The 55,562-nt window shown below is 44.4% G+C and overlaps 2 protein-coding genes and 1 long non-coding RNA gene across 5 annotated transcripts; 1 reads left to right on the plus strand and 2 right to left on the minus strand.

Annotated features, from left to right (window-relative positions):
* The first annotated feature begins 4,448 nt into the window (after nucleotides 1–4,448).
* On the plus strand, nucleotides 4,449–10,181 carry STAR (steroidogenic acute regulatory protein). The gene is made up of 7 exons (XM_036109949.2): nucleotides 4,449–4,545; nucleotides 5,608–5,721; nucleotides 6,051–6,178; nucleotides 7,227–7,385; nucleotides 7,527–7,711; nucleotides 8,525–8,618; nucleotides 9,094–10,181. The coding sequence occupies exons 1-7, from the start codon at nucleotides 4,482–4,484 to the stop codon at nucleotides 9,205–9,207; spliced, it is 858 nt and encodes a 285-aa protein (XP_035965842.1). The 5' UTR covers nucleotides 4,449–4,481; the 3' UTR covers nucleotides 9,208–10,181.
* A 1,948-nt stretch (nucleotides 10,182–12,129) lies between these two features.
* On the minus strand, nucleotides 12,130–40,580 carry ASH2L (ASH2 like, histone lysine methyltransferase complex subunit). Of its 3 annotated transcripts, XM_036109909.2 has the most exons (17): nucleotides 40,344–40,579; nucleotides 39,615–39,681; nucleotides 39,356–39,501; nucleotides 35,621–35,709; nucleotides 35,257–35,351; nucleotides 31,385–31,480; nucleotides 30,655–30,750; nucleotides 29,227–29,302; nucleotides 28,470–28,487; nucleotides 26,918–27,011; nucleotides 25,970–26,187; nucleotides 19,308–19,475; nucleotides 18,882–19,075; nucleotides 15,106–15,198; nucleotides 13,762–13,860; nucleotides 12,951–13,010; nucleotides 12,130–12,855 (listed from the first exon to the last, which is right to left on the minus strand). In XM_036109909.2, the coding sequence occupies exons 1-17, from the start codon at nucleotides 40,529–40,531 to the stop codon at nucleotides 12,748–12,750; spliced, it is 1,905 nt and encodes a 634-aa protein (XP_035965802.1). In that variant the 5' UTR covers nucleotides 40,532–40,579; the 3' UTR covers nucleotides 12,130–12,747. The 3 variants fall into 3 exon arrangements, with proteins under 3 accessions (XP_035965802.1, XP_035965804.1, XP_077925731.1); XM_036109911.2 differs by lacking the exon at nucleotides 28,470–28,487; XM_078069605.1 differs by lacking the exons at nucleotides 13,762–13,860; nucleotides 15,106–15,198 and having other exon boundaries at nucleotides 40,344–40,580.
* Nucleotides 40,581–46,105: 5,525 nt separating this feature from the next.
* Nucleotides 46,106–47,134, minus strand: LOC118546917 (uncharacterized). Its single transcript, XR_004922835.2, has 2 exons — nucleotides 46,958–47,134; nucleotides 46,106–46,160 (listed from the first exon to the last, which is right to left on the minus strand). It is a non-coding gene; the product is annotated as an uncharacterized LOC118546917 (long non-coding RNA).
* Nucleotides 47,135–55,562: the final 8,428 nt, after the last annotated feature.

Below are 55,562 nucleotides of genomic sequence, written 5' to 3' on the forward strand. Positions count from 1 at the left end.
CAGCAGGGAGTCTGCTTCTCCCTCTGACCCTCCCCCCCTCATGCTCTCTGTATCTCATTCTCTCTCTCAAATAAATAAATAAAATCTTTAAAAAAAAAAAAAAAAAAAAGAACTAAGACACTGATGACGTAAAATGTACTCTAAAGGGAGGTAATCCATAATTACCTCAAGCCCAACGAGTCAAACTTGCCCGACCTCTCTGCTGCCTCCTCACAATGATGCCTTGGGAGAAAAACACTGCATTCTTTCAATCCTAAATAAGCATATACCCTATAAGCAGCCCAGGATTTGCCCTCACTCCAGGCTGACCACCCTTAAGAGATGGAAGAAAATCAGTATTTATTGAAAATCTACAAAGTACCAGGCTCTATGCCTTCCACTCATTTATTAAACACTGATACAGTATGCAGTATCCATGAATTATCTAGCACTGTGCTGAGCGCTAGGGATTCAAGAACTTGCAAAGGATCCAAGGGCACGTGGAGTTTACAGGTCCTTATGGAGCTTATGGATATGCAAAAAAGGGGGACCTGCATGTGTGGGGACCTCTGTACTGGGGCACCTGGGTGGCTCAGTAGGTTAGACATCTGCCTTCAGCTCAGGGGGTGATCCCGAGGTCCTGGGATCGAGCCCCACGTCAGGCTCCCCGCTCAGTGGGGAGTCTGCTTCTCCCTCTCCCTCTGCTGCTCCCCCTGCTTGTACCTTCTCTCTCTCTCAAATAATTAAATTAAAAAAAAAAACTTAAAAACAAAACCTCTGTACCTTCCAATTTTGCTGAGAATCTAAAACTACTCTAAAATAGTAGTCTTTTTAAAAAGGGGTGTGTGGGAGGGGCGCCTGGGTGGCTCAGTCGTTAAGCGTCTGCCTTCGGCTCAGGTCATGATCCCAGGGTCCTGGGATCGAGCCCCGCATCGGGCTCCCCGCTCTGCGGGAAGCCTGCTTCTCCCTCTCCCACTCCCCCTGCTTGTGTTCCTGCTCTCGCTGTGTCTCTCTCTGTCAAGTAAATAAATAAAATCTTTAAAATAAAATAAAATAAAATAAATAAAAATAAAAAGGGGTGTGTGGGAGGGAGGGGCGGGAGGCCAGTAGTCTTACTGATGCTGTGCTACACATTTATTGAGGGGGCCCAAAGGAAAAAGTACCGAATTCTAGTTAAAGAGCAGAGCGAGGTGGGGCCCAAGCGGAAGCCTTGAGGGCACGGCTGCTGTGAGCTACCTGGATGCAGAGAAGGTGTGCACGGGGCAGACAGCCCACAGGCCCCAGAGAAGACAGCCGGGGTGGGAGACACTGGAGGGCCCGGAGACTGGGCTGAGAAGGCCGGACTTTCTCTTGCGGGTTCCCGATATGTTGTCACCTGATGGCAGCCTTCTCACCACCCTGAGAGGGTCACACAAAGGAAAAGGAAAACACACCCCCATTTCACAGATCAGGACGTTGAGACGGAAGGAGTGAGAGGCTGGCAATCGCGAAGCAAGAGGCAGATGGGGGGGTGGTGCTGGGAGCCTGCTGAGGTGCGACACCCACACGTCCTCCACTCCCCAGCCTCCCCACACGGCCAGCCCAGCCCCGGGGACCCCGGGGACGCCCCGTGCACACCTCCTCTGAGCGGGGGCCCAGACAGCTCCATCGCCTGCAGGGGAATCTTCCCGTGCACCCCCTCTTGGTACTCCACCTCCCACCACTCCCTACAACCTGCTATGGAACAACCCTCGGATCCTTTCTCTGGGCTGCTGGCCAGATGCTCTCCCCGGAACCCCTGCACCCCATTCTCGATCTCAAACCCAGCACCTCCTAACCGCACTTTCCATGCTCAGCTCGGATGTCCCTTCCTCCCAGAAGCCTTCCTGCCCACTCTGCCTTCCCACTGTGTGGTGAGGCCCTCCAACTCTGTACTTCCAAACTCCTCCTCGGCTCCCCGACTCTCCTCTTGGGCCACATGGTTCATTTTCCCTCGCAAGGGCAGAGCCACACAGTGGACACTCAACAAGGGGGTGTTGAAGGAATGAGTGCTCCCAAGCGCTGCCTCCCTCCCGCGCTCCGCACCGTCTGAGCTGGACCTCTGGCCGCCTTTCTCCCTGGCCTGCCTTGTCCACCCTGTCTCCTCCCTTGGGGCTTCTGCCCTCCTCAAAAAGCAAAGCCAGACACAGATAACGTCCAGAACCAGAGGAACCACCTTACTGCTCAGGGGGACAGTGAGAGTTAACTACTCATTGGTCCTGGAAACGATGAGGAAGGGAAGACGAGGGCCTTGGCCTTGGGGGAGGTCACCAGCACCCCTCCCTGAGTCAGTGGCAGCTCTGACATCAGCAGCAGCTGTGTGCTTGGATCCTGCAGTCTCCCCAGCCCAGCTCCTCCCCGCTCACGGTGGCCATAACTCTCCCCAGGATGGCAACAGCGGGGCCTTGAACATTATCTGCATGGACTGTCCCATAATAACCCCCTCCCGCCCCCTGCCACCTCCACTGAGGGGCACATGTGCTTGAGGGCGCACGTGTCCACGCGGCAAGGAGAAGCCGGGGGGAGCTGCTATTCAGCCCTCTCAGCATGACCTCTGCACCCTCTCTTCCAGCTGTGAAAGGTTCAGTCCCCCCACCCCTCACACAGGCCTCCCCCTTTGGTGCTGTCTTCCCTGGGACTCTGCAAGGGCTGGACACAAAGCCTACAGGCTGGTTTTCTCAGCCAAAGACATACTACACCCCCACCTTCCCCAGCTGGTCACCCCATAGAGGAGGAGGAAGAGCCTGCTCTGCGCCCTGCCTGGAGCTGAGTGCGGGGGATGAGGGGGAGCGGACAGAGTGCCTGCCTCAGGGAGAAACAGTCCCATGGAGGAGACAAGCAAACACACCCAAGCCATTCTACAAATCGGGACCGAGATGACGCACACCTCCCGTGGCAGTGATCGTGAGGGTGTGAGATGGAGGAACAGGCCATTCCACAAGGCTGCAGTGATCGAGGAAGGCTCCCCGGAGGAAGAGGGCCCCAGCGGGCCTCGAGAAATGGGCCGGGGGACCTCCAGGCAGCCACTGCTCAGAGAGGAGCCCAGGACAAGGGCCCCTGGATCGCTGGACCCTTCCCACTCCTCATGAGGGGTTGATGGAGGGTGGGGGGTGAGACTCACTCTGTTCTGCCTGGGCTCTGGGCGACGGCCAGCTCTGAGCAGGTCCTGTCCCTTTCATCCTTTCTGTGGTGAGGGAGCCAGCGGGAGCCCTAGGCTTCTGCTACTGCTCCCCACTTCATAGGCCTTCCCGCCCTGCCTCGGGGCAGTGGTGACAGGACACAGAACTCTCTCACAAGGCGGGCAGGCCCTGGGCCAGGGGCCACACTAGTGTGATTCTCTTGACTCCTGATATTCCTGCTGGGTGAATCTAGCTTAGAAGGAACCTCAAGTTCAATCTTAAAGGGAAAAGATTCCGTGAGAGACCAGGGCAATGCTTCTCGAAGAGTAGCATGCAGTTCACAAGATACCTGCATGGCAGCCGCCTGGGATTTTTTTTTTTTTCTTAATACAAGTTTTAGAGCCTCAATTCTAGACCTGTTGAATCTAGAGTTTCTGAGGCTGAGGGCCAGAAATCTGCATTTTAGGGCACCTGGGTGGCTCAGTTGGTTAAGCGTCAGCCTTCAGCTCAGGTCATGATCCCAGCGTCCTGGGACGGAGCCCTGCATCAGGCTCCCTGCTCAGCGGGGAGCCTGCTTCTCCCTCTCCTGCCGCTCCCTCTTCCTTGTGCTCTCTCTCTGTCAAATAAATAAACAAAAGAAAAAGAAATTTGCATTTTATTTATTTTTTTATTTTTTAAGATTTTATTTATTTGACAGAGATAGAGAGAGAGCACGAGCAGGGGGAGCGGCAGAGGCAGAGGGAGAAGCAGACTCCCCACTGAGCAGGGAGCCTGATGCGGGGCTCGATCCCAGGACAATCCCCGGACGATCCCAGGACTGGGGTTTGATCCCGGGACCCCGGGATCATGACCTGAGGAGAAGGTGAACGTTTAACCAACTGAGCCACCCAGGCGCCCCCAGAAACCTGCATTTTAAACAGCACCTCACGTGCTGTTTGAAAACCAGTCGGATGGTGTATGCTTTCTTCCAAACTGCCTTGACCTCGGCTGCTTCTTTTTCACCCCCTCCATCCCCTGCTCCTTTGGCACCCGCCTCCCTGCTCCTTTCTGTGGGCCCGCCTCCTTCAGGCTCCCGGCAAATGACTAAAGCCATGGTGTGAGGCAATCCCTCTACCCTTGACCCCTTCCTTCGCACAGCGAGGGATGGCTTTTTTTTATCTCCGGATGATGAAGTACAGCCTTCAGCCGGGGGGCATTTAAGACGCAGAACACTCGGCTCGTCCCCAGCCACGGCTGCAGGACCCAGGGGCAGGCCTTGACAGGCTCGGGGGAAGGAGGGAAGGAAGAAGCCGCCCTTGAGAGCAGAGGCAACGGCAGCAGTGGCCACAGCACCGCTCCCCTGCCTGTCCCCACCGCCTGGACACCATGCTTCTAGCCACATTCAAGCTGTGTGCTGGGAGCTCCTACAGACACGTGCGCAACATGAAGGGTGAGTTCCCCAGGCCAGGGGGTGGCCCGCGCGGTGACCCGGAGCACTCAGGCAGCTCCCCTGCTGATCCCACTTCGCGCCTCTTGTTGGGGGAACCTGCACACGTCTCTTCCCTTCTGGACCTCCCTTTGCCCATGTGAACAGTTGGGCTGGATACTAAGACGCCTGTGTCCTCCCCCCAGCCCCCTGGGTTCGGTCACTTCTGTGCTGCTCTCCGGGGCTCTGGTCTTCCTTGAGCTCTTCCTCACTTTGCCTGGATCGGCACCAGGGGTACCGGCAAAGACCAAGCCGCAGCGCAGGGGTGGCAGTGAGCCTTGAGTCCGGCGGGCAGTGCTGGCAAGCCTGAGACATGGGGGGGGGGGGCGCTGAGAAGAGCAAAGTGAAGAGAGAGAGCGGGTGCAGCTGGAAGTCTGGTTATCATTGTACAACGAGGAAGCAGAACCAGGTACCCAAGTCCGATTTTGTAGAGCTACTCAGGACCCAAGGTCATCTGAGTCAATCCCCTGCGGTCACTGAAGGGTACACAAACCAATCGAAAGTGCTCCCCAGTTACACTGGGAGGAACCGGCTTGGAAGACCCGGACCAGCAGCGGGGCTGTTCTCGCTACATCAACCAGACTCACCTCGCTCTGCGCCCAGAGGGCACGCTGAGTAGTTACTCAGCAAAGGACCGCAGCTGCTGACAGCGACGCAGACTACAGGGGATGGGCGTCTTTAATCCTCCCCCTGCAGATTTTTTTCTAGTTGAACGAAGCTTCTCTCTCGTTCGAGAAGGAAACTTCAGCGGGCTCCCGTCCAGCCCCTGCCTCCAGGCAGGACCGGGCCTGGCCAGCCCAGATGGCAGGTCGACTCTGGGCCCAGGAGGTGGCCTGGCAGAGAGTAACGGCCCTGGACTGGGAGATGACCTGGCTCTAGTTGAGGTCCCCACTAGGGATCCGTGTTCCTGAGCAAGTCACCTCCCTCTCCCAGTGTTTCCTCATCTGTGCAAGATGAAGGGGTGCAATGGTCCCGCTCTAAGGGGATTTCTCGATTCTAAGCAACAATTTCCTCCCCTCTCCGCAGGGCTGAGGCACCAGGCTGTGCTGGCCATCGGCCAGGAGCTGAACCGGAGGGCACTGGGGGGCCCGACCCCGGGCGCGTGGATTCACCAGGTTCGGCGTCGGAGTTCTCTGCTCGGTAAGTACTGAGGCTTCTGGGCTCGTGCCAGCAGGAGGCGGCTCCGGGGTGTGAGCTTGGGCACGCTGCCCTGCTTCCCTCCCGCACCCCCGCCTCCCCCTAACCCTAAGCTGGCCTCTCCCACTCACTTTGAGAGGGTGGGGCTGGAGTTCCTCAAGGCCACCGCCGTCAGCTGCAGCTGTGTGTCTAACTTCACCTGCAAGCTGGACCCTATGGCTTTGGTCTTGGCTCTGCACAGGAGTGAGCAGATCCAGACTGAAGGGATGGCAGCTGTGGGGGAGGCCAGGGAGACAGAAGCGAGCCCGCTCTCTCCTTGGCTGTGTGTCCAGGTTCTCGGCTGGAAGACACCCTCTACAGCGACCAGGAGCTAGCCTATATCCGGCAGGGAGAGGAGGCCATGCAGAAGGCCCTGGGCATCCTCAGCAGCCAGGAGGGCTGGAAGAAGGAGAACCAGCAGGTAAGAGTGGGCCTGGAGGAGCCCACGTTCCTCACTGTTCCACTGCCATTCTCAAAGGCCTCGGGATTCCTGCCTCATGCAGCAGGTAGTTGTAATTTGAAAATTCTCCTTTCCCAAGAATACATCCTCAGATACTCCCTTTGCCCATCAAAGACATCCCGGAGACTCGTGTCTGAGAAACACTGTCCCTGGATCCTTCGTTACCCTGCAAACACATGCTACACCCAGTTTGGCAGAGACGGCGCACTGGGGGTTCTGCGTGCGTCAGAGGCCTGCACCATCCTGGGTCAGAAGCGCCGGGGCCAAGGCGCAATGTTGGTGCTGTGTAGTCCTCTTACGGCTGAGCTTGCGGGGCTGATCTGGGCTCAGCCGCAACGGGGCTGGACGGGAACACAAATGGCCCGAGGCCTTCTGGGTTTCCTGGCTCCTGGGCACCGCATCCTGACTGGGAACCAGTAACAGGCACGTGTTCGAGGCCTCGGGCTCTACTGAGACTCTGGGGCTCTGCCTTCATCCAGACGCTCCCATGCTGCCTATTGCCTTAAGTTCAGGTAAACCCGCTCCTTCAAGTTCTGAGTTAGCACACTCCTGGTTTGGGAGCCAGGAAATCTGGGATGTAGGCCCAGCAATGCCCTCAGGCTAAGGGTCTCTGGGCCTCCAGCCTTCTGGTGTAAAAGGAGGTATTGGACTGAAAACCTCTTGAAGCTCCCACCCAACATTGTTTGTGTGTGTGTAATTAGCTGGTTGTAGACCAGCTCTCCCACTCCCAGGTTTGTCTTGCCCAGCAACTTCATGCTTCTGAGGTCGAGCAGGGGCCTTTTCAGTTGGACCCACCCACACCTATCAACACCTACCACCAAGAAGAAAGGGTCCAGGCGCAGGCAGCCTGGGGCAGGAAAGATTACCAACGGTCTTAATCAGAAATAATGTTAGGCTTCTTTGTGCTGTTCCCCTTCCTGCCTTGCCTGCCTTGCCCGTCTATGTGCCCTAAGCGAGGGGTATTTCTCTCTAACCTTTATCCTGCAGCTCCTTTTTTCCTCCCTGACAGGCGAATGGGGACCAAGTACTGAGTAAAGTGGTCCCAGATGTGGGCAAGGTATTCCGGCTGGAGGTGGTGGTGGACCAGCCCATGGAGAGGCTTTATGAAGAGCTCGTGGAACGCATGGAAGCAATGGGAGAGTGGAACCCAAATGTCAAGGAGATCAAGGTGAGGAGAGTCCAGGTGTAGGGAGGCTGGAACCCACAGGAGCCCAGTCGGAAGGGTGCGCCAAAGAGGCTGCGAGCGGCGGGTGGTGCCTTAGCATCAGCCCCGGCCGCGTGGTGACTCTGGCTCCCTGGGGCCTGGCAGGTCCTGCAGAAGATTGGAAAAGATACAGTCATCACCCATGAGCTGGCTGCAGAAGCGGCGGGAAACCTGGTGGGGCCCCGTGACTTTGTGAGCGTGCGCTGTGCCAAGCGCCGAGGCTCCACCTGTGTGTTGGCTGGCATGGCCACACATTTCGGGGAGATGCCTGAGCAGAAAGGTGTCATCAGGTAATACCGGCAATCGCGCAAAACCTCCCTTTCCTGGGGCACCCGGGTGGCTCAGTCGTTAAGCGTCTGCCTTCAGCTCAGGTCGTGGTCCCAGGGTGCTGGGATCGGGCTCCCTGCTCCCCAGGCCTGCTTCTCCCTCTCCCGCGCCCCCTGCTTGTGTTCCCTCTCTTGCTGTGTCTCTCTCTGTCAAATAAATAAATAAAATCTTTAAAAATACGAAACCAAACCAAAAAACCTCCCTTTCCTAACACAGGCTTGTGGGCATGCACCACCAAGTGTGTGATGAATCCTCAGCTCCAAGAAACCAGTCCTTTGGTCCCTACCCTCAGCTTCCTTTCACACAGAAATATTCTTTTTCCATAGCAGGGGAGGAAGACAAGTTTGGTCCTACTTAGATAGCCAGTTTGTCCCGACCTTCCCAGAAAGTTTAAGCACCTTAGTAATTTTCTAAAACATGAGGTAGGGCTGAGGTTTAGCTGGTGTGCTCAGGTTCGACCGTACTGTCGATTAAAAGGTAATCGGCACCACTCAGAACACAGCTGCTACCTCAGTTTCCCAGGGGCCCCAGCCACTACCCCGGACCCTTTCTCTATCGGCAACTTGAAGGCACTACAGGAGGCCCCCAGGCTCCAGCTCCAACCAGCATTGGTTCTGAGCAGCTGGTGAGCATGCCAACCGTTAAATATCACCCTTGGCAAAAAATATTTCTTAGATTTGGAGAAGGCAAGGTAATAAGGAAGTGTGGCTAGTGTAACTGGTCAGCATAAAGGAGAATTCTGCAAGCTCTTCCTGACTTGACTTTTCATTTGCCAGAGGTGAGCATGGTCCCACGTGCATGGTGCTCCATCCCCTGGCTGAAAGTCCCTCAAAGACCAAACTCACCTGGCTGCTCAGCATTGACCTCAAGGTGAGGGGCACAAGATGGCACAGTGGGGAGGTGGTGGGGAGGAAAACTGGCTCTTACCCTCCCACATTATCCCACAAGGAACAGGAAAAATCCTCTTCCATTTTGAGAGACAGATTGTTGGGAGGGAAGAGGTTTGAGTAATGACCTATTCCGTCACCTCAAAAGCCTACAATAGCTCCTGCCTTTTACCTCTGTGTCAAATTTCAACTCTGCAGTTATCAATCTGGAAAGAAGGAAACTTAGGGCCCACAAGATACAGTTACTAGCTCAGGGTCACACAGCTGGGAAGAGAGCAGTTGGGGACACTGGTTGGGACAGCAGGGTAGTAATGCAGTCCGTCCTCCTGGTCAACACCAAGGTTGCACCCATGAACAGAGCTGGAAGACCAAGCCCTAAGCAACCCATGTTTGTGATAGGGTACGTTTTTACAATGGAACACTACCCACAAGATGGCCGCATTCTTTTTCTACTCTAGGGATGGCTGCCAAAGACCATCATCAACCAGGTCTTATCACAGACCCAGGTGGATTTTGCCAACCACCTGCGCAAGCACCTGGAGTCCAGCCCTGCTCCTGAAGCCAGGTGTTAAGGACCAGCCTGCTCCTTCCAACTGTTCCTAGCTGCACTGGCTTGCATGCTCATCAGGAAGATCCCTGCTAGAAGCCTACAAGTCTGTTTAAGATCTTCATCTGGGGACTGTGGGATGGGGTGGGAGTGTATTTAGAGGAGGACACTGGGATTCAGATTGGTAACATTTTAAGACCAAGAAAATGGGGACAAGGCTTTTAAGAGAAAGAGCTTTCTAACTTCAATGATTAGCTGTGAAATGAAGATTAAGGGCCCCCAAATATTTGTAGAACTTCTGGGCCCTTACACGTCTATTTTAAAACATCTTTAAAATGGTACTGGCTGATATAGGGTTCAGAGGGTGCTAAATACAAGGGTTGGGACCTTATCCTTTATGGGCTCACGAGCTCCATTCCCTGCAGGCAGTGTGTGGACGGCAGGGTCTTACAAAAGGGACCCCAGCAACCCTCTGCCCCTCTACCAAATAGGTAGCAAGCTGCACCAAGACCAAGCAACTCCCCACAGCAGGTGCCTTCTAGAAATGTAGTCTACGTTTTCTTGATTGAAAAAAAATAGAAAACGAATTAATCCAGTTCTACTTCTTCCATGAGCATCAGTCAGAATAAAGAATCAAAACTGACACAAAAACTTCAGTCTGTACCTGGTTAAAAATTCTACTCTTAAAAAAAAATCATTCTAGTAAATTGCAACTTCATGCTAAAGGAGTTCTGGACAAATATTTTAATGAAACTTGATCCCCTAGCTCATTAGAAGGAAAAACTACTGAGCACTTAGGTCACTCAATTATTTAGAATCTGTGACCAGGATCTTTCATAAGGGTTTAATTTCCATGATAAGCACAAGCCTAAATCAATTCTTAAAAGAACTCTAGAACTGGGAGCTGATTGACGAGCACTGGAAGGATTATGACTGAGGATTTTTATTTACCTAATTAAAAGATCGGATAGGACCAAATATGAGAGAATGAATGACAAAGTTGAACAGAAACAAATTTTATTTTCCCCAAAGTGAATGTTGAGACCTAAAAAAGGAACCGAATCTTTACTTCAGAGCCGATTACATCAGCTTCCAGCTTGGCTCAGGGCTGCCACTTTCTCTGCCTTTAACAGGCCAGTGTTTTACAACATCTAGAGGGGATGGCTGAAAGAGGTGCTATGGTGATGGCAAATTCCCTTCCAAGATTTAGAGAACTTAGGCTTTAAAAATATAAACTGGGATGGGATTCCTGTGCTAACATGTATGGGCAGGATGAAAAACCATTACCACTTGAAGCTTTTCCATTTGGGTTCTAATAGCATTGATGATTTAAAGCATTTGGAAATAGAGCCCTAGCTTATTTATTAAAGAGCTCAGCAGGAGCGGGAATGCTGATATTTATTGAGCTATTGAAATTTTACAGCTCAGAGAAGTATTTATTATTATTTATTCTGATCGTTTTCTTAGAGTGGTCTATTTTTAGCATAGCTCAAATTATTGTTGGGGTGCCTGGATGGCTCAGTTGGTTAAACATCTGCCTTCAGCTCAGGTCATGATCCCAGGGTTCTGGGATCAAGTCCCACATCGGGCTCCCTGCTCATCGGGAAGCCTGCTTCTCTCTTTCCCGCTCCCCCTGCTTGTGCTCTGTGTGTCAAATAAATAAATAAAAATAAAAATAAAACAAAAAAACAAATTATTGTTTATCTACCTGGAGCTTCAGAGTGAGAGGGGATAGTTGTGTAAGTATTTCTAGAACAGAATTATCATCCACTCCCAGCTAAGAGAAAATTATTACTTGTTTAAAAATGTGTGAAGCAATATACACTCTGGTTTCAAAAAAGAACAGACTGAAAGCAAAAAAGTGGGATTTTACCACATACCATAGTTTTGAGCTTGATTTTAATTTGCCTTCTCCAAACCAAGCAACTATGTCTTTGAGGAGACTGGGAGATATTTTCCCACTTGTTTAATTTTACATCGGAATAAAGTAAGTTGTCAGTGATGATCTGCTCACGGAGACCATTTTATAGAGGTCTACATGAAGAGTGGGTATTCTGTGAGCCCTTCCAATGAACCTTAACACACACACACGCGTGCGTGCACACACGCACGCTTTGAATATGAAGTATAAACAGGCAAAATTATTACTTCTGTAACTTGATTTATGAAAATCTAATGTACAAAAATTTTATCATTTCTATGGAGGGTGGGTGTACAAGTAACGTGGTAATTTGTATTACAAAGAATTTACCTCCAGCTTCCTCTGAAGAGCACTACCCTCATTCTCTTAGAGTTCTTCAAACTCTGATCATCCGGCTTTATAACCACGTCTGCCCTTTAAGACCAGCCATGAATGAATAGGTAGGTGTCCAGTGGTGACAGTCTGACTGAGTCTTTAGCCTACAACCATACTGACTGTTAGTATGTGAAGAGATGCAGAAAGGCCAAGACAAAGAGCCTGGATGATTCGTTAGGAGACAAATATATTAGTCAAAGCTACTGTGTGAAGACACCAATAGTCACTTGAGATTTGGGAAATTTTTTTCTTTTTTTTTTTTTAAGATTTATTTATTTGACAGAGATAGAGAGAGAGAGTATCCCAAGCAGATTCCCCACTGAGTGCGGAGCCTGATGTAGGGCTCGATCCCAGGACCCTGAGATCATGAGCTGAAATCAAGAGTAGGCCACTTAACTGACTGAACCACCCAGGCGCTCCCCCATTAGCCCTTTTAAACTCTTGTTCACCTCCTTGAGAGTCCGATTTCACAGGATAAGGACTGTGGTTGAGTTGGCTGGAAAGAATGGAAAGAAGAGAAGAGGGCGTGGGGTAGAGTCAGAAACGTGCCTGTCTCCCCCAATTCTGGCTACCTTTCCTCAGACTGCCCACCTTGCTATCCCTGTCCCAAGAGGAACCCAACGTGAAAGGGAAGCAAAGTGCCACACACACTTGAAGACAAGTTTTATTTGGGAAGGGTTTCTAATTGTTAAAGCTGCAAGCAAGTTCTTTTTACAATTACAGTTCTAGAGACCTAGTAGTTTCAGAGACCCCAGTGTTCAAAAATGTTTCAAAATGAATAAAAACCCACACCAAAAGGAAAGACCTTTTAGATCTGGAATGTACAGCCACTGGTTTCAGCTGTTCTCAGAAACAGGCCTATTACTTCTTTGGAAATCAGATGGATGAAGTCAATGCCACAAAAGGAAATGTCTTTAAATAAGTTAGCTACTTGGACAAGATGATTCACTCTGTAGAAAATACAGTAAGGTATCAAGTCCCAGTTGGTGGGATACATGGTACAGCACCAGTTTCACAGGGAGCGCATGGGATCCTAGGGTCAGCAGTTGTTGGCGTATGGCACACAAAATAGAAGCAGTCACCAGAAGTGGGGAAAGTGTTGAAGGGGAGGGAGTCTCTCCCAGTCTCACCCACACTTTTAACTTGCTAACAGCAGAGGCTGTGTTCTGCAGTATCTTTGGGAGAACGTTTGCAACAGTTAAAAAACAAAAACAGGCCCCCTCCCCAATTTATTCCCCAGAAAGTCCATGTCTGCAAAGAGGGACCTGGTCAGGGTTCCCATGGCGGACTCCGCCTCCCATCCACCTCTGTTTCCACATGATATAAGACATCAGCCAGAGTATGTTCTACCACAGCGCCCCAGCCCATGTCACTCATCTGTGGGAGGAACAAGAAACAGAAATGAGGTGATGAGAATAGCTACAAAAAAGAAGTAACAGAGATACTGAGGATGCGTCGTGACTGTTACTCACAGGGCGGTAAGTGAGATCCTTTGGAGGATACTTGAAGCATGGTCCAAAGTTAATGGAAACCTGGGATAATTCAATTCAAGCAGACAGACATGAAAACACAGAAGAAAAGAGTGAAAAAGTTTAACATGACACGGGAACTTTTTAAATGTAGCTATGACATTCAGGGTGTAAGTGGAACAAATGAAATAGATTTAACATTACTTAAAAGTGGTCAACATCCTAATGTCCATCAAGAATTAGGTAAATAAAACAGACTTTGGTTGACTTCTGTTTATAACCTAAAGATTTCCTTATTCTACTTCAATGGTGGTTACCGACAGACTAAAAAAATGGCAACTTCCAGATATTACCTTTTCAAACCACGTAAAACAACAACAAAGTTGTCCCTTTCGTACTGGATCATATTTAAAAAAACAAAACAAAACAAAACAAACAACAACACAGTATATGAAATAACCAACAGTTACTAACCAATGATGGTGGGTCATCATGACCTGTAACACCAAGTTGACTTTTGCATGTACATACTTCATATGCCTTACACTGAACAGTAGCATTTACCACACAGTACATTCAAAGGAAAAGTACGGGGCATGCTAACTGCACAGTCTTTTATCTATCCAAGCAAATACTTCCTAACACACCCAACTGTTTTTGGAATAGCCACAGTCACAGTAGGAACACATTCCCTTCTCACTCTTCAGCTAGCTATTTAGACTTCTTTCTGGAACTCACATCAATGGCTCTTCCAACACAACCATTCACCTATTTCCCTCAAGTCCTGTTCACAGGATGAACAGAGGATACATACCGTGCAACTCTTATACAGTGAGATGGCCGGAAAATAAACCCCCTCAAAAATATCTTTGTAGGCCACACCTTGATTGACACCGTTTTTATAAAATATTATCTGAAACAAAAACCGTGGTTTTACTTCGGAATTTAACAACAAAACAAACAAACTGCCAAAGAACCCACTTGGAGAACCCTTCGGCAGTGCTGTCACCATGCCGCTAATAAGGTCTTCCAAGAACAGCATACAGCTCGGGGAGCAACAATAGTGTCTTCCATTTAGAGAGGACTTCAGATTTACATGCACTATTCTAGTCAGTCTTCAGGTTTATTTGCTTTCTGAATTCCTATGTTACTCATACCAAACTGTTCTACTCTCTATTATTCGTTATACTGTGTTTATAAAAACGAATTTGGTCTTCCACCGATTCCTCAGAACCATACCCTTGTAAGCTTATTTATTAGTCCCCTTCCCTCGCATCAGATTCTCACTTCTGTAGCTCTTTTTTGAAAATCTCTTCAGATCTCCTAAATTTCTGAATCCTCATTTTCTTTGTCCTTTCTCTTTTGAAAATTATTCTGAATATTCTCTCTCAACCGCTATCCATGGACTTCAGAAAAGGCTCTTTTTTTCTGAAGTAACTTTCTCTGCCTGTTTTTCCCAGCAAAAGCGATGTTCTCCTGGGCTGGATTATCTGGTTGTATCATCCTTAGAGCTATTAACTGTTTCCCTTTACTTTTTCTCCCTCAAAAAAACTGGAACCCTACTTTATTTTCTCCTACATTCACTTCTATTACTGTCTCAGGTAGCTTCACAGCATTTTTATGGAAAAAAGTCTCCAGCTCAAAATTTTCTTCCACCCCTTCTATTTTCGGCCCCTGTGGCTGGTCCAGTCGTGCCAGCCTTTATTTATGCTGGGACTTTGGGCAGACGTGTTTCATCAACCTTTGAACAGGAAGCAGGGAAAGTTCTAGAGGATCCTGAGTGAACCATGACAGCTCCAGCTGCCTATGGGTCACACAGCAAGATCCTCTCCTATTCCAGTGTTCCTCCCTCTGTACTCGATCCTGCCTCTGAGAAGAACAAATATCTCTGACTTGCTTCCTCAATCGCTTGTACATTTATTTCCTCAGTAGGCTGCCGTTTTTACCCTTGTCTCTGTAGACCATCCCTAGAAGCACCCTGAAGAGGCCTCTGAGAGCAGCCACACGGCGCCACAGGAAGGGCACAAACACAGCAAGTAGGAGAGGCAGCTTGCTCTGCTGCCCCTTTGGGCCTCATTTTCCTCACTTGTATAAATCAGGAGGTTGGTCCCAATCTTCAAAGCCTTCTAGTTCTGACATTTTTATGACCATGACTCACCTCACTATGGGGAGTCTGCTTTAGGCTCTTCTCTGCTTTATCCACAAAGTCTTTTTCCTCAAAATACAAATAACTCTTGAACTTTATCAAAGCCTTGAAAACCAAGAAAGAAAGGGAAAAAAGGAACATTGAAGAATCAGCCACATCATCATGAAATTAAAAAAAAAAAAAAAAAAGAGCCAGATTCACACAAATAGCACGGAGTCCTTATGTTTTGCAACAGAAATTAAAAATCTATGCAAGTTAGCTTTGCTAGATTTTAAACAACTATGTGCTTCTTGAAAAGTACCAGATAGCACATATTTGTTAAATATTTTCAAAAAAGGTCTTTACTAAGATTTTGAGGAAACACATACACATAGACTTTCACCACAATAAAAATACCCATTAAACTAAAATTAATTCATAGTTTTTATTTTCCCCTCAATAATCTCAGTGAAACAAATAACAAGTTTACTGAGCCTAAACTCTCCCATTCTATAAAAACATTTTTCGAGGGCTGCTTCCTTTCGTCCTAGTTCCCCTACCTGCTTCTCCTATTGGTGGTCTCTGGGTCACCCCTTCCTTGCTGGCTGGCTCCCAAGAGCCTAACTATTCACTCCCAAGGAAATAGATGATATTAATTTTTTAAAATTTGAATCTCTTAGCATATACATACATTAAACACAGTAAAAAAACAAAAAATTCAAGAGATCTACAAGAACATAAAATGAGGAGTATCTCTCCCTCTCTCACCATGTCCTTCAACACTCAAGTTTCCCTTTGCCAAAAGCAATCTCTGTTCCAGTGTCCTTGTATATCCTTCTAGAAAATCTAAGCATATATTATTATCTTCAAAATTAAAAACACACACACACAAACAAAAAAAAAAACCCACACCAGACAAAAACACAAAGAAAGAAGCAAGAGGACCGATACTACCCAATTTAAAGACCTACTCTAAAGCTACAATAATCAAGACAGTGTGGTATGGCATAAAGGTCAACGAAGAGATCAATGGAACATAGAGTCCCAAAAGAAACTCTACTTTCTACTTATAAAATAATCTGATTTTCACAAAGGGCACCAAAGAAATGAGGGTCAAAGTTTTCAAAAACTGGTGGTAGAATAATTGAACACCCATCCATATGGAAGAAAAATTAACTTTGATACCTACTTCACACTATACATAAAAAGTAATTCAAAGTGGAACAGAGACCTAAATGCAAAAGCTAAAACCATGTTTTCAAAGGAAAACATCGAAGAATATCTTCATGAGTGGAGGGTAGGCAAAGAATTATTAACTCATAGAAAGCAATATAACTGTAAAAGAAAAATTTGATAGATTTCCTAATTAAAAACTTCAGGAAATCAGAAGACACCATTAAGAAATAAACAAGTCACAGACTAGAAGAAAAAAAAAAATGTATTTTTTAAGTAGACTCCACGCCCAGCACAATGCAGGGCTTGAACTCACAATCCTGAGATCAAGACCTGAGCTGAGACCAAGAGTCATATGCTTAACCAACTGGGCCACCCAAGCACCCCAAAAAATATTTTTAAAAAGCCACTTTTAGGGGTGCCTGGGTGGCTCAGTTCATTAAGCATCTGCTTTTGGCTCAGGTCAGGATCCCAGGGTCCTGGGATCGAAACCCGAGTCTGGCTCCCTGTTCAACAGGGAGCCTGCTTCTCCCTCTCCTCCCCACACTCATGCTCTCTCTCGATATCTCTCTCAAATAAAATCTTAAAAAAAAAAAAAAGCCACTTCTAACCAAGAACTGTAATCCAGCATATATATAAAAAAACTTCTATAACTCAATAAAAAGATAACCTGATTTAAAAAAAAGGGCAAAATATTTGAAAAGAAACTTTATAAAATAGATGAATGGCTAATCAGCACACGAAAACCTGCTGAATATCATTAGTCATCAAAGAAATGTTAATTTGTTTAAGGTTTTTAATTTTTTAAAAATGTTGTCTTTTTTTTTTTTTTTAAAGATTTTATTTATTTGTGAGAGAGAGCAAGCACAAGCAGAGAGAGAAGCAGGCTCCCCGCTGAGCAGGGAGCTCGATGTGGGACTCGATCCCAGGACCCTGCGATCATGACCTGAGCGAAGGCAGACACTTAACCAACTGAGCCACCCAGGCGTCCCAAGAAATGCTAATTTAAACCACACTGGACACTACTATGCACCTACCAAAATGGCTAAAATTAAGTTGACAGATAACAACAAATGTTGACAAGGATGTGAAGCAACTACAATTACCATACATTGTAGCTGGGAGTGGAAAGAAATCTGGCAATTGCTTCTAAAACTAAATATATAACTACCTTATGACCCAGTAATTGCATTTCTAGGTGCTGACCCAAAAGAAACAAAAACATGTTTACAAAAACATTTGTACAAGAAAGTTCACATCACCTTTATTCATAATAGCCCAAGTGTCCATCCATAGGAAAATGGAGTCATCTGATCTAGTAATTCCATTACTGGGTATTTTACCCAAAGAATAAAAAACACTAATTCAAGAAGATACATGCATCCCTATGTTTATTTAGCATTATTTACAACATCCAAATTATGGAAGTAACCCAAATGTTCATCTACAGATGAATGAATTGATAAAGAAAATATGGTGTATACACAATGGGAGACTACTCAGCCATAAAAAAAAGAACAAAATCTTGCCATTTGCAATGACTTGGATGGAGCTAAAGAGTATAATGCCAAGTGAAATAAGTCAGAGAAAGACAAATACCATATGATTTCACTCACTCATATGTGGAATTTAAGAAACACAACAAAGAAAAAAAAAGAGACAAACCAAAAAACAGACTCAACAATAGAGAACAAACTGGTGGTTACCATAGGGGAGGTGGATTGGGGGGATGCATGAAATATGTGAGGGGTATTAAAAGTACACTTATCATGATGAGCACCAAATAACATATGGAATTGCTGAATCACTTTATCATACACTTGAAACAAATATAACACTGTATGTTATTTATACTGGAACTTAAAAATATTAAAAAAATAGGAAAATGGATAAATACACTATGGTGTATTCATACAATGGAATACTACTCTACAATAAAAGGAAACAAGCTACAGATACATGCAAAAACATAAATGAATCTCAAAAGCATTAAGCCAAACAATAAAAGCCAGATGCAAAGGACGACACAGTACATGGTTCCATCTACTTAAGTTTAAGAACAAACAAAATTAATGGAATAAAATTACGATAGGGAAAAAAAATTTCAAGACAGTGGTTGGCTCTATAGGGATGGGAGTTGGGACTGATTGGGAAGAGCATGAGGGAACTTCCTGGGGTGGTTAAGATTCTAATGTCTCCTTAGGGATTTAGGCCAAACTCAAAACTCAGTGAATATACACTTAAAATTTGTACATTTCATTTCATGTAAGACTTATAGCAAAAGAAAAAACTAAATAAAGGTTGAACTCTAGCTAATGATGTGTATCCTGAAGCACATGGGCGGGGGTGAGGTATATTGGTGGCTAGCATTCTCCGAAGTGCATTGGAACAAGATGGCGGACAGATGGGTGGGTGGAGGAATGAACAAATGGCAGAATCTAGGTGATGGGTATTTGGACATGGAATTTAAAATTCTTTCAACTTCTTTATGTCTTAACATTTTCAGAATGAAATATGAGAAAAAACATGTGAATGGTAGGTCAGCATGACCAGAGAACACTCAGGCCACCGCTGCAGGCATTCATTGGCTGCCACAGGTCTTCAAACCCAGGAATCTCCCAGGAGGACAAACTCACCTTATCTTTGTAAGTATCAGGCAGTGACTTGGCTGTCTCTGTGTCTTCAGGAAGATTGATATAGAATCCCAGGACGTCTCCCTGTCCATAGCCAGAAGAGTAGTGTTTGCCAATTGACTGGTGGAACTTGGTTCCTTTTTTGCTCCGCCACGAATAGCTAAATTTATCATAACCTAAGGGAGCTTGAAGGTTACCTGTTCCAATAAAAAGATATACGGGAAGTCAAAAGATTGCAAATCAACTCCGGTTTGCTGAAAGAAAAAATTGTACTCCTTTTCATTTTATTTTTTGGTCGGTTTTACAAAATTGCAAACCACCCAATCCTTCAGAAAGTGAATTTTATGCCCACAATCCAGTAAGCCCCAAGAAAAGCCACGAAGCTCAGCCAGATGGTCTATACCTCTCCGCCTGACGACTCCCACTTACCTAAGGGCTGGGACCACCCCAGTCTGGCAGCAGTGTCCGGCGGCATCTCATCCACTGTGATTTCGAAGTACCAGGCGCCTTTCCGGACCCCATGAGAAGCCCGGACCATGGAGTAGCCCTTCTCTCCAACCACAGTGAGCCGGTCATCGGAGATCTTTAGCTGGGGAGCTACAGTGTGAAGATGAAAACGGAGGCCCGCAACTTGCTGGAGGCCCTCGGACACAATTGCCCCCCCCAAACCGGAGTCTCCTACACTCCAGTAAAACGAAGTAAAAAATTGGCAGAATCAAGTCAGGAATCTGGAGTATTATTCAGGAGTTTCAAAATCTCAATGTAGGATATGGCCGAGGGCGAGAGGAAAAAATGGGAAGAAAGTGGTCAGGTAATTTAGTTTCTATTAAGTGATATTTAAGTTAACAGGTTAAAATCAGTTATGCTGTCTATTCCCTAAAACATAACAAACCAATTATAATGTGGTTGGATCCCGATTTGTATAAACCATCTTTTTTTTTTTTCTTTCTTTTTAAATTAAGTTTTCCTCCCAATGTGGGGCTTGAACTCATGACCCTGGAATCAAGTTGCATGTTCTACCTACTGAGCCAGCCAGGTGCCCCTGTATAAGCCATCCTTTAAAAGACTTGATATTTAATTTTGAAACAATTTTAGACTTTCAAAAATAATATACATTCCTCCTGTGTCCTTCACTCAGCTTCCCCAAATGTTAAAACACCATCTATGGCCATAACACAATTATCAAAATCAGAAAATTGGCATTGGTATAATGCTACTAACCAATCTACAGATCATCTTCAAATTAAGCCAATTATCCAAATAACATCCTTTTTCTGTTCCAAGATCTAATCCAACATCCCACACTTCATGTGGTTGTTGTGTGTCCTTAGTATCCTCCAATCTGGGGCAGTTAAGTCTTTCATGACCATGACTTTTTTTTTTTTTTTTAAAGATTTTATTTATTTGACAGAGAGAGAGATAGCGAGAGCAGGAACACAAGCAGGGGGAGTGGGAAAGAGAGAAGCAGGCTTCCTGCTGAGCAGGGAGCCCGATGCGGGGCTCAATCCCAGAACCCTGGGATCATGACCTGAGCCGAAGGCAGATGCTTAACAGCTGAGCCACCCAGGCGCCCCGACCATGACATTTTAAAGAGTACTGGTCACCTTCCTTTGTAGAATGTCCCTCAGTTAGGTCTGTCTGAGGTTTCCTCCTGCTTAAGCACAGGTTATGCTTTTGCGTCAGGAACATCAGTGAAGTAAATAATGCTGTGTCTCTCAGTGTATAGTATCAGGAAGCACATGATGTCAAAATGCCCATGTTACACTTTGATCACTTGACTACCGTGGTGCCTCACTGGTTTCTCCACTATGAAGTCACTATTTTCTCTTTGTAATTAATAAGCATTTTGTGGGGGAGATACAAAGACACCTGACACAATCAAGGAAATCTGATTATGGACTGAATTCAGATGATAGCAAGGAATGATCAATTTTGTTAAGTGTGATAATAGCTTTGTGGTTGTGAGAGAAAGCATCCCTATCTTTTAGAAATGCATATTTTTTAGAGTATGTAGGGTGAGATTTACTTCTTAAAAATTCAGAAAAAGAGAGACACAAAAATAAACAGATAAAACAAATATGGCAAAAACTTGATAACTGCTAAATGTGGGTGAAAAGTATAAGAAGATTCATTGTATTCATCTCTCTACCTTTGTGTATGGTTTGAAACTTGACTATGAGACTATGTAAGATACAGGGGACAATCTAAATCAATTGGAGGGGATATTGTGACTTGGAAATGAAGAAAAAAATGACAAAAGATAGGAGAGTATTTTCAGGTGATGTAGTTTGATTTTATCAATGTAGAAACATCACAGATCCAATTAAGACTTAACTGAGGAAAAAGCATTTGAAACCATGTTTGTAACACTAAAAGCCTGAATTCTACTGGAAGAAGCACAAAATTTAGATTAGCTATAGCTTTTATAAAGGTCTTTATGATTTACAATGTACTTTCACAGGTAGATAGGTAGGTAGACAGACTCTGACCCTTTCTACCGTGCAGACGGAGCAGCCGATTCTGTGACTGTTCAAGATCATACCACAGCTCAGTGTGGCACGGCTGACTGAAAAGCCCTGGCCCCCCATTCTTTTGGTTACACAGACCATAATGGCTCACGTCCTAGGCAGATACAATGATAACTTCCTTAAATGGATTACATGCTGTATAGCAGAACTTTCTTAGGTACTTGGCAAATTCTACCTTCTCAAATACAAACACTTTTTCCCTTATCCCTCCCTGGGCAATTCAGCCCTAAAGCCACTAGGTGGGGACTGAGCAAGGCAAGTGTCCAGGATAGACTAGGACAGTAAAGGGTGTACCTCCTCCTAAAATACTTATTAATTACATAGGGGGAAAAAAGTAACTTTTCAGTGGATAAACCCGGCAGGTACCATGTTAGCTAAATGATCAAAGTGGACATCAGTAATGGAACAAAGTAAAATCACGTACCACCTGACAGGATGCAACATGAAGAACATAACATCATTTTAATGATATTTCTGTCAAAGATGCAGAATTGAATCGAATCCTGAGATTTCAACCAGACAAACTCAAATCGCAGGATATTCTATAAAACAAGTGGCCTCTCATTTTCAAAAGCTTCAAGGTCATCAAAGTCTAGGAAAGATAGAAAAACTGTTCCAGATTGAAGAAGACTTAAGAGACAAGACAGCTAAATTCAGCAAATGATTCTCAATGGGATCCTTTGCTACAATGACATTATTACACCAACTGGAGAAACGAATAGGATCTGAAGAGCATCAGATGGCAGCAATTAGTGTTAATTTCCTGTCTTTGATGGTTATATACTGGTTCTGTAAGAATGTGAAAGTTTAAAAAATATCCACTAACTCTTTGATACTCTTCCTTTGAAGAGATGGAGCCTAATTTCCCTCCACCTGAGTGTGGGCTGAACGTAGTGACTCATTCCTAACAAAACAAAGTTGAAGCAACCATCCAGCTTCAAGGTTGGGTCACAGATGATACTCAAACTCTACTGCTCTCTTGGATTACTTGCACTGGAGGAGTTAGCTTCCACGGATGAGGATAAATAAGTGGTCTATGGAGAGGCCCACATGGTCAGGATCTGAGCGCATCCTGTCAAAGTGACATGAGTGAGCCATCTTGGAAATAAGTCCTCCAGCCTCTGCCAAGTCCTCAGAGTCGAGAGGCCCAGCTAAAAGCTTGACTGCAGCCGCATAAATTCTCCTGAGCCAAGCCACATAGCTAAGCTGCTCTCAGATTCCCAACCCTCGAAATCTGTGGGAGATAATGAACATTTGTAGTTTTAGACTGCTAAGTTTTATGGTGATTTGGTAAGCAGCACTAAATAACTAACACAAGGGGACCGTCCTTGCTTGTAAGAAATACACCATCAAGTTCTCAAAAATGAGGGGGCGTCATGGCAACTTACTCTCAAATGGTTCAGAGAAAAAAAAAAGTTCAGTAGTATTCTTACACTTTTTTATACATCCGAAATTATTTCAAAATAAAAACCTTAAAAGATACAATACAAATTTATCATTAACTTTTGTAAGGCTCAGCATAAATAGCATAAACAGCAAGCAGCCTTTGCTATTTTATATATTAAATTCTAACAAATTAATTAACTACTACGGGCCAGTGTTCTTTTTTTCTCCTGGAATTATAACTGTTATGTATAGTGAAACAAGACAAGTCTCACTTCTTAAACCCTGAAGTCACTTATTTGGCCTTCCCTACTATCAAAGTATGCTTGTCACTACCAGAAGTCAAACAATCCACATATAATGGACATTTACTTCACTTCCAAATGACCAGCATCAATGTAAGTGATAGTTTTTTTATTTGATTTGATTTTTTTTAAGTCATCTTTATACACAACGTGGGACTCGAACTCACAACCCGAAGATCAGGAGTCACAGGCTCTACCGACTGAGCCAGGCAGGTGCCCCTACAAGTGTTAGTTTTTAGCATTAAACCAAGAAATAATGGGCTTTCAAATGCAGTAAATATATTAACTATTTAGATCTAATTCAAAGAGACAACTAAAAGGCATATTTTAAACCATGGAAATATGAGTATGGACCGGATATTAGATCATTAAGGAATTATTATTCATCTTAGTTAGGAATAATAATGGTATAATGGGTATATATACATATTTTAAAGATTTTATTTATTTATTTGAGACAGAGAACACGAGCAGGGGCAGAGGAGAGGGACAAGCAGACTCCCCACTGAGCAGGGAACCCGGCACAGGGTTCGATCCCAGGACCCCGGGATCACGACCTGAGCCGAAGGCAGATGCTTAACCGACTGAGCCATTCAGGTGCCCTGAGTTAACCTTCTTGTACAACTTTAACTTCTGGAACTCAACAGACCCTTCACGTACTCCCCTGAAACACACACACTCCCTCTCTCTCTCTCTCTCTCTCCCCCCAAGAGGTGGGAGAACCTAAAAATAGCATACAAACACTAACAAATGAACCTAACTATTATAAATGAGATACACAACCACCCTGAAGAAGGTGGGGAAGAAGAGAACTAATCTAACAGTAACCTAATGGGATACTGCAAGGCTAAAAGCCAAAGAGCTTGATGTAACTGCTGTAAGCTAGCTAGTGAATATTTCTCACAGAGGTCAGCAATTCTGAAACTTTTTGTGCATATTAGAAATGAACAAATAAGAGAAAACACCGTAGACAGAGCCAGGTTTCTCATTGTTGGAGAAAGAAGTGACAAATAAGGAAAGGCAGAGGGCTGGAACAAACCAGCAGTGTTTGACTGGAATCCAAGCTATCAGTGCAAACACAGTAGAACCCTGTATATGTATGTGTCAGTTGGTATACATACAATCTCCTCCTTCTGGCCACTGAAGGAGTTTAAAAGAGACACCCAGTGAGCATACCTAACACTTAGGTCTTTATTTCTAAATCTCATTCTCCAATCAAAGGAACCAGGGCTCTTCGGAGAAGCAGTTGATACTTGGCCTAGGGCAGAGAAAATACAAGATAAGCCAGAACATTTTGTGATGCCAGAAAGTAAAGAAGTACTAAAAAAAAAGATGAGGCTTATCAAAAAAACACAGGAACTAACCTAAAGAAGCTCCCAATGGCCTAAGCTGGAATAATTTGAGCAACTAGACAAAGTATACCCCAATGGAATAAAATAAATATCTGAGTTCACACTGATATAAGCAAAAATCGATTAAATAATAAGTGGAGACGGGAAAAAAGAAATAAAAAATCGTCAGGCAAACACAACACATTAATAATTGTTGCAGGGGCACCTGGGTGACTCGGTCAACTGGGCATCTACCTTTGGCTCAGGTCATGATCTCGGGGTTCTGGGATCGAGTCCTGCATCGGGCTCCCTGCTGAAGGCGGAGTCTGCTTCTCCCTCTCCCTCTGCCCTCCCCACTGCTTTGTGTTCTCTAATAAAATCTTTTTTTTTTTTTTAAAGATTTTATTTATTTATTTGACAGAGAGAGAGATAGTGAGAGCAGGAACACCAGCAGGGGGAGTGGGAGAGGGAGAAGCAGGCTTCCTGCCGAGCAGGGAGCCCGATGTGGGACTCGATCCCAGGACCCTGGGATCATGACCTGAGCCGAAGGCAGACACCTAACGATTGAGCCACCCAGGCGCCCTCTCTCAAATAAAATCTTAAAAAAAAAATTGTTGCAGAAAAGATCCACTGAAGGATACTAGAGCAAAACTTTATAAACAGGATATCTCCAAAGCTCAAAGCATCTTTCCTCGAGCTATTTATTAACTACAAAGGGAAAGACAGAGAAAGCCAGAGAAACCACCTTAACCAGATGATCATGGGCAACATGACCAGTAATAAGACATATCCACATCATGACCACCATGAGATGTAATGAGGACTCATGTCTTTGGTATTCTGCCAAAATATGCGTAATATCAGTCTAATCATGAGAAAAAGTTAGACACTCACTGAGGAATATTCGACAGAATCCCTGATTAATACACTTAAATAGTCATGAAAGACACGCAAGGACTGAGGAACTGTTAAAGGCTGCAAAAGACTAAGGAGAAATAATGAAATGCAACATGAGACCCTAGAGAAGAGGCGTTAGTGGGGAACTGGCGAAATGTACATCAAGTCTTTTGTTTCATTAATAGCCTATTCCAATGTTAACTTCCTGGTTTTGATAACCATACTATCAATTGTGTAAGATGTTAGCATCAGAAGCTTGGGAAGGGATATAGTAAAACTATTATTTTTATAACTTTAAGTTTAAAATTAGTTCAAAATAGGGGCACCTGGCTGGCTCAGTCGGTAGAGCATGCAACTCCTGATCTTGGGGTTGTAAGTTTGAGCCCCACGTTGGGTGTAGAGATTACTTAAAAAATAAAAATAAAGTAAGTTCAAAATAGAAAGTCTTAAACACACACACACACACACACGGCTAGAGCTTAATGGAAGAGACAAGGGGTTCTTTGTTGCACGTTCCTGCTGAGTCTAGTTATAACGGGGGGAGGGGGGAGACGTTGACATGTATATCTAATTCTAGACTGGACAAAGGTGAAGACAGTATTCAAAGTAACATCTGGGTCCAACATGAACATTAATACCTTACATACCTCGATCATGTAGGGCTAACAAAACCCGTTCATACAAGCAGGCTCTGTAGAGGTCTCCAGGAATAGGTTTTCCTGCCCAGCAGTCAAGTTCAAGCTTCTCAGGGTCAGGGGCATGGGGATCAGGCTCAGCTAGAATATACCGATAGCCATCTTTGTTAAACGGGTGTTCCAAGGGGTAGCCATGAGGGGGAAGGCGCTGAGCAGAAAACAAAGGGTCACTGCAGAAAGGAAAAAATAAAATCAAGAAACTAAAACCCCCTCCAGCTCAAATGCCTTCAAATCTGTTAGGACATCTGATTTATTAGATTTCAACAGGAACACATGCAACTTCACAAATGCTTTTCATTGCTCAAATAGATGATCCTGCCCTCTGCAGGCAAAACAGGGGAATGAAACGGATTCATTTTTAAATTTGGTAAAGTGGTTTCAGTCAAATTACTCCCTAGTCTGTAGGACTATCTTTGAAATGGAGCCAGTACGTCATAGGGGGAAAAAAGGAGAAGGGGAACAAGGGCAATTTCCTTTAGTATATTAATTACTATAAACTAATGAAATGAAACTCAGAGATTTGAGCCCTTACTATCTTGCCAATCTAAATAAGAAAAAAACAGGATTTACTGAACAAAGCAAAGGGAAGAGGCCAGTGCTCAAGTTCAATACTGGGTCCTCTCTCCCTCTCCTCCACCTCTCCTTTCTCAAGATGTCTTAACAGATTTTTACTCTCACAGGGCTACCGCCCTGGGGCTGTTTTCACAAATCCGTAAAACAGGATTCCTCGCCTGAGATTATTTTACCCCTCAAAGTGCTTAAGATTTGAGAAAAATGGACAGGCTTTGTAATCTCAGACACCTGAGCTAGTGAAGAGTACAGCTCTTTTCCCTCTGATGGACTGTGCCAGCACCAAAGAATGGTCTAGCAGTGGTGATTGGGAGTGGGTGTTCTGCCCACCTCCGGGCCTTCTTGGTGGTCCCTGTGGTCCCTCCATCCTGCTGCTTGCGCTTGGCTCCTCTTCCTTTTCCACTGCTTCCTGCTGCAATTCCCCCTTTGAAGAGAAGGCAGATCACTCTCAATGAGCTGTGATAGAAGCTTCACGTGGATATGGAAATTCCACGGCGACTAGCACTCCTGACGTGCATTTGTGTAACACCACACACAGGAGGATTTCCTTCCTGAGAGCGTATTGGATCTCACCCTGCTTCTGCAAGAGTCGGCTGAGCGTCTCCCAGCTCAGAACACTGGGTTCTGGCAGTAAGCTCAAAGGAACCTAGCACGAATGACGCCTATGGTACGTTTTCAACCTTCCTTTCTTAAAGAACTGCAACAACTAGTACACTTTCTGAGGATGTGACACAAATGCATTTTCACTCATTCAGATTCCAAATACCCACATCTAAAAACAATCGCAAGGATAAAATTTTTTTCCACCCAAATCAATACAAACATCCACAAAGAATATCCTCACTATAAGTAGATGTTCACTCGCTTGAACTATGCATGATATAGTCCATAACATTGTAAAGGCACAATTATCTGCTAAAGCACTTAACTGGAAGATCCAACAAGACAAAGGTACATAAAACATAGAAAACAGAAACAGAAATACTAAAAAGGTGTTTCTCTCCAGTGCTACTAGGTATCCACTCTGGTTGTGCATGACACAAGTAGAAAGGCTTTAAATTTAGTAGGCAACTTTTACAATTATTAAGATCGTGCCAATGCATAAAATTCAGGTTAGACTAATCTAGCTTGTGGAATTAAGAGCAAATATCAATCGACAATTTACTTATGTTATACAAAAAATAATTTAGCTACATACTAAGCCACAAGGAATACTACCCAGTGATTTCTGAAATAGGTACTTTGAAATTTTTGTCCAGTTCCGTCTTTCCTCTCAATTTGTTTTTCTGTCCGCCAGAAAATGTCCCTGAACTGCAGGAAAACACCTTTATGGAAACAACTGCATAGAATACTGTATCTTAATTTGGGGCAAGCTTGGAAATTATCAGCAGTTCTGCTGCAATGAAAAGGATCAAGACATTGAGAGCAGGTCATATTCTGCACATACAGGACCAGATTTATGCAGAACTACCTTTTATGAACATAGCAGGTATCAGTCCTATTTTTCATAAAAAGGTTTAATGTTAAACTGTTGTAACATCCATTATCTCTAGCTTGAGTTACCTAAAAAAATTATTAATTTTTAATTGTTATTGTATTTTAATTACTTTAAGAGAGAAGCTTTAGATCTACCTGGAATAAAACAAGTAATACTAAGGGGACTGCTGGCCATGTTAGGCAGAATATGACAACGGATAAGCTTTGAATTTACTAACATTCAACTGGAACTACAGTTTCATAGCAAGTGCTATTGCCACCATTTTCACGATGCTTTAAAATTTTAATTTAGTTTTAGCTTCTACCACAACTCAGCAAAAAGCATTTTCCAAACCACATAATACTTAAGTCTGAGAGGCTGAAAGAAGACAGAGGAGGAATTCACCTCCAAAAGAGGCTCCACCTGTAAGAACAGAAGTGGCACCATGTATTTGTCAAATTGTAACAATTAAAATGGGAAAAAATGGTGTAAAAATATAAATAATACACTTAGCTATTTCCAACCCATCTGAGAATATTAGTAACAGTAGAAATGATTACATATTTAAGATGTTACCACTCCATAGGACAAGTTAATGACACCATGTGTTAGAGGAATAGCTAGCTACCTCCCAGCTACCCCAACTTTCATTAGATTACCATTAGTACTGAAGGCCGTTCCTGTCATTAGGTGGGTTACCGACAGAAACACATCTATAGCGGGTAATCAGTACAGACTGCTGGCATGGGAATAAGCTAAAGTTTCAGGGCAGGAAAAATTAGAAAGACCGGCATAGGAACTCTATTAAATAACAGCTGAATTAGGAGTAAGAGCGGAGAGCTGAATCTACAGTAGGTGTTAAGTGATGAGGATACAGACATACAGACAGGGAGTCTAAGATAAACACAGTAAATCTGACCTTAAACCTGTACCCTGTTTTATGCTAAATCTGTTTCACTTGAGACCAAACTGTGGTAAAGGGACAAAAAGTTCTCCACTACCATCTGTCAAACCTTTGGCTAGCTTCCAAAAACTGAGTTCTGTACTTTAAAGCCTCTGTAAATATCCAGTTGAGAGTCAACCCAAAGGATGCCCAATTCTAGGCATATTTGGATTCAATAGCTTAACAAATATTTCATCAAGGAGACATTTAAACACTTACCATTTAGATTCCCACTTGTAGACACAGCACTGCTTTGTTTTTGGTTGTCATAAGCAGGACCAATGTTACTAAGATCCTAGAGGGAAAAATATATTCAATCACAAAGGAAAGCTATATAATCAAAGCACTCTGGCAATGCTCAAAAAACCAAGAAATTCTAATAGAATGTGAATCAAAACTGACAACCCTAGGGAGTCTGAAATTTACAGGGTCCCAAACTTGGATGCTACAGAGATCAGCAAGTAACATGTGTGGGACAAGTGTAAGGATCAAAGTGGTTAAGAACGAATTGGGGGTGGGGTGGTGGAGGGGGAAAAGGCAAACAGGAGTGCCTAAGCCCCATTTTCTCAGCTCCCCGTGGGAACTCAGGCCCATTGTAATCAGATCTTCTCATTTTAGAAGAAAAGACAGAAATCTGAATTTCTAAAACCGGTATATTAAGTTAACAAATGCTTGACTCATCTACCCTAAGAAAACTCTGGCTAACCTGATTGATTTATGAACCTGTTTTGCAGAAGCTGACTGACCAAGGACAAGACTAGCTAAGACTGGAATAGGGAATTCCTCCAACTTTGCAGAAGGGACCAAGAGTAAACAAAAGACAAAACACCCTCCTCCAGAATCCCCCCCACTCCATTATGCTGCCATTTTGAGCACTGTCCCATAAAGAAGCTTGATCCTTAAATGCGCATCTCTTTTTGTCCCTATATCCAATCAGCATATTCCATTCAACCTACACACCACCCCATGACATCCTGTCTCCTTATGGTTAAATACACCCAACCCCTATCCTTTGAGAAAGTGGGTTTGAGCAATTTTCTCCCATCTTCTTGCTTGGAACCCTGCAATAAAACCCTTTTTCTCTGCTACAAAACTGTTGTCAGTGTTTGGCTTACTGTGCATCATTGGGCAATGGACCCTTGTACAGTAACATTTCTATGTGAAACCTTGAATTTTCAATGCTGGCAGATCAAACATTTTAAGGCAAAGCTAAAAGCTCTGGCCTCCTGACATGCCAAATGTAACCCCTGCCCTAAACAAAAAGTGGAAATTTTCTTTTTCGTCCTTTTATGCTAGATACACAACACAAATTCTAATTCACAACAAATTTTTTTTCATAATAACAAATGTTTTTAAGAGTAAACTTTGAAAAATGAGAAATAACTTGGCACAGCCTATTTATGTTATAAGGGAGGAAATTAAAGTTAAAAAAGATAAAAAGGATATGCACAGAGTTATAACATTAAGGGGAAGAGCCAGAACTAAAACGCTAGTCTCCTGGTTTAAGGTGAGGGCTCTTTGCACACACAGCAGAAACACTTTACCTGCAGCCCACCATGTTAGAGGTCTGTAATGGCAGGGGCAAACAGACAAATGTTAACAAAACCTGATTCTCGGTCTCTAAATCAAAAGGGGAGTACAAAATACCTGATCCAAAAGTCCAAATTTGGGGTAATCTTCTTCTGGGTCCTTACTCCCGGGATCAGGATGCTCCTTTACTAAGAATACATCTCTTTCTTTACTCTAAAAGGAAGCAGTATTTTAGTGTTACTGGAAATTTTATACTTCAAAGTAGTACTGAATGGATGATCAACCAGCAACTCCAATTCCTAAGTGTAATCTCCCAAAATGACAGTATTGCTTTTCCCTCTGATTAGAAAATTAATACATGACCATCCAAAAATTCAAACAGAGAAACTTGAAAAAATGAGAGCCAAAGTCCTTCGGAATCCTCACCTATCCCTCCACCTCACAGAGATAAGCACTGTTAACAGCTTGCTGTTGGCTTCTCCCCAGGTGCTCTCTTTAATTCTAAGGACAATAATGTTTAGAACAGTGTTATTTGTTTTTGTTTTTAAAGCAAAGGAAAAAATAGTCTGCAATGTCAATATAAAATTATACTTGCAAAAGTACAGTGGACAAAGGTATCAGTGTCGTGTATAAAACAACCAGGGTGATATTCACTTTAGACACAATTTGTGACGTGTGAAACCTGTTAAAATTTACAATTAGTGATACCTTACTCTCCAAGATTTAAAACTAAGTTGTTCTCATTTTCTTAGTCATCACATTATTTCAGTGAGACTAAAACAAATTTAATTCTTACAAAGAACACTGACTTTCGAAATGTCGAGTCTAATCATTTTAGTCTACTCACCATTGTTTTAACAATGTTATTTGGCCAAGTCATTTTCCCAGGTCTCTGTCTGGTCGTCATGCACTCCCAGTATTTATCAATAAATGGTATGATATCCTAATTTTTAAAACAAAATATATTAAGATTTCTATAGTTGCTTTCAAAGTTATACTCACAAAAAAGGAAAGAAAACTGCAGCATTTTCAAAGACCTTGTCAGAATTGAGAGAAAAATCCATGTTTAGTCTTTTCACGATTAAACAAACATGTAATTGCATGCAAACAACATATAGACTGTGAGGAATTTCAAATAAGTATATACAAATCTTAGCTACATAGGGCTTACAATCCAGTTGGAGGGAAAGATCTACCCCATTCTTTTGGGTGCCATTTGGAAAATACTCCTAAATCATTCTCTCTCCTGAGTTCCTATTTCTACCTGCTTCCAACATCCCTTTGTGGACACCCCACAGGCACCTCAAACTTCTTGTAAGAAAATTAAACTTTGGGGGCGCCTGGGTGGCTCAGTTAGTTAAGCATCTGACTCTTGGTTTTGGCTCAGGTCATGATCTCAGGGTCATGAGACTGAGCCCCGCATCCAGATCCAGGGTGTGGAGCCTGCTTAAGATTCTCTCTCTCCCTCTTCCTCTGCATTTCACCCCCACCCTCTAAAAACAAAACAACACAAAAAAACTAAACTTTGTATCCTACCTCACAAACCTGCTCTGCCGATTTCTATTCTTGCTCTTAATGCTCAGAATCACCTATCACCTAGAACCACAAGCCAGAAACCATGGAGTCATCTTTGATTCTTCTCTTGTGTACGACTTTCACATCTAAACCAACACCAAATGAATTCTCAGATTTCAGAAATTTCTCACCAATCCGGCCTCCTCTCTATCCCTGCTGCTTTGATTGTGGTCCTTGCCAGTTCTTGCTGGTGTGACTAAAAATATATCTGAGTTTGATCTTCTGACATCGACCTTCCCCTACTCTCACCATTCTTCCCAAGTCCACCAGAGTCAGAGTCTACCACTAATACCTTCCACTAGTTAGTTCCAGAAAACCAAATCTTTACCAAAAGGAACCAGGGTTGGGGCGCCTGGCTGGCTCAGTCAGTAGAGTGTGTGGCTCTTGATCTTGGGATTGTAATTTCAAGCCCCATATGTTTGGTGTAGAGATTACTTAAAAATAGTATCTTTAAAATAAATAAATAAACAATAAAATAAAAGGAACGAGGGTTGAATCGGGGAAAGTCGAAAAGTCGAAAAGAAGTCTAGAATATTCTGTTGTTCCAGAGAGTAAGGAAGAGTTCAAAAACTGATAGGGACATATCACAAAGTATCAGGAGTCAGCCTAAATGGGGCTACACTGGTCAAATCTGAGCACCAGAAATCAGAAATCCAGTAAGAGACTATAAAAATCCACAAATCCGCAGTGATACTTAAAAAAAAAAAAAAAAGGATGGACAGAAAGGAAAACCCCTTTTCACAGAAGAACTGCAAGCAATAAATGTATTCTTTTTCACAATGATTACTCTATTAACCTGATTCAGGCTAGGATAATCAGTGGTTGCTAAAACCAATGCTTGAAAGGGTTTGAACAAGACAGTCACACAATCTCAATGCATCACCCACAGACTGCTTAATAATTACAGAGAATATGTCTGTCCCTTTACAATGGAGAAATCTGGTGATACCTCCTCTTTACCCAAGCAATCAAATTTAGGACTACTACTAATAAAACAAACTAATATTTTATGCCTCCTGATGTGATACAAGAAAAATATACACTATCTACATAATATTCTTGCCAAAAATGTTTAAGTTGGTTAAGCATCTGACTCTTGATTTTGGCTTAGGTGACGATCTCAGGGTTGTGAGATCAGGCATCGGGCTCTGCACTGGTGTGGAGTCTGCTTGAGAGTCTTTCTCTTCCCTCTCCTGCTGCCCCTCTGCCCCTCCTCTCCCCTCCCTCTCTAAAAAAAAAAGTTTAACCTGAGCTCAATCATGAGGAAACAATCAGATAAATGCAAATTGAGGAGGATCATGCCAAACAACTGTCTAGGCTCCTCAAAATTTTTAATGTCACAGCACACCGCGGCGCCTGGCTGGCTCAAGTCAGAGTATGCAACTCTTAATCTTGGGGTCATGAGCTGGAGCCCCACGTTGGGTGTAGAGATTATTTAAATAAACAAACAAGGGCGCCTGGGTGGCTCAGTTGGTTAAGCGACTGCCTTCGGCTCAGGTCATGATCCTGGAGTCCCTGGATCGAGTCCCGCATCGGGCTCCCTGCTCGGCAGGGAGTCTGCTTCTCCCTCTGACCCTCCCCCCTCTCATGTACTCGCTCTCTCTCATTCTCTCTCTCTCAAATAAATAAATAAAATCTTAAAAAAAAAAAATAAAATAAAAAAATATAAAAAAATAATAAATAAAATAAATAAATAAATAAATAAATAAACAAACAAATGTATGCCATAGCAGACCAAAAAAAAAAAAAAAGTAAAATAAGTTCAGGAACTGTTTCAGATTAAAGACAAAAAAGACATTACACGGACACCTGGCTGGCTCAGTGGGGAAAGCATGCGACTCCTGATCTCAGGGTTGTGAGAGAGAGAGAGAGAGAGAGAGACAGAGAGAGACATTACAACTAAATGTAATGTGTATCCTTGCCTGGATCCTGGATGGAGGAAAAAGCTATGAAGGATATTAAGAATAACAGTGAGAAAATATAGCTATATACTTTATATAAAAAATAAAATCTGCATATATTAGACAGTAGTATACATCAACATTAAATTTTCTGAGTATGATCACCGTATTGTGGTTATGAGAGAATACTGGGTATAGTGTTCAATTCAGTCTCATATAGCTTAGGGAGAAAAAACAGACACTGGGTGATAAAGCAAATGCAATAAAATATTAACAACCGGCAAATTTAGGTAAAGAATAAACAGATGTTCACTGTACTATCTGAATTTTTCTATTATGTTTGAAAAATTCAAAATAATAATTTGGGGGAAAAAATAAGAAAAAAACCAAATCTGATCACAGCACACCTCTAATGCAGGAATAAAAAGAAGGTGAGGGGGCCGTCTGCTGACTACTCCAGCCTGCAGGATTAAGTCCTAACTTCTATTCAGTAGAAAATCCCTTGCAGATCTGATCCCAACTATATTGGTCTCAACAGACACCCCATACCAGTGTCTTTCAAACTGTAGATCGCAATTAGTAGGTTATAAAATCAATTTTGTAGGTCAAAACTAGCACTGACTAAAATAGAAAATAACAGAGTACAGAGGGAAAAGATCGGAGAGTAAGCATTGGTGAAATTTTTGTTTCAGTTTTAAATGAAAGTGGGTAGGTATAAATGTACGCTAGGCATAATGTAAACTCCACTGTTTTAAAATTTACTTCATTTTCTTACCATGAATCACAGTAGTAAAGACTCATGGATGGGCTAATCATCTAATTTTGATTCCTGACTTTGGTCATGTGGTTTTGCAGTTTAATAATAAAGGATAATTCATTTAAATAAGCCCATCCCCTTCCCTCTGACAAAAGCTGTAATAACCATCTGTAAATATAGCTAAACTGAGCTGCTGAGAAGGTCCACCTCAAGATCTGATTAATTGTGGGACAGACAGTTGTTTGCTTCTCTATAAAGCCAACCAAAACTATTTAAGGATTCATCCAACTAACAGCTAAGCCAAGTGACATACTATGCACATTCAAGAAGTTAGTAAATCACATGAAATAAGTAACACATAACAACTGAATCTATAGTCATATATTCATAAAAATTGGGGGGAAAGTACTTATTGTTGAAAAGTATATTTTAAAAGTTCCACCTGATTCTTGGGCATAATTGCAATTACATTAATTTCTTCTCTACCTTATCTTTGGAGAACATGGTTTTCGGATGTTCATCCTGTGTTCGGGACTGCCATGTTAGATTGGCCAAAGCACTAAGGCACATTTCCTTCAAGTCTAGCAAAAACAAAAACAAAAAGTTATCTGTAGTATTATATCCCTATTACCAAAAGAATATTCAACTAGGTGGTCCACAAACTAACAATTACAGCAGCAAAAAGTAGAGTCATCATTGATCTGGAATGGATAATAGCCATTATTCAGAGCTAAACCCGAACTTCTACCAGCTACCAGGAAGAGTTTTCCTGATTCTGCTACGTCCAAGTCCCTTTTCTTTTGCAGCTAACCAGAGGACAATTTTGCAGCACTCCATAGTTTGTTCTTACTTGCTTGCTTCCGGAGGAAATAGGTATTCCCACTATGATGGCACACATTGCAGTGAAAACTATAGTTGGTCATGAAAGGTAGACAGGATCTGCAGAACAGCCAGATTAAACAGATTAGTGAACTTCTCAATACATATTTCTTTATGAGAAGTAAATCAACGGAATCAACAAGGATCCTTTGCCCACAGTGAAAGTAAGGTAAAAAATGTCAATATAGTAATATACTATTAAAACTTAAAATGGTCGTCAAAACCAAAACAGGGCTTGTATTTTTACAAATACCTGGATTTTTCTAAAAAGGTTTTATTTGGGGGCACCTGGGTGGCTCAGATGGTTAAGTGTCTGCCTTCAGCTCAGGTCATGATCCCGGGGTCCTGGGATCGAGTCCCGCATTGGGCTCCCTGCTCAGTGGGGAGCTTGCTTCTGTCTCTTCTCAGAGACAGAGCGTGCATGCACGCACAAGCAGGGGGAGCTGCAGGCAGAGGGAGAAGCAGGCTCTCCGCTGAGCAAGGAGCCCAATGCAGGACTTGATCCCAGGACCCTGGGAACATGATCTGAGCTAAAGACAGACACTTAACCAACTGAGCCACCCAGGTGTCCCTACCTGGATTTTTCTGTTACAAAAATTTAGTAAGACATTATCTACCATAGCAGATAATTCAGCACCAGGAAGGGTCTCACTGGGACCTTGTCCAAGCTATTTTATTATAGTATTTGAGCACCTAAAAAAAGTATGCCAGGCCAGTTGTGGAAGAAGGCAAAGCAGCCTCTTTATTTATTTATTTTTTTTTTTATTTTTTTAAGATTTTATTTATTTATTTGACAGAGAGACACATAGCGAGAGAGGGAACACAAGCAGGGAGAGTGGGAGAGGGAGAAGCAGGCTCCCCGCAGAGCGGGGAGCCCGATGTGGGACTCGATCCCAGGACCCTGGGATCATGACCTGAGCCGAAGGCAGTCGCTTAACCGACTGAGCCACCCAGGCGCCCAAAGCAGCCTCTTTAAATATATTTATATTTAAATATTTGTATGTAAATTATATTTAAATACAGTTTTATAAATGTCTGTACATAAATTATATTTAAATACTTAAATTTTTATTTAAGGTGCCAATAACACTGTTGGAAATGGCAAACAGACACTATGACAAGATTAATTAAAAATGTAAATAATTGTGTGGTGCCTGGGTGACTCAGTAGGTTGGGCGTCCAACTCTTGATTTTGGCTCAGGTCCTGATCTCCGGGTCGGGAGATCGAGCCCTGCATTGGGCTCCATGCTAAGTGCAGAGTCTGCTTGAGATTCTCTCCCCTCCACCCTCTCCCTCAGCCCCTCCCCACTGCTCTCTCTCTCTATAATAAATAAATAAAATCTTTTTAAAAATGTACATCATTATTCAGGAAAACACGCAAGTCACAAAACATTACTTGTCTCATCACCAAAGGAATTCTACAGATGACAATTAGTCTATAAGAGCTTTAAGGATCCAAGTAGCAACTTCACATTTAAGAGTTAGAAAAGATTTTTGGAGGACATAAGTTATGAACTGGATTTGAGAAGATGAGTCAGTTTTCTTTTCTCTAGGTGAACTATGTATAGAGATGAGAAAGGGACCAACTAGGGGGCAGAGGGGCAAACTGCCGTAAACAAATTTGTCCCAGAGAGGGGATCTGTCAGGGATATGGTTAAAAAAAAAAAAAAAGTAAGGCTTGAAAGGTAAGAAGTGCAAGGAGCCAGGTAGAGTTGGATTCTTTTCTGTGGGGAATGGGAACTCCTCGAAGGGGAAGTGACATGGTTAAAATTATAAGTTTCATGACAGGATGGGTCTGAAGGAAGAGATTAGAAAAAGCAAATGTATGTAAGATGCTTTTTTGGCCGTTCCAGCAGAAGGTAAAGAAGGCCTCGGCCTCACCTAGGGTGAAATTAATAAACGGAAAGGACAAGACTGTACAAAGAAGAGAAAAAATTGGTAAAGCTTGGTGACTAAGGGGGGGGTGGTGGGCGGAAGTGAAAGGATTCTAACCACTAAGGGTGCCTGTATCACAAAGATGAAATCTTCTAAAAGGGGAGTTTGGGGGCAAGAGAAGACTTGTCTGTTTAGAGGCAGAGAGAAAGATGCCAATGGAGGGAGAGATTAAAAAAAATGGTGGATGCTGAGGATATAACTGAGGGAACCAATGCATTGGAGAAGGAGGTGCGGTGGAGACTGCACCCAACGACTGGAAAAGTAGAGTACAGGGAGACCTTAGTCTTAAAAAGGAGAAAGTAACGGAAAAATACAAGACTGGTTCAAGTTGTAAGAGAAGAAATCAAAATAAAAGCAAGTTTATCTTGGACTCAGCTGAAACTTGCTTAAGGTATCCTCAAAGAGAAGCTTCCCGAGTGTGTGTCTATTGCCACCATTCAATAAATTAAGAAACGTTCTTGTGAATATTAAGATTGAATTCCCTTGCCTTTACCTGGCTCTCGAAACCTTTCTGTTCAACAGCCCGCTGTGATAAAATCACCTACAGAGAGCAAAGCCTCAAACTAGTGGTATGTAGGCAGTTGTTATTTAATTCAAATACAATCAGGTGTTTACAGCAGCCTTTTGCCAACTCTGCTAGCTCGCTTCCTCCATCTCAGCTGTGAAAGATAATCTGTCCCACCTAGTTGGGCTTTAGGTGTAACTTCTCAAATTCAGGTACAAACTGTTCCTACCAAAACTCCAAACTGTGCTTTGATTCTTCCTTAGATCACCCCAAGTTATCTCTCTGGTAAATTTCCGAGGCTCTGTCTATCCAAATAAACTCTCCTTGGCCAAAGGTGCCCGATTTTAGGTCTTGTCTAAGTGACCAGCTTTGCTTATCTTGTATATTTTCCCTACAGATCCTTCTACTAAGATTAATTCTTTCTTCCAGATCCTTCAGTACTTTTTTTTCTTTTTTAAATGTTCTACCTTAGGTCACCAGTCACATGTTAATTAAACATTAGCATTTCTAAAACCCACTATAACTTTTTAACTAGAAAGCATAAAATTATAAAGGAAGGTATTTCTTCGCAAACCCACCCAATGAGGAAGAATTTCAGAATTAATAATGCAGACTTGAAACAATCTAAATTTACTTGCATAATATGGACCATAAGGAACACCAGAGAGCCAGCAGTATAATTATTTCCATAGACAGTGAGTCAATATCGAGCACTTGCTAGCTGTTGACTGAATCCCTACAATAAAGCAAAAAGCCTTTTATTCTCAATCAATCATAAAATGATTTTGATTCATTAGAAGAGGAAGATTGGAAATATGCTGAGGAGTGAACACAGGATACTTACTTAAAGGGAGTGAGTTAGAAGCCAAAAGGAAAAAGAATGGCTCAAGCCTGAAGAGGCACTGGTCATCTCAAATTTTTGACAGCAGGGTTTGTCTACCATAGACACCAACCCTTACCCCCAAATCCGTAACACCCAATACAACATTTAAGTGATACTGTCCCATATTTGTTTATATAGTGCTTCATAACTGCACAGTTTTGTTTCCCAACCAGATTGTAAGCTCAAAACAAGCTCAATAGGTAGAAAACACGCTCAGCTTATTAAAACAATTTCTGATTCAAATCCTACTACTCACTGAACAGGGGTTAGAAGACATAGGAAATAATATGCTTTTATATTTGCCCACAAACTATTATTCAGCTGTTGAACATGTTGAGATTTATTTTACAAGGCGATTCGTAGAGACTACAAAAAATACTCACGAGGTATCTATGCCAAAGGTGTCGGCTGTGAACCATTTCGTACATATCCCACACTGCAGCTCTACCTCTCCCAACTGTCGGCCATTCTCTTCATCCACCGAGCCAGCCTGAGTATCCATCACCTCTGAAGTATCCCCAGCACCTTCCTGCGTCCACAGAGCAATCAGAAAATCAAGTCAGTTGACCCAATTGTATTTCTGACTCACTTAAAAGTTTAAAACCTATTTTGCCTTGCATACATCCAAAAAGAAATACTTACTAGTGTATCTTTTCCATTAGAGGATTCTGTCTCCAAACCACCACCTACGTCGACTGAATTTGCATCCCTACAAGATAATGGAAGCACTCAAGTAAGAATTTTCAAGAGAAACAAACCTCAAAATGCCTATGCCCAAAGACAATTATCAAAGTCCAGCTGAACTTCACACTCCTACAGCTTTTTCAACTAAGCCTGTTCTCAGTCTGGATGCCCCGGGGTAGGAAGAACATGGCCTAGACAGACGCAGGCCCATAGGGCACAGGGAAGCCTAATCGGCCCTTACAGACAAAACTACATGGGATGGAATTGGTCCTGGGGAAGGTTCGCAGGGACGCAGCTCTCCCACTGTTTTCAGAGGAACCGTTACTTCTTCCAGTCCGGCAACGCAAAGTGGTTTCTTCTCTGGGATATTTGAGGGGTGTCTGCTAGAAGAGAGAGCTTCGAGCCCGCTGTTAGGATGCAAAAGCAGGAGAGAGAACAAGAACCTTGACTCTCACAGACCGCGAAAGGTGCGGAAAGGGGCGTAGTTTCAGATACAGTTCAGAGGGGAGGGCCAAGGGGACGGGCCCAGCGGCGGGCGGGACTACAGTCCTGGAGGGGGCAGGGCGAGCCGTTGGCTGCAGGGCCTAGGTTCGGAGGGGGCGGGCAGGAGGGTTCCCAGGAGCCGCGGGATTCCAAGAGGGGAGGGCCTCCCTTCCTGCGTCCTCCTCGGGCTACAGGACGTCTTACCCGCTTTCTCCCTCTCCAGAACCGGGTTCCGCTGCTGGAGCAACAGATGTCCCCTCTCCAGCCGGGGCAGTTGCCACCGCTACCACCGGTTTTGTCTCCCCTTCTTCCGCCGCTGTTGCATTTGCGGCCGCGGCTGGGCCGGGTCCTGCATCCACTCCGGGTCCGGGTCCGGTTCCCGCCGCCGCCATCACTGCCGCCTCCCAGAGTTCTCGCGAGAATACTATCTCCGTCTCGCGTGAGTTGCTGACTGGCTTTGTAATCTTCAAACAGTAAAGGCCCTTGATGGGTCCACAGCCTGCCTGAGGAACGGGCACTCCCAGCCCGCTTTAAGGTGGGGCGGGCAGACCGAGGCGGGCGGGGTCTCTGGGTTTGGACTGCTCCGGGTGAAGGCGTTGGAGGCAAGAATACTAGTTGGCTTTTCTCTAGGGCGTACTGCATTTCAGGGCTGGACACTGCGTTTTCGTGGCCAACACTGGAAATCACCGCGCAGACGAGGCGCCTTGAGAGCGCTGGGTGCCTACGGACTCTGAAGGCTGTGGTGTGCAGCAAACATTCCTCACCGTGCAATGTGGGAAACTTCTACAAACGCTAGCTAGCACTCACTGCCCCGCCCCAGAAGCAGTTCGCTCTACAGCCCTCGAGATCTGCCACTTTGAGCACGTTTTCAAGTGGCCATCTAGCCTAGACTGTGAATCCAGAGCCCCAGCTACACAGGTGAGGCGGAGAGGGGATGTGGATGGAATATCCAGGCGGTAGAGGTAAGCAACAGTGTGTGTTCTGGAAGCTGCAAGCCGCTTAATATTTTAAGAGGAGGAAAATGAAGCCCGAATTAGGAAGCCAAGTTGCTAGAGGACTTACTGGTTGAAAGAAGATTTGCCTTGGAGAAAGGAACAGGTATCGACCAAAAGGTAAGAACTCGAGGAATTAACGGCAGTATTGGTAGGTGAAATCACTGGAGTAGAATCATTCAGAGCCATGTCTTCAAACTCGAGAATACTAACCTCATGAAGTATTCAGACCAGGTCAGTTTTCAGGAAATCAATGTGTACATCCTGATTTTTCCAAAGTTGCCTAAGGACACTTCTCCCATTTTACAAAAGAAGGGCATACCTCTCTCCAATCCTGAATCAGATCTATGATGTACTGCCCGAGGGTGTACAAACCTATGGGACTCCAGACACAAGAACACTTGGAAATATGTAGATATTTGGATTTTGCAATTGGTTCCCAAGTATTTGCTTTCAACAAAATTGAAGGAGGACGTAATTGAGTTACCAGCTGATAGATTATTTTAAAAATTGATGGTGATAAAGTCTAAAAGTAGTGGGTGAAACTTTAAGAAGAAAGAATACTTTCACAGACTCCAAGTATCTCCCCCCAAATATTTAATAGTTATAGTGGTGGTTTTAACGTACGGCCACAAAATCTGTGGTGCTGCTTCCTCCAGGAGGTAGAGCTTGAATCCCACCTCTTGAGTGTGTGGACTGGACTTACTTGCTTCTAAACAATAAAATGTGAAAAAGGAAAATAGTAATTTTTACAATGGAGAAACTGGCAGACACCACCTTAGCTAAGTGGTCAAGGTTAACACCCCAGTAATAAATCAGATTGATATCATTTGCCCCCTGATATGATGCAATGAGAAGGACTTCATCTCTGGAATTCTTCCCCAAAAATTCATAACCCCAGTCTAATCCAAATTGAGACATTCTAGAAGGTAACTGACGAGTACACTTCAAAACTGTCAACATCATGAAAGACAAGAAAAGACTGAGAAACTCTGGAGGAGACAAGGAGATGACAACTAAATGCAGTGTGGTATCCTGGATTAGATCCTGGAACAGAGAAGGGATATTAGTGGAGAAACTGGTGAAATTAACAATGTCTGTAGTTAATACTATTACAGCAATGTTGATTTCTAATTTCTGATCAATGTACTGTGCTTTAAGATGTCAACATTAGGGGAAGCTGGATCAAGGCTATATGGGGGAACTCTTTGAACTATCTTTGTGATTCTTCTGTAAATCTAAAGTAATTGAAAATTTAAATTAAAAAAATTGATGGTAGATCACAATGTGATTTGGCATAGAACTTTGAAGGAGTTCAGAGAATTGTATTCAGCAGATTCAATAAATCCTAGATGGGCATCTGCTTATTTATGTAAACAAAGATTGTCAGCTCTTAACATGTATAAAAGATGAAAAATAGGATTAGTATTGCTGCTAAACCTGTCTCATTCTAGCAATGGTGATATTCATCCATGGGTGGGATTTAAAGAAATAAATTCTCAGTCTCATTAAGAGTTACATCTCCAATAAAATTCTAATTTTGATGTTTGATTATCCAAATTTATGCATTTATTTGATCAACTGAATTCTATGCAATAAAGAAGATTTTGACACTAGAGCCTTGTGCTCACAGGGAGTTATTTCGACTTTTATATATATGTATTTTTAAAATATTTTATTTTTAAGATTTATTTATTTATTTGAGAGAAAGAGAGCAAGGGGAGGGAGAGGGAGAAAGAGAGAAGCAGACTCTCCGCTGAGCGCAGAGCCAATGAGGGGCTGGATCTCATGACCCTGAGATCAGGACCTGAGCTGAAATCAAGAGTCTGGAGGCTTAACCAACTGAGCCACCCAGGCACCCCTTAAAAATTTTATTTTTAAGTAATCTCCACACCTAACATGGGGCTCAAATTCACAACCCCAAGATCAAGAGTTGCATGCTCTACCAATTGAGCCAGCCAGGTGCCCCATCAACTTTACTTCAGAGAAGTATTATAAACTTTCTAGTATAAAAATAGATATTTACATAGGTATTTCCTGTATATTATGTATCTATATATATGTTACATTTTATCTTATGAGGGAAGAAGAACAATTCAGAGTTTTTTTTTGTTTTTTTTTTTTAAGATTTTACTGACTTACTTGGGAGGGGGCAGGCAGAGGGAGAAGCAGGCTCCCTAACCAACTGAACCACCCAGGCATCCCAGTTTTGTTTTTTGTTTTTTTTCTAAGATTTTATTTGTCAGAGAGCACAAGGAGGGGGAGTGGCAGGCAGGGCAGGCAGAGGAAGAAGCAGGCTCCCTGCTGAGCAAGGAGCCCCATGTGGGACTCAATCCCAGGACCCCGAGGTCATGACCTGAGCCGAAGTCAGACGCTTAACAGACTGAGCCACCCAGGCGCCCCCAATTCTGAGTTTAGAGAAAATGAGATGATGTAAAATTTCCAATTATTAAAACTTGTTCATATATCTTTTGAATGGATGATGGCAGGTGTCAAATTACTACAGTGGAAATTTCTTTTTAGTTTTATTTAACAATGCTAATGTTTGCAATCCACCTGAAATCCTCTGCCGGTAATTACACTTAACAATGATAAATTCATGCAAACAAAATTTTGAAGACCACTAATTTAGAACAGTGTCTTTCAAATGTTTGACCGCAACTCACATGATACATTTTGCAGTGTGACCCAGTATACACATTATTTACAATTAAAAGATTCATGAAACAATCTGCACTCTGTATAATCTTCTTTTTTAATGCCAGCAGTGACACATTAGATTGATTTGACAGCTTCAGAGAATCATGTAACATGTTTGAAATAGTCCCTAAACAAATGTTTGGCTGTGAAGGTGAGAGAACAATTGAATGATAGCTGGAAGGGAATGCAGGGTGAGGGGATGGAGCTAATGACACACTTTTATTCATCAGTAGGGAGCCAGAGGTTGAAAATATAGGAGAGGTGGTGGTTGATGGAGCAGCTTTCTAAAGAGACTGGGTCAAAGAGCTGAGGCAGCTGGCCGATGGAGAAGTTCGGCTTGATGGTAAGGAGAGAATCCATTCATCTGAGACAGGAAGAAGTCGGGAGGATGGAAATACGGACGTGGCTTGTAATTAGGACTTGGACACCACAAGATAGTACAGAGCCTCACTGAACTCTGAGCCTGCACAGCTATGGTGGTTCCAGTTTAGATCTTCCAGTTCCTGCAACAGCACTAGGCTGTATGACAGCGAAAATGAAAGTCTGAGTTTTCAGTTCTGCCAGGCACATTAAGGGCCAAGAGAAAAGGCAATCAAAGATGATAGCCAGAAAGCAGTTCAGATGATTAACCATGACACCAGAGGAAGCAGAAAAACAGGGAAAACAGGGAATTCACCGTCCAGAAGTCCAGATGAGAAGGCAGGAACTGGAATGGGGAGAGGTTGAAGTCAGAGAATATTTGAGTTTCAAGATTTAGGAGAATTCAGGGGCGCCTGGGTGGCTCAGTCGATAAGCGTCTGCCTTCGGCTCAGGTCATAATCCCAGGGTCCTGGGATCGAGCCCCGCATCGGGCTCCCTGCTCAGCGGGGAGTCTGCTTCTCCCTCTCCCACTCCCCCTGCTTGCGTTCCCTCTCTCGCTGTGTGTCTCTCTGTCAAATAAATAAAATCTTAAAAAAAAAGATTTAGGAGAATTCAGAGCACCTGGGTGGCTCAGTCAGTTAAGTGTCTGCCTTCGGCTCAGGTCATGATCTCAGGGTCCTGGGATCGAACCCCACATCAGGCTCCTTGCTGAGTGGGGAGTCTGCTTCTCCCTTTCCCTCTTCCCTCCCCCTGGCTTGTGTTCTCTCTCTCTCTCTCTCTTTCTCACTCACTCTCTCTCTCAAATAAATAAAAGATTTTAGGAGAATTCCAGAGCCAGCTCACCTGTGGGTAAAAATGGGTGAGGCTCAGTGGAACCAGACCTAATTTCTAGAATTGGAAAGCAAGGCATCCCCCACACTGGGCAGCTGCTCAAGATAAAGGTTAACAGATCACTAATAGCACCGGGTTAGAAATTTAGGATGGATAAATGGGAGAAACTTCCCATTTTTAGAAGCTCTCCCTGTCAGCCGCAGGGAACTCCCGCAGCTTGCCAGAAAGCTGTCTCCATTTGCCCACTGGAGGGTGTATTCGCCTGGCCCTGGTGAAAATATGGAGCCCATTCTCTCATCCTCAAACACAGTATTCAGAATGCTCACAATCGTTATTCTTGAGCAGTGGGTTGATAAAAGACTGCCTCTTATTCTCTCCTCTCTGTTTTCCAAGTGTTTGACAGTGTGCAAGTGTTGCTCAAATCAGAAGTAAATAAAGGCTTAAAAAAAAAAAAAGACTCGTCTCCTTCCTCATTTTTCTCCAGATCTGTCTGGAGATTTGTCCCTTTTCAGTTGTGCCTCCCTCCGGCCTATTGTAGTTGTTCACCTCACTAGGATTACCACACCCGAATCTGCCGGGGTCAGGGTTTCCTACTCCAGTTCGGCCCGGCCAGTCGTTCGACATGTGCAGCACTGCATCTTTCCTTAGCGAGCTACTTACTGCCTTTTAGAGAAAACGCAGACTCCGCTCCGTGTTCAAGAGTGCCCAGCCAATGAGCCCCGGTCCTGTTGGAACCCACCATTCTCAGGATACCCCATCCCATCTTCAGATCTCTAGGGTCTTGCTTCCCTCCTTCTGGATTGCCCCCCACCCCCTTGTATCCGTGTGCCTGGGTTGCTCAGTTGGGTTAAGCATCTGCCTTAGCCAGGGTCCTGGGAATCCAGCCCCTGCTCAGTGGGGAGCCGGCTTCTCCCTCTCCCTATGCCCCTCCCCCCACTCATGCTCCCTCGTGCATGCTCTCTCTCAAATAAATAAATAAAATCTTTAAGAGAAAAAAAAAAGACTCACAGCTAAGTTATTTCCCCCTGGAAAACTTGCTTCACACATCTTTATGTGAGTGTATGTGATTCAATAGTCCTCAGCTGCAAATTAGAACATTTTATTGTAGACCCAGTGTCCATAATCCTGGTTGGTTCACCTGTATGAGGTCAAACACAGGTGATCATTTCATTTCTAACAAACCATGATGTCTTATGAATAATTGGCTCCTCTAAAATGTTCAAAAGCGATCAGCACCCCACTCTGCATGCAGTTCACTTTTGTCTTTTTTTTTTTGCTTGAGCTGCTCCCTCTGGCTTGAACAGCAAATGTTAAAAACCAAGTTTCAAAACAGTATTGTTTCTCCCATGGGATTTAATTATTTTGGATAAATAGGGCACCTGGCTGGCTCAGTCGATAGAACATGCAACTCTTAATCTCAGGGTTGTAAATTCGAGTCCCATGTTGGGTGTAGAGATTACTTAAAAATAAAATCTTAAAAAAATAAATTTAAGAAGCAATTATTTTGACTGATGGATCTTCTGGATTCGAGAATAAAAAGAATGTAAAGGAAAAAACAGTATTGGGGCTCCTGGCTGCCTCAGTCAGAACATGAGACTCTTGATCTTGGGGTTGTGGGTTCGAGCACCACATGGGTGTAGAGATTACGTAAATAAACTTAAAAAGGGGGGGCACCTGGGTGGCTCAGTTGGTTGAGTATCTGCCTTCGGCTCAGGTTATGATGCCAGGGTCCTGGGATCAAGCCCCACGTCAGGCTCCCTGTTCCGCGGGAAGCCTGCTTCTCCCTCTCCCACTCCCCCTGCTTGTGTTCCCTCTCTTGCTGTGTCTCTCTCTGCTAAATAAATAGATAAAATCTTAAAAAAAAAAATAAAAACAAAACCAGGACATATATGAGCCGGTTTCTAATTGTTGCTGGATTACTTCCCAGAAACTTACCCAAGCTGTGTCCATTTTGTCTCTCCACCAAGCAGCCATACTAACTTCTTGCATGAGTGTTTTCTTGCTGTTCTGAGAATGAAGCTTTCCAGAAAGCTCTACAACTTAAAAACCTAGTTCCAAACCTTCCTCCTCCCAAGAGTCTGTTTTAACAAAATAGCGGCATCGAGCAGTACTTTGCAGATGCTGAAAAGTCTGGGGGTGGGGCCTGAGATTCTTGCATTGCTAACAAGCTCCCAGGTGGTGGCAAGGCTGCTAGTCTGAGGATCACGCTTTGAGCGGCAGGGAGTAGGGTATTTCTAACCCTATTTCACCTCCCCACTAGCTTCTCTCACGTGATCCCTTGCAACAGGGCTTTGTGTACAGCTCGTAACTGACCATGCTTAGCTAGTAGCTAACATCGCAGAATAATTCCGAACAGTAATGGATTTCCCATCTTTCCTTTTCCCTCTTTAGTCTTATTGCCACAACCCCTCTCCCTTCCCACGTAGTGCTTAACCCTAGCTATACATTAAAATCACCTGAGGAGCTTTAGAAAAAACAGGCAATGCCCCTTGGCCAATACAATTCAACCTTGTAAAGGAGGGATCCAGGTATTGATAGCTTTAAAAAAGCTTCCTATGTGGTTGTTTTTTTTTTTTAAAGATTTTATTTATTTGACAGAGAGAGAGAGACAGCGAGAGAGGGAACACAAGCAGGGGGAGTGGGAGAGGGAGAAGCAGGCTTCCAGCAGAGCAGGGAGCCCGATGCGGGGCTCGATCCCAGGACTCTGGGATCATGACCTGAGCCAAAGGCAGACGCTTACTGACTGAGCCACCCAGGCGCCCCAAAAAGCTTCCTATGTGGTTCTAATGTGCAACCAGGGTTGCCCTGTCCTTCATTGACTGAAGGAGCGATAGGGCAAGGTGAAACAGAGATAGTTATCTGCGATCCTTAGAGATCCAGAAAGGACTCATAACTAAGATACTTGGGATACGTACTTCTACCCCCATGGGGTGCGCCATGACTGTGGGGTAAGTCTAGATAGACTGGGACTGAGCCTTGCAGAGATTTCGGTGCCCTTGTGTGGCACAGGGGAGACAGGATGACTCCCACACCCTCTAACCTGGCCCAGAAGTAGCAGAGGGGGCTGCTGGAGCTGAAGAGGCCAGGCCTTCAATGCCCCAGTGGGCTCATCACTGAACACCGGATGGGGCAAGGGAAGGCTCAGTGGATGCCTTGGGGGTGAGGCTTAGGTATACCACCCCCAAAAGAAATGTAAAGAGAATATAAAGAGAGATTATGTTGGATAATATAGTTCCATTCCTTGCTAACTTGAGTTGTGGACCAAGATTCACATCTGTAACACTGGCAAGATTCAAGTGTTGGCCCTTCAGAAACACTGTATTTGTACTTTATATAGAGGGTTCTTGAATTACCAAGGGGCCTCCTGTCCCCAGGGGAGAGAACTTGTGGGGAAAGAGCATGTCCCATCCCCATACCAGCCTTTGCCAAAAGTTTCTGGGCCCTTTCCGAAAAAAGAGCAGTGGGTCAGATGTCCAGGACTCTGTTCCCTGCTCCCCCCTCTCCCCATACCTCCATATTTTTTATCATCTATAAAGCAAAAAAACCCAAAACCAAAACAAAAAATGTTGTATTTGTTGTAACTTCATTGAAAGATGATTATTGCGGTGGCTCATCTCAATGGAGTATTTATTTAGTCTCTGCCTGAGCTCTTGGTCCTTAATCTCTTGTGTATATAAACAGAGTTTAAACTAAACACTCCTGATTACTCCCAGTAACCAGGTACCTGAGTCCTAAAAACAGTGAAAAGAGTTTTATTCTTCCTTTCATTAGAAAAAAGTAAGCTCCGCGTGGGTGGGGATTTTTGTGTTTTGCTCACTGATGTATCCCACACACCTACAGCAGTGCCCCCCACACAAGAAGGCACTCGGGAAATATTTGTTGAATGAATGGAACTGTGTCTCCTGTGAAGGATCGTCCCACTATGAGGCCAAAGGTGCCAGCAGCACCACTGGGCAAAAGTGGCCCAGATGGTTCAGCAAGGGGGTCCTCTGGAGTCTGAGGAGTTTGGGAACAAGTTGCCTTCCCCTACCCAAGCACATAAGGGCACCTACTGGCTGATTCTCCACTCTGGCCCTTGTAGTGGATGCAAGCTTGCTGTGATAGTTTGGACTAACAGAGTTGACATCCTCAGATTATGTAGCTCAGTGGTTCTTAAAGTGTGGTCCCAGGACTAGCAGCATCAGAATCATCTGGGAACTTACTAGAAACGCAAATTCTCAGGCTCCACTCCAGACCTACTGAATCAGAAACTCTGGGGGTCCAGCCTAACAGTGTGTCTTAACAAGCTCTCCAGGTCGTTCTAATGCCCTCTAAAGTTTGAGCATCGCTGATGTAGCAGGATGATGGGCAGGAGGATGAGCTAGAGGAGGACCAAATGTTGAAAGTTCAGGGCCCATTTTGAGTGCTGGGAGGGGGGTGGTGGTATGCATCCAAGCAAAAAGATGCTTTCTGCCCTCCTGCAGTTCCTCAGTGATGAAGATTATTTAGAATGCATGGGGTGGGAACACTATATCTAAAACTAATGATGTAATGTAGGGGGATTAACATAACAATAAAAAAATTAAAAAAAAAAAAAAAAGAATGCATGGGGTGGATAGGAGTTTCTCTGGTGAGAGTCCCTGTGGGATACTGGAGGCCAAAAAGATGGGCAGGGAAACAGTGAAGTTAAAATTTTCCTTTGTTCTAGAACTAGTAAGTTCTGACCGGACGTGGTAGGTGGTTGTTCTGTTGAAATTGCAGGGGATGAGGCATAGTTAGGAGCTCAGAGCATAAATGAAGGTGTATAGTACAAGAAACTGGAATAACTGGAAAGTTCAAGAGGACAGCAGTTATGAGAATTGAGGTAGGGGCAATGAGAGTGAGCTTGCCTCATTCAGGAGTCCATGAAGACTCCTCAGGAGAGACGATGTTATGACCTCCTTTCTCTCCCTTCCTTGACAAAAGAAAGCTTCTGACTGAATCGTAAACTTTCATGCAGTTACTCATGCAGGGATTTAAGTTTTCATGATGCAGACCCAAGAGCAGGGGACCTCTGCTACCCACCCCTCACTGGATCCAAATACCCATCGGTCACATATATTTTGTGTAGCATCCATGAAAATGCTACACATAGCAGGTCAGCTGTTTTGACGGGTCAGGATCAACAGCTCTTCCTTGGGCTGATAATGTCTTCCTGTTGGTGATGGCTTGTCTTCAACCCTGGAGGAACATGAAGGGAGCTGTCACGTCTGAGATAAAGAAGAAAGAATTGGAGTCTCCAGGAGGGAAAGAAGAGTCAGTGTTTGAAATTTCATTCTGGTTGGAGGTGCCAAATCCTGTCAACGGAGGGACTATCCACTGATGACTGAGTGGCATTTCCAATTATATCTTGACTATAGCAAAAGAAAGAAAGAAAGAAAGAAAGAATGGTGTTGCCATCTTCTTTTGTGGTTTGAGATCTCCCAAACTCAAGGTTAAATAGGGGGAGGTAATGAACCAAAGCGCACACACACTACAAGGTGCCTACATAAAAATTCTCTTTTGCCTCTGGGCCCCTTGTGCTGCAAAAAGCTGATCTGGTTAGATGCCATCTATGAAGGAAAGGAGAGAGGAAATCATGCTACTTTCCCCCCAAGTCAGTACCACTAGCATAATTTGTCAGTGAATTGAGTAAGCCTGTAAGCCTGTTCAGCAGGCTTGTGGAGTGTTTGAGTTCAATGCCGCTATGTAGAACATCAGAGCTTTCTAGTATGTTGTAAATGTCCCTTGTCTGAGTTAAGAGGCTCAGCTCAGAAGCCAGGAAACACAGCTCTGGATGGGCTTCTTGGTGGTTCTTGAAGGGCTCAGGAGCTGAAACTGTCCCAGGAGTTGGGGGATGACCTGAGTGACAACGACATTTATATCCATGATTCCAGTGCAAATCTGACCCTATCCTGATAGAGCCTTAAGGAAAGCGTTTTTAACAGTTCAGAATCCTGTCCTTTTGGAAGGCAGTCTTGTTTCTCCCATGTTAGGGTGGAGTGACTCAGAAGTTTACAGGCAACCTAATGGTGAACGTTTAAGTTGAGAAGCCATGCAAGAGGAAACTTTGTTCCTAGGTGGATAGAGCCACCTGGCTATAGTTGGTGAGTGAGGTCCGAAGGCAGTACGGTGGCGTGCATGGCTGTGTTTGGCTGGCGGGGGGCAGGGGGGGAGGGTTGTCACTAGCTTGTCCCAAATGAGGTCTGAGCAGTGCATAGTGTTCTATGCTACCCCTGGTTCTAACCCCCGATACACCTCTGGTCACACTGTCTGGAAAACCTGTCCCTCAGTAGTCTTCTCAGAGAATGAGGGGCCAGTCGCATAATCTTGAGGTAATGTGAAGAAGTGTGCTTAGGTCTACAGTACCTGTGGCACCCGTCACTTTCCCTCACCTAACTGAATGCAACAGAATCACGGAGATGTAGGCTTCCTTCCTTGTCTTAATGAACTCTTCCAGCAGGAGGCAGCACGAACTTGAGTATTGCAGCTAGAAACTCAAAAACCTTTCCTACAGAGAACCTGAGAATACGGAACAAATGACAGCTCAAAGGTTTTCCTTCAAAAACCAGCGCCCTGGGCTATGGCCTCTGAACAGCTCGGGGAAGGAGGGGTTCACTTCCAGTCTGGCTGTGGGGTCCCCTCTCTCCCTACAGAATACTTGCCAAGTCATATTCTTTGGAATGTGTACATTCAAGAAAACCTAATCTTCAAGGGTTATACTTTCCCCCGATTAATCTGCCATTTCCTCACCTTCTCATGTTGATTTAACCTGCTGCAGATGAGGAGGGAGGCTTTGTTCTAGTTATTTCCAGAAACGGAGGTGTCTACTGCCTGTCACTGGGGAACTGGCTCTTCCTTGAGGGATTCATGGTCCCACAGCAAGGGGCACGTGTCCTCTGCTTAGGAGGGCAGGGAGGGTTGGCTAAGTTCTGAACCTTATTTTGAGGAGGCCAAGTTTGTGATTTCAGCAATGAAAGCTGAATATACAAGACAAGAACCCCGCGCAGCCTCAATCCCTAAATGTATGTTACCTCCACGAGATCAGCACCTGGGAAGTAGAGCTTTGTTGTGCCCACTCCTCTGATTTTTAAAGATTTTATTTATATGACAGAGAGGGGAGAGAGAGAGAAAGAAAGACAGAGGGCGCACAATCAGGGGGAGTGGGAGGGGGAGAGGCAGGCTTCCCGCTGAGCAGGGAGCCCAACGCGGGGCTAGATCCCAGGACCCTGTCAAGACCTGAGCCAAAGGCAGACACGTAACCGAAGGCGCCCCAGGGTTGGTCTTTTATAGAAAGCTAACCAGGGAACTTAAATCCTTAACATCTCTATTGATAACACCTTCAATGGCTTACTTCCTTTTTAGGGTGTGGTTCTTTGTTGGCCACAGGTGATTATAAAGATACCCACCCCCCACACGACCCATCCCGCACCCTGCACGCCTAGGGGAGGGTGGTCCTCCATCCCGAACATTCCTTGGTTTTCACCCTCATCCCCATCCCCTAATTCTGAACAATCCACTGAACATCCAAGAACTGCCTGGCTCTAGTTACCTTCACCTGATTCACCTTAACACCAGTCTGGCACTGCCTTATTCTAATACCTCCAACTGACATCCTAGTTGTCTAGGGCTGGGAATCTACAGAACCCAGACCTCAGTTCCAACCAGTGTGGTATAAAGAGCGTGCATGGGCTTTGGAGCTGGACAGATAGAAGCTGGAATCCTAATTCTCACACACAGCCATCACGGACGTAAGTAAAATGGGAATAAAAACATCTACCTTAAAAAAAAAAATCTACCTTATGTTTTTGGGGCCATGAATAAGATTGTAGTAAAGCTCCAGGCATATAAAAGGCATTCAACCAATGGCTTTTTTCCCCAATAATCTAATCTTAGGCTATCTAAATTTACCTTGCACTACAGAACACGCTGGAGCCTCACATGATACTCCTACACACACTGTATCCATTCCAGACACCCAGCCTTTGCTCCCGCAGTTGCCCCCACAGCCCAACCTGCCTTCACAGTCTTCAACTGCTCGGGTCCAGCTTCACTCCACTTACAAGCACTTCATCATGCCTCCTCGGATTTTGTCCTCAGGTGGTGGGCTTGACATTCTGTACTGCCTCAAGGTCTAGCACCCTGCTGGGTATGGATAAGAGGCTTAGCAAAGCCTTGTTAAATCAGACTGAGGTTGGATTTAGCTGGAAAAGACCACTTGTGGGTCTATGCATGAACCCTGCCCCTCCAGAGGTACTGGTTTTCAGACCAAGGGATTCCTTGCTTGGCTGTGTCCTTGGGCTCTTCCTTGAGTCACGTCCATGGTGAATGTCTCACGAAAGGTAGAAAGATGACCTTGTCTGGCTTCCTGGGAGTCGGAGGGATGCCCAAGCTGTGCCAAAAGCAGCAAGGAGGTTGGAAAATCACTGGCGGTTCAAGTCCCTACTGCATTCGTGCTCCCTGGGAACATTCCCCAAGGTTCTGGTTCTGGCCTTCTCGCTGTTTACTCGGTGCAACTGCTAACCCCGCATTCCCGTCCAACCTCTCTTCTGGGCTACCCAGACCAGAAACCTCCAGGACACGTCTCTCCTCCTTCCACCAAGTGCCATCAAGCCTCCTTTCCCAGGAGAGAGTATTGCAGACTCCACTGTCCTGGTTCAGCCTCTTCATCCACACGCGGAAAACCCAACGGCTTTAACATTTCTGCAGCTACACTGCTCTTGGTCCTTGCACATCTGCTGTTCCTGACCCAGGAAGGCCTTTCCTAAATTCAAGTCCTACATGGGGTCCTATAAAGTCCCTCCTCCTCTCTGAAGGTTTCTCAGATTCCCTTAACCTATGGAATCTGCACAGTTACCACCCACTGGACAACCACAGAAGTATTGCTTTATGACATTTCCAGGTGTCCTTCTACTATCCGCAGTACCTCGCATCTCCAGACCAAGTTGTAATACCTAGGGCACACACACCACGGCTTAAGACACTTCTTTGTATTCCCTGGCTCACAGCATGTGGCAGTTGTCCCCCCCCACCCCAGTTGTCCCTAGGTTCCCAAGCCAAACTCTTGATGGTTTCCTAGGGCATCCCACAAAAGCTTTAAGACTCAGTACACTGGGATGTTAAATTGGGGCATGGGAGCCTTCTCTCTGTCATAGATCTTCACCATTTCATAGCACCCAGCTAAAATGATGCTCAAGAGAGGTGCCTGGGTGTCTCAGTCAGTTAAGCAACTGGCTCTGGATTTCGGCTCAGGTCATGATCTCAGGGTCCTGGAATCAAGCCCCACCCCACTTCCCATCAGACTCTGCGCTCAGCGGGGAGTCTGAGGATTCTCCCTCTCCCTCTGCACGCCCCCCCCCCCATGCTCGCTCTCAATCTTTAAAAACACCTGGGTTTTCTGGAGGATACTTGTGTTCACTGGGAAAGGCGTACAACTTGTAAATGATTTTCTTATTGTCAGAGAAGCCTATTTTTTACCCTCTCTTGGACTGTAAGATGTAGGACCAAGGGGAATGGACATATCATGCAGACTTGTGAGCAAGACCTCAGGTTGGATGCTTTTACTGGAAAGCTAAGGGACTGGGAAGGCTGGTTGGTCTCTATCCTGATCCTAGTTGGAGCTTTAGCTGTCTTTGCTCTGGCGGTGGCCCCTCAGTCTCGCTTTCTATCTACATGCAAAGGGTATGCTGTGTGCCTGAAGCCAGCATGCCACTAGGGCTGGGCCCTTCCATATGCCCTCCCCAGGCACACAGATTCCAGCTGCCTCCATAGTCCCTGTGAGGGGAGGGGACTCCAACTCAGCTGTAGGAAAGGCCAGGCAAAGGACTTGGCCACTAAGGCCTGCTGCTCCCCAAAGGGCAGTTTGACAAGTACTAGGAGTCCAGAACTGTAAGGTCCAGGTCAGCCATTGCCTCTTGGCCAACGGCCATTCACCCCCACATACCTGTAATGAGAAACACCTGCTACTTCTCAGCAAGCCCTCTGGCCGCCATTCAAGGCCCTTAGAAATCTGGCCCTTCTATGGCCATTTATAAAAGCCGTCCCCACCCACACAAATTGCCGGCTCTGGCTAAAGTGGGCAATTTGACGTCTTGTGCTTGAATGCCCTGGTTCTCCAAGACCACTTGACCTTGGCAATACTGGGCCCCTGCCTCTCCTCAGCCCACTCCTTCGCAGGACCCCAGCTGCAGCATCACCTCCATGAAGCCTCTACTTGCATGGACCATTCTCTGGTAACGGATCCTATACAATCTTTTATACTCCCTTTCCTTCTGGGCAAATCTTACGCTTCAGTGAAATCCTCAAGGCAGAGCACTTGTCTCATGTTTGTGTCCCCCCGGGGAGCTCACACAAAGGGATCAATGGACAAATATGAGGGATGCATAGGTCAAAGACACACTACATCATCCAAGGCTCAGGTTCTCCCCTTGAACTCTTGCAGGGAATGGGCCCCAGAAAGAAGGGAACGGGGTCACTTGACAGGCTTGGGGGACAAAGCCCAGAAAAGAAATTGCACCCACCACTGAATAACAGGAGCTAAGAG

Source organism: Halichoerus grypus, chromosome 3, assembly GCF_964656455.1.
Source record: "Halichoerus grypus chromosome 3, mHalGry1.hap1.1, whole genome shotgun sequence".
Lineage (NCBI taxonomy): Eukaryota > Metazoa > Chordata > Mammalia > Carnivora > Phocidae > Halichoerus > Halichoerus grypus.

Excerpts from the sequence above, each read along its gene's own strand:
- STAR (XM_036109949.2), top strand. The coding sequence starts at position 4,482 with ATGCTTCTAGCCACATTCAAGCTGTGTGCTGGGAGCTCCTACAGACAC. Across the intron at positions 7,712-8,524 it reads GAGCAGAAAGGTGTCATCAG|AGGTGAGCATGGTCCCACGT; the intron begins GTAATACCGGCA and ends TTCATTTGCCAG. Across the intron at positions 8,619-9,093 it reads TGCTCAGCATTGACCTCAAG|GGATGGCTGCCAAAGACCAT; the intron begins GTGAGGGGCACA and ends TTTCTACTCTAG.
- ASH2L (XM_036109909.2), bottom strand. The coding sequence starts at position 40,531 with ATGGCGGCGGCGGGAACCGGACCCGGACCCGGAGTGGATGCAGGACCC. Across the intron at positions 39,502-39,614 it reads CTAATGGAAAAGATACACTA|GAAGGTGCTGGGGATACTTC; the intron begins GTAAGTATTTCT and ends CTGTGGACGCAG. Across the intron at positions 12,856-12,950 it reads AGGATCTCACTTACCGCCCT|ATGAGTGACATGGGCTGGGG; the intron begins GTGAGTAACAGT and ends TTCCTCCCACAG.